At 41.3% G+C, this 72089-nt stretch overlaps 1 pseudogene; it reads left to right on the forward strand.

The window, feature by feature from the left end:
- Positions 1 to 20727: 20727 nt before the first annotated feature.
- LOC123780267 (immunity-related GTPase family M protein 1 pseudogene) lies at positions 20728 to 27002 on the forward strand (annotated as a pseudogene).
- The last annotated feature ends 45087 nt before the right edge of the window (positions 27003 to 72089 follow it).

The following is a 72089-nucleotide window of genomic DNA, read 5'->3' on the forward strand; positions in this document are numbered from 1 at the left end:
CCTGCTCTGCACACATCCCCCATAGGCTGTCCTGCTCACCTAGCTATGTGGATGAGGGACGGGCCACTTCTTGGCTCTGAGTGAACCACGGATGCTCTGCCACTCTAGTTCTCTCCTGTCCCTAACTTGCTTTGGTGCTGACTACTGGCATCACAGTGGTGGAGCATTCCTCAACAGTCTTCTCTGATCCTCAAGAGTGTGCATATTCTTGAATGAGGGTTTTGCTCACCCTGTAATCAAAACATCTTTGTTAGCAGCTTGGGTGTGAATCTAATGGCCTGGGAGTGATACTAAGTTTGATATTCCTCTGTTGCTCTGTGCAGCCAACACTTTTTTTTTTAATTTTTATTATGTTCTGTTAGTCACTATACAGTACATCATTAGTTTTTGATGTAGCGTTCCATGATTCATCATTTGTGTATAAACCCAGTGTTCCAAGCAATACATGCCCTCCTTAATACCCATCACTGGGCTAGCCAATCTCCCCACCCCCCTCCCCTCTGAAACCCTCAGTTTGTTTCCCAGAGTCCATAGTCTCTCATGGTTCATTCCTGCTTATGTTCACTGCCCCGCTTCATCATTTCCTTCCTTCTCCTACCGATCTCCCTGCTATTGCTTGTGTTCCACAAATGAGTGAAACCATATGATAATTCTCTTTCTCTGCTTGACTTATTTCACTTAACATAATCTCCTCCAGTCCCGTCCATGTTGCTGTAAATGTTGGGTAATCTTTCTTTCTGATGGCTGAGTCATATTCCATTGTGTATATGGACCACATCTTCTTTAACCATTCATCTGTTGAAGGGCATCTCGGCTCCTTCCAGAGTTTAGCTATTGTGGACAATGCTGCTATGAACATTGGGGTGCATATGGCCCTTCTCTTCACTACGTCTGTATCTTTGGGGTAAATACTCAGTAGTGCGATTGCTGGGTCATTTTCAACTTTTTGAGGGACCTCAACACTGTTTTCCAAAGTGGCTGTACCAACTTGCATTCCCACAAACAGCGTAAAAGGGATCCCCTTTCTCCACATCCTCTACAACATTTGATGTTTTTTGCCTTGTCAATTTTTGCCATTCTAACTGGCGTAAGGTGGTATCTCAATGTGGTTTTGACTTGAATCTCCCAGATGGCTAAAGATTTTGAACATTTTTTCATGTGTCTGTTAGCCATTTGTATGAACAGACACTTTTCCAATGAAGACATACAAATGGCTAACAGAGATTGGATTTTTTGAGCCAAGTTTCCATTTTAACTTTCTCTTCTACCATCCCATCCTCCAATTCACTAATTCATTCTTCTGCCTCATTTACCCTGGCCGTCAGAGCATCTATTTTTGACTGCATTTGATTCATGGCATTTTTAATTTCTGCCAGATTCGCTCTCATTTCCACCCTTAGAGATTCTATATTCTCATTAATATTTTCGTTAATATTTTTTTCAAGCCTACACATCATCTTGACCATTGTTACTCTAAAGTTCATATCTGACAATTTGGTTATATCCATATCCATCAGTTCTGTGGCAGAGGCCACAAATTCATTATCTTCTCTTTGCTGGGGGGGATTTCTCCTCCTCCTTATTCTGATGCAGAGAGGTTGCGGAGTTTGCCCAGAGCCCAAATTATTGACCAGGACATAGGCAGTGTGCACTTGTTTTATACGGATCTTAGGGATATGGGCTTCTTGATTTTTCATCTTGCCTTCTGGGAGAGGGGCCTGCCGTGCTGATATTCAGGCAACCCTGTTTGGGTAGAGTCGCCCTGTCCCCTGCGAAGGGGGATGGGGATGGGCACAATGTGAGCCGGTATTTCCAGGCTTTTGTTCTCTGGCAGCTTTCCCTGGTGGTTTTCTGTGACTCTTCTGAGAATCAGAGCAGCAGTGGCCGAATCCTAGCCTCTGTCTCAGAACAGAGAGATCACAGTCCACTCTCTACTTAGCTCTCCTGGTCACTTTAACTCTGTTTCTGTCGGTGCTGCCAAAAACCCTACAGCGTCCCAGGTTGTGCACCCCACACCACTCTCCCAGCCCTCACTTCCAGGGCTGGCATATGTCTGTCCTTTGTGCTTCTAACACCGCTAGCCATCCCCCGGTTCCCGTGCGTGCTCCCGAGCTCTCAGTTTCAGTCTAGTTCAAGTGCGTGCTCTGGAGCTCCAGTTTTCAGTCTGGTCATGCGCGTTCCCAGGCTTATGGTCTCAGTCTTTCTCGCTTTCTCACTTTCTCTGCAGGTGCCGGTCTGCAAGTCCAGCCTGCTCCCCAGTGCAGGTGGCTACTGCTTCCCGGCCCCTGAGCATGGCGGCTCCCTCCCCCTTCCATTTATATTCTGATATCTGTGCGCAGATTCATGGCTCACCACTCAATACCTCAATATTCAGCTCCGGAGGTGTTCGTTTGTAGAGATCCAGATGTATCTTCCTGCGTCTCAGGCTGACCCCGTGGTTATTCAGGATGGTCTGGTACATATCCAGCTTGACTCAGGGGACCAGCTGAAAAAGGAGTCCTCTACTCCTCCGCCATCTTTTTACCATCTCTCCCTGGCTGCTTTTGAATGAGAGTCAGCTGGGGCATTTTCCTGATACTCTGGTTCAGTCCTTTTAGTGTGAGCCTCAGTTTTGACGACAGCAATTTCAGAAGGTAAGAGAGTAATTACAAGTGATAACATTATACTAGGATGTGTCAAATTTCCAGGAATTTCACATGATTTCTAGAACACTTATATACCTATACAAATAGAACATAAAACACAAGGTCTTTGTTTTCTAGGAAGATCACTAAATGGAAGGGGAACATTCACAACCTATTACCAGAAGTAGATCAAATGTTTTAAATAACCATCAAATCTTTGTCCCTTTGACAGGCAAGAAACCAAATTCTAATTTTGCACCAGTTTACTTTTTTATGAGAACATATTCATTGCAATGTTTGTCAATCCTGACCATACATAAGTTACTTTCCAAAGTTTCATATTTCATAGTCTTTCTACAACTTTCTTTGCCCTCAAAAGAAGTGTTTCTCCAGTCCATATACATTTCTTTTTTACCAAAAGCACATAACCTCATTTTCTTTCTTTCAGAGATGTTTCCTTTTTTAATTCTTAGTAGCTTTAACCACACACATAATTCGAGTTCTTAACACTTAGAAACTTCAATTTCTAGAGAAAATAAAGTAGTATGCACATGTTAACTGTGTATTAGACCAGTATTCTGTTCTTGAGATGGGAAGTTTATAAATACACTCTTTTCTAGAAACATATGTTTTTTTTTATACTACAATCTTTCCATACAGTATGCCAAAAATGTTTACCAACAGACTTATATTTATCTTTAGTTTCTCAGTAATAAAGAAGCCAAAATTAGAGACATGTATGATTAGTAATTAATGTTTCATGATTTTAATTTGTTTAGATATGATCTAGAAATGTAATGAATTTAACTAAAATCATTACTTTCACTCTGCAAAACTGAGTTTTCGTTTCTCAAAAAGATTTCAGAAATGATTTAAAAATTTCCCTAAATTTTAAAAAATTTAGTTTAGATCTAAAAAAATTAATTCACCTCTATTTAATTTACTTGTTCTTAACAATTATACTTTGATTCCCCATGAGCAATGAAAGATCATAAGACCTCAAAGTCAATTATTCTCCCAAGCTATTTTTATTTTGTCATTTTTATTAAGTTTTTTATTTTAATTCCAGTATAGCTAAATATAGTGTTCTATTAGTTTCAGGTTTACAATATAGTGATTCAACAGTTCTGTACATTACTCAGTGCTCATCATGTTAACTGTACTCTTTAAGCCCCATCATCTGTTTCACCCATCTCCCACCCACCTCCCCTCTGATAACCATCAGTTCATTCTCTAAAGAGTCTGCTTCTTGGTTTGTCTCTGTCTCTTTTTTTTATTCCCTTTGCTCATTTGTTTGGTTTCTCAGATTCCACATATGACTAATCATATGTCTTTCACTGACTTATTTCCCTTATCATTGTACGATCTCTATCAATGTCATTGTAAATGACAAAATTTATCTTTTTATGGCTGAATAACATTCCATTGTATAAATATACCACATCTACACTCATTCATCTGTTGATGGTCACTTGGGCTGTTTCCGTTATTTGGCTCTTGTAAATAATGCTGCTATAAACATAGAGTGCATGTATCCCTTTGAATTGGTGTTTGTTTTCTTTCAGTAAATACCCAGTATTCCAGTTACTGGATGGTAGGGTATTTTTATTTTTCAGGTTTTGAGGAATCTCTATTCTGTTTTCCAGAGTGGCTGCACCAGTTTGCATTCCCACCAACAGTGCAAAGGCGTTCCTTTTTCTCTACATCCTTGCCAACACTTCTGGTTTTTGTGTATTTTTGTTTTACCCATTCTGATAGCTGTGAGGTGGTATCTCATTGTCGTTTTGGTTTCCATTTCCCTGATGACGAGTGATGTCGAGCATCTTTTCATGTGTTTGTTGGCCATCTGGATGTCTTCTTTGGAGAAATGTCTTTTCATGTCTTCTGCCCATTTTTTAAAGTGGATTATTTGTTTTTTGGTGTTGAGTTATGTCAGCTTTTATGTATTTTGGATACTAATCCCTTATTGGAAATATCATTAGCTGGGATCTCCTCCCATTCAGTAGGTTTTCTTTTAGTATTGATGAGTATTTTCTACAATGTGCACAAGCTTTTTATTTTGATGTAGTCCCATTAGTTTATTTTTGCTTTTATTTCTTTTACCTCAGAAGACATATATAGAAAGATGTTGCTATGGCTGATGTCAGAGACATTACTGCCTGTACTTTTTTCTAGGATGCTTAGGTTTTAGGATTTTATGGATTCAGTCTTTAATCCATTTTGAGTTTATTTTTGTGTATGGTGTAAGAAAGTGGTTCAGCTTCAGGTCAGTCCTTGGGACTCTGTGTGTTCCAGTTGTAAAGTCTCAGGCTCCTAAAGGAAGCATAAGCCCTTGACTGAGTGCAACCTGCTGTCAGCAAGTGTGCAAGTCTATACTTAGGTGGGCAGGGGAACTGTCCTCTTGTGCTTCCAGGAATCACAGAGCCAAAAAAACACTGATGCACGAGGAGTCCTCCAATACCATCATTATCCAGTTCCATATTTAATGCATGAGGAAGGAGGTCTGGGGTGATGTTGTGACTGGCCTGGTCAGTGGAGGAGCTGAGCCAGATTCTGGTGCTGGAGGAAAGATAGTAAGAGGCAGCCACTGTTGCACTAGCCAGGAGACCTCCAGGTCCTGCTTTAGTTAGTGGATTGATCACTGTGGAGAGCAGGGAATGAGACAACCTTCATCTGGACTTCACATATCCACAACCTTAGGTCTTCCTTCATTTTACTCTTTAATTGGAACTCCTGAGATACTTTTTTAAAAAAAATAATTGAAGTATATTTGACACACAATGCTACATTAGATTCATATGTACAACATAGTGAGTCAGCAACTCTGTATGTTCTGCTGTGCTCACCACAATATAACTACCAGCTATCACCATACACCACTACTACAATCTCATTGACCATTTTCCCTGCACTGCACCTCCTATTAGCCCTGGGACAGTCTTTACCTGAGAGACACATTCCTTCCCTACACAGCAGAGTTTGATTTGGGTAATCTCATTCTAAATGTTTTGCCTACATTTCCATTGCCTGTTTCTTCCCCCTGGCCTCTGAGAATACTGAGGGCAGGAAGTATTTCCACAGCCACCACCTTCCCTAATATGGAGGTGCTGAGGGTCATAGTCACATGCTGGTTTATGAAATGAAGGCAAATGTGGTGGTCTTAAAGGAAGTTACACCCAGGACTTAGTGAGGATAGGAATCATTTCTACTCCACAAGCCAGGACACCCATCTTGCCACCAGACAACCTGAGTTTCCTGGTCTCTAATTTTGTTTACAATATTATTTGTTTATTTGAGAGAGAGAGAGAGCACACAAGAGTGGGGGGAGGGGTAAAGGGAGAGAGAAAAGCAAACTCACCACTGAGCAGGGAGCCTGATGTGGGCTTGATTCCAGGACATGAGCCAAAGGCACACACTAAACCAACTGAGCCACCCAGGTGCCCCTCATGGTCTCTAATTTTTGATACTAGAAGTACAGTACCAACATTTGCTTTTCTGGGATTCTTTTTTTTTTAATGATTTTTTATTATATTATGTTAGTCACCATACAGTACATCCCCGGTTTCCGATGTAAGGCTCGATGATTCATTAGTTGCGTATAACACCCAGTGCACCATGCAATACGTGCCCTCCTTACTACCCATCACCAGTCTATCCCATTCCCCCCCCTTCCCCTCTGAGGCCCTCAGTTTGTTTCTCAGAGTCCACAGTCTCTCATGCTTCATTCCCCCTTCTGATTACCCTCCCTTTCTTTATCCCTTTCTTCCCCTACTAATCATCCTAGTTCTTATGTTCCATAGATGAGAGAAATCATATGATAGTTGTCTTTCTCTGCTTGACTTATTTCACTTAGCATTATCTCCTCCAGTGCCATCCATGTTGCAGCAAATGTTGAGAATTCGTTCTTTCTGATAGCTGAGTAATCTTTTCTGGGATTCTTGAGTCATTTAAATTCCTTCTCAGATAACACATTCATTTTCCAATCATCACTGACTTCATGGGAATTTTTACTGCATGTTTAAATTTGAAAATAGACTAAATATGAGATAATGTCATGTCTTTTGAGTAGTCAACTTTTTTATCTTCTCAAGTTGTCATGAAGCAGAAGACATAAAGTGTCTTTTGCAGTGCATGAAACACAAAATATCTCTCTAGTTAGATCCAGTGATAGCAGCCATTGTCAGGGAACACTGCATTCACAATGCTCCCAAGAGAAAGCCTGGGACATGAACCCAGCCCTGTAGCCTCAGTGCTCAGAGCACACTCAGGGTCTCAGTGGGTGGCTCTGGCACTGTTACACATTGGAACCCAACCTTTGTTATGTGGTGATGGTGAAGGAATGATGGTAGAGCCTCTGTGGGAGGTTGGGTGGAGGACAGCCAGGCACCTCTTGGGCTCACGTACCCAGGTGAACAGCTCCCCAGGGCTGGTCACGGTGTTAGCAGGAAGAGAAGGAGAGTTTTCAAGTCTCAGTGACAAAGGAACAGGGAGTTAATTCTTTGAAATCCTCTCAACCCTGACTAAAAGCACACTTCCAATCCAATGGAGAGAATGGAGAGAAGCTGAGGCATTGAATTGGAGTAAAAACCTATTGGGAATCAGACTGGATTCTGGAAATAAATCTTCAGAGGGTTGGTTTGCTATGGTTGCCATAACAAAATACCATGGACTTGGGGGGTTGAAACAACAGAAATTTATTTTCTCAGTCTTCTGGAGGCTGGAAGTCTAAGATCAAGGTGCCAGTAGGTTTTGCTTGTCCTGAAGCCTCTCTCATTGGCTTGCAGAGGGTCACCTTCCTGCTGCGTCCTCACATGGCCTTTCTCTGTGTGTGCATTCCTGGTGTCTCTTCCCCTTCTTCTAAGGACAACAGTCCTATTGGATCATGGTCTCCCCATCTGAGGTCAGTTAATGTTCATTACCTCCCTAAAGAACTACCTGCAATACAGTCACAATAGGGGTTAGGGCCTCAACATAGGACCTTGGGGATACATACTTTAGTCTAGAACAAACCGTAAGTCTAAAAACATTTTTAGTAGCAGAACTTCTTGTGTAATTTTAGAGTTGTTCTAGAGAATGGTGTGGGTGTGTCTGACAACCCCAGCACCCCTGGGATAGTCCATTCAGAGGAAGACCCAGGAAGATGAGCCAGCAGCCCCTGCAGAGCTAAAGTACATGACTCAGGAAGCTGCTCAGATGCAGATGTGATCTGACACCATGTAACCTCCTCAAGACAGAAATGGGTGATCATGGACACCAAGTTACAAGTGTACTTCACATTGCAGTGTCAGGGCAGGCAGATCCTTCCCAACTATCCAGCAGTGATAGACATACTGAAAATATCTGAATGATGGGAAATTTGATGCTGTTTGGTAGCAATGCATTCTCTTCCTTCTGTGCAATCCATATGTTATGACCCACCAATTCCACTCCTATTTCTGGAGAAGTTTCTACAGAAGTATATAAGAAGTATGTGTAACATGTATATAGCAGAACTGTGTTGAAGAGAAAAAAACAACTTTAAAGAAACCCAAACTCAAATTTCCATTGACATGAAAAGATCATTTGTGCTATCTTGGCAAAATGGAAAAGACATGTGATAGAAACAATTGTAAAATAAAAGCAGCTTACAGAAGGTGACACACAAAATAATCATGTTTTCTAAGACATCCACCAAGGAAAACTAAACAATATATTTTCTGAGGAAGCACACATCATGATAAAAACCAAAGGAAACAAAAATGATAAACGCAAAATTTGAAGGTGCTGTAGGTCTAAGAAGAGATATGAGAGACAAGATATGGGGTTAACTGTGTAGGGATATTCACTTATACAAGAACATTCTAGTTCTTAATTTTGGGAGTTGAGTTCGCAGGTATTTATATCTTTTTTTATACTGCATGATTATATCTTTTTTTGGAAAGAGTTATATATTTATTTCAGATGGAGCAAGAGTGCCTGAAAGCAGGGGAGGGGCAAGGAAGAGGGAAAGGATCCTCAAGCAGACTTCCCGCTGAGCAAGTAGCCCAATGTTGGGTTTCATCTTAGGACCCTAAAATCTTGACCTAAGCTGAAACCAAGAGTCAGACGCCTGACTGAGCCACCCTGGCATCCCCTTTATATATAGCTTTATTCTATGTGTATGTATGCATGTGATATCATATATATCCTACTGTAGGTAGTTGCTGAGCACATGTTGCACTCAGAAAAAGTAACAAAGGACAATGCCAATGGTGAAGAACAATGTCAACAACCATCATCTTTTTCACTAGACTGGATTTTAGAGCAGTTTTAGTGTCACAGCAAAATTGAGCAGAACATACAGAGGGTTCCCATGTAGCCCCTGCCCTCACACAAGTACAGCCTCCCCACTGTCAACGATTCACCCCATCATACAACTCATGAACCCAAACTGATCCATCTTTCTCCCTCTGCATCCATAGTTTACATTGGGTTCTCTCTTGGTGTTGTGTATTCTATGGGATTTGACAAAAGTATAATTTTTCCACCACTGATTCACTGTTATGACATCACACAGAGTGGTTTCACTGCTCTAAATGGCCTCTCTGCTCCACTGATTTATCCCTCCCTCCCCTGAACCCTTGGGAACCACTGATCTTTTTATTGAATCTACAGTTTGGCCTTTTTCAGAATGTTGCACAGTTGGAATTGTGCAGTATTTACCCTTTCCAGATTGGTTTCTCTCACGTGATAATATGCATTTCCATCCCCTCCATGTCTTTTCATGTCAGCTGTCATTAAGGAGGCTTCTGAATGCTGAGTGGTAAGTGGAAGTGATGAGGTTGTGGAATATAGGTGAGGTTCAGTGGGGTGGAGTCCAGAGCCGAGGACCAAGAAAGAATTCTTGAGATGCCTTTGGTGCAAAATTGGTGGTTTCTTAAAGCACGGGGACAAGACCCATGGGCAGAAAGAGCTGCTGCACAGAGGTTGTGAGGGGTGGCTGATTATATACCATGGGGTTAGTGACCTTAAGGAAAAAGAGAGGTTGAGAAAATACTTTCATGTGCTAAAGAAGACTCACAGGATGCCTGAGGCCTTGCCATTGTCAAGTTAAGGTTGTTTTTCCCTCTAGCAAGGCATTAACATTAAGATAGTTGGGAACTTCCTGGATTCCTAGAAGTATCTGTCTATGGTCTGCAGGCTATAAGACATTTAGTTGCATTTACATTCCCTTCTGGAAACTAGGTTAGCGATAGAAATGCTTTGTTCTTGTAAACTGCTAAGACATTTGCAAACTAAGGGAGACTTAAGTCTTGCAAGATTGTGGTATCTGTAGGTTAACTGTTTCTTTGTCCTTTAGGGTAGCCAGGAATGCCTGAGGAATGCTGCATACATCCCAGGGGAGGGGGTTGCAGGTTGTCAGCCTCAGCTTGCCTTCCATTCCCTCATCAGAAGTGCTCCAGGTCACTAGTCCCTGGTGACACTTCTGAACCCCAGGGAGGAAGAGTTCCTACAATTTTCCATGGAGACAACCCGATGACCATCCAAGGAATGTGAATGGAATTGGCATTGGGTCTTTTACTGGCAAAATGGCATGCTGGAAGGAGATAGATCTTCAGAGTTCTAAGAGAATATGACGTTGTATCCAGAATCCTGTACTCATTTATACTATTTATTGAAAGTGATCACAAAATAAAGGCTAAATTGTGGAAGGAGCCAAGATGCCCTTCAACAGATGACTGGATTAAGAAGATGTGGTCCATATATACAATGGAATATTACTCAGCCATCAGAAAGAACGATTTCTCAACATTTGCTGCAACATGGATGGGACTGGAGGAGATAATGCTAAGTGAAATAAGTCAAGCAGAGAAAGACAGTTATCATACGGTTTCACCCATTTATGGAACAGAAGAAATAGCAGGAAGATCGGTAGAAGGAAGGGGAGAATGAAGGGGGGTAAACAGAAGGGGGAATGAACCGTGAGAGACTATGGACTCTGGGAGAGAAACTGAGGGCTTCAGAGGGGAGGGGAGTGGGGCACTGGGATAGGCTGGTGATGGGTATTAATGAGGGAACATATTGCATGGTGCACTGGATATTATATGCAAATAATGAATCATGGAACATTACATCAAAATCTAAGGATATACTGTATGGTGACTAACATAACATAATAAAAAATTATTATTAAAAATAATAATTAAAAATCCAAAGACTCAGAAAGTTTACCTCCCAGAGAACTTTTTCTGTTCTCTTTATCCAGGATCTCATTGTTTTTTATGGTTTTTTGTTTTGTTTTGTTTTTTTAGATTTAGAAATATATATATATACACACACATATATATACACATATACATATATATATATATATATATATATATATATATATATATATATATATATTGCTTTTTCTTTTCCCTTTATCCATTGATGAACACCTAGGTTCTTTTCATATCTAAGCTATTGTAAATAATGATGCAATGAAAATGGGGGTGCATATATCTGTTCAAATTAATGTTTTTCTTTATCTATGGTTGAATATCCAGAAAGGGAGTTCCTGGATCATATGGTACTTTTATTTTCAATTTTTAGAGGAAATTCCATACTGTTTTCCATAGTGGCTGCATCAATTGACATTCCTACCAACAGTGCATAACGATTCTCCTTCCTCCACATCCTCGACAATACTTACTATTTCCAATATTTTTGAGGATAGGCATTCTAACAAGTGTGAGGTGATGTGTCATGGTGCTTTTGATTCGCATTTCCATGAAGAGTAGAAAGTTGGTGATCTTTTCATGTACCTTTAGGCCATCTGTCTAAGTCTTCTTTGAGAAACATGTAGTAAGATCCTCTGTGAATCTTTTAATCATATATATATTTTTCTTTTTTGATACTAAGTTGTATGAGGTTTTTTTAAATATATTTTGGATGTTAATCCCTTTTCTGATGTGATTTACAAATATTTTCTCCCATTCAGTAAGTTGTTTTTTGAATTTCTTTTTGATGATTTCCTTCTGCTGTGTTGAAGCTTTTTAATTTGATTTAATTTCATCTCATTTGTTTATTTTTGCTTTTGTTGCCTTGTTTTTGTAGTCAGATACAGAAAATCATAGCCAAGATTGATGTCAAGGGGCTTACCAGATAAATTTTCTTTGAGGAGTTTTATTGCTTCAGGTCTTAAACTCAAGTCTTTGATCCATTTTATGTTAGTATTTGTGGCTGTCCTGTTTACTCAACACCATTTATTAAAGAGACTGTCCTTACCCTTTCTTTATATTCTTGTATCCTTTGTCATAAATAAATTCTTTATATACTTGGGTTTATTTACAGGTACTCATTATGTTTCATAGGTCTATGTGTCAGTTGTTATGGCAATACCATGCTGTGTTGATTACCATAGCTTCGTAATACAGTTTGAAATCAGGAAGTGTGATACCTTCAGTTTGTTCTTTGTCAAGACTGCTTTGACTACTCAGGTTCTTTTGTGGTTGTATACAAATCGTAGGATCATTTGTTGTATTTCTGTGCAAAATGCAGGGATTGAATTGAATCTGTAGATTGCTTTGGTTACTATGGACATTTTAACAATATCATTTCTTCCAATCCATGAGCACAGAATATTCTACATTTATTTGTGTTTTCTTCACTTTCTTACATCAGTGCCTTAGAGTTTTCAGTACATGTCTCTCACCTTCTTCATTAAATTTATTCCTAAGTATTTTATTCTTTTATTCTTTTTTTTTGAAATGCAACCAAATAACCTTTGCTATTATAACAGACGCATGATATTTTATTGAAGTATACTTAACATACAGTGTTATTTTGTTTCAGTTGTAGAATATAATAAGTCAAGAAGTCTATAAATTACTCAGTGATCATCATAAAAAATGTACTCCTAATCCTCTTTATATATTTTACCAGTCAGCCCACCCAGCCACCTCCCCTCTGGCAACCACCAGTTTGTGTTCTGTGTTTCAGGGTCTTTCTCTCTCTTTTTCTACTTTTTTCTTGGTATCTTTTGTTTCTTAAATTCCATGTATGAGTGACATCATATGGTATATGTTTTACCATTCTGACTTATTCCACCTAGAATTTTATTCTCTAGGTCTATTCATGTTGTTGTTGCAAATGACAAGATCTTATTCTTTCTTTTTTTTTAAGATTTTATTTATTTATTTGTCAGAGAGAGAGAGCACAAGCAGGTGGAACAGGATAGGGAGAAACCAGCTCCCCACTGAGCAAGGAGTCTGATGTGGGACTTGATCCTAGGACCCTGGGATCATGACCTGAGCCAAAGGCAGATGTTTAACTGACTGAGCCACCCAGGCGTTCCTGGCAAGATCTTATTCTTTTCTATGGCTGAGTAATATTACTTTATATATACATATTTTATATTTTATATATACATTTAAACTGTATGTTTTATATATACACATATATAATCACATTTTCTGTATCCATTCACCAATGGATGGAATTTTTTTTTTGATGCTGTTGTAATTCTTTTTTTTTTTTAAGATTTTATTTATTTGCCAGACAGAGAGAGAGAATGAGCACAAGCAAGGGGAGTGACAAGCAGAGGGAGAAACAGGCTCCCCACTGAGCAATGAGCCCAGTGCCAAACTCAATCCCAGGACCCTGTGATCATGACCTGATCTGAAGGCAGACATTTAACCCGCTGAGCCACCCAGGCATCCCTGATGCTGTTGTAATTCCAATTGTTTTCTTAGTCTCTCAGCTAGTTGATTTTTAGTGCACAGAATTGCAACAGATTTTTGTATACTCACTTTGTATCTTGAAACATTACTAAATTTGCTCAGTACTTTGAACAGTTCTTGGTGGAATCCTTGGTTTACTTCTTCCTTTATGGTGTGGATGACTCTTATGTGGTGCTCTTGCCTGATTGCTATGGCCAGAACTTCCAGGGCTCTTCTGCATAGAATGGGTGTGACAAGGCATCCTTGTCTTTTTCCTGATCTTAGAGGAAAAGATTTCTGCTTTTCACTGTTGAGTATGATGTTAGCTGGGGGTCTGCCTATATGGCTTTTATTATGTTGACTTACCTTCCTTCCATACACAATTTGCTAAGCATTTTATTTATGAAAAGGCATTTACTTTTGTCAAATGCTTTTTTTTTTTTGCTTCAACTGAGTTGACCATCTAATTTTTATCTTTTATTCCGTTTACGTGGTATATTATATACATTGATTTGCTCATGTGAAATTATGCTTGTGTTCCCTGGGACACAAAATGAATCCCATGTGATCCTGATGTATGATTGTTTTGAAATGATGTTGAATTTTCTTTGCTAGTATTTTGTTGAAAAAATTTGCTTCTATTCTCATTAAGATTACTGGCTTGGGAAGAGGAAGAATGCAGTGGAGCAGGAGGAGGACCCTAGGCTCCCTTTGTTCCATGAACCCAAGTAGATAACTATCAAATCATCCCGAATACCCCAGAAATTGACCTGAAGACTTACAGAACAAATTCCACAACTAAATGGAGAGAAGAGGCCACACCGAAGAAGGTAGGAAGTGTGGAGTCATGGTTTAGGGGAGAAAAGGATGTTGGGTGCTGCAGAGGGGAGGGCAGCCACAGGTGTGGAGAAGGTGAGAAAGAGAGAGAGGGAGAGGAGCACAAGGGGGAACACACCAGCAGAACATTATCCCACAGCCATTGACTTGGAAAAGGAGAGGAGCTAAATATTATGAGTTCTTGCAACCAGCTGGGCTTAAAGCCAGGAGTTTTAAACATCAGCAGGCTTGACTGTGTTGCTTCTGGAAAGAAGGCAGGCAAACAACCCAATTCAGACAGCTTGGAAACAGGAATTTGAAGAACGCTTGGACATACAAGGAAGAGATTGTTTGCTCTTCTTGGAGCATGACCTCAAAAAGAAGTGTTCACACGGATGCCTCTCCTGGAACAATTCATGTGCCTTGTGCCATTTCCCTCCCACCCATCTCAGGTCCAATTGCTGGAAGCAGCACAAGGTCAATTTTGGCAGCTGAACGTGCTTACACCAAGCCCTACCCCTTTTCACTCTGGTGGGACTGCCCTTCTCAATCAGCTAGCCTCAGTCCTAGTATAGAGGCCCTTCCCCATGAAGACAAGCACAAACCCCTGCCCACACTATGTGGCCAGTCCAAAGTGTTTTTAATTTCTTTTTAAATTTTTTAAATTTTGTTTTATTTTATTTTGAAAGAGAGAGAGCACACATACAAGTGGTGGGGAGGAGCAGAGGGGGAGGGAGAGAGAGATCCTCAAGCAGGCTCCATGCTTGGTACAGAGCCCAGCCAGGGTTTGATCTCACAACCCTAAGGTCATGACCTGAGCTGAAATCAAGAGTTGGACACTTAACCCACTGAGCCACTCAGGTGCCCCAGACCAAAGGGTTTTGAGTGCAAAGGAGAGGCCAAAACTGAAAAATACAAGAAAGGACAGAAAATCTCCAGGAATAATGGCAAAACCAGTTATAAAACAGTTTTAAATATATATGTATCAGTAATTACTTTGAATGTAAATGGACTAAACACTCCAATCAAAAGACATGGGGTATCAGAATGGATTAAAAAAAAAAAAGAAAACAAACATGTACATGATGCCTACAAAAGACTCATTTTATTAGTTTTTATAAAGATTTTATTTATTTATTTATTTATTTATTTATTTATTTGTTTATTTATTTATTTATTTTTATTTGAACGAGAGAACACAAGGGAGAGAGCAGAAGCAGGGGTAGCAGCAGAGAGAGATGGAGAAGCAGACTCCCCACTGAGCAGGAAGCCCAATGTGGGGCTTGATCTCAGGACCCTCAGATCATGACCTGAGCCAAAGGCAACTGCTTAACTGACTGAGCTACCTAGGAGCCCCCAAGAGACTCATTTTAGACTTAAAGGCATCTGCTGATTAGAAGTGAAGGGACGGATGGGGAAATACAAATCAAAATGATAATGAGGTATCGCCATCTGTCAGAATGGCTAAAATCAAGAACACAAAAACAGCAAGAGTTGGCAATGGTGTGGGGAAAGGGGAACCCTCTTGCATAGTTGGTGAGATGCAAGCTGGTGTAGCCACTCTGGAAAACAGTATGAAGCTTCCTCAAGAAGTGAAAAATAGAACTACCTTACGACCCTTGCAATTGCACTACTAGGTGTTTACCCCAAATATACAAAAACATTGATTTCAAGGACTACATACACCCCGATGTTTATAGCAACATTATCCATAATTTCCTATTGTACATAATGCTGCTATAAACACTGGGAGAACAAAGTAATGGTAACCAGAGTGGAAGTGGTGAGGGTCGGGTGGGGGAAACCTGTGATAGGGATTAAGGAGTGCTCATGGCTGTATAAGCACCGGGTGTTATATGTAAGTGTTGAATTGCTATATTATACATCTGAAACTATTATTACACTGTATGTTAGCTAACAAAAATTTAAATAAAAACTTTTTAAAAAACTCAAACAATGTATACAGGAGACATGTGGACATGTGCTCCTATCAACAATCTTTATGACTGTGAAAAAGGAGAGGATACAAACTGACAGAGAATGGATAAATATGATGAGATAAACTAAAACAGCTTTGCTTGAACCATAGCTATTTAGAGAGGAATTAATCTTTTAGCACAGTGCTGAGATTAAATACTAAGAACCAAGAGCATACCCCATAAAAAATGCTTCAAGAAAACTAAACAATCTACTGTTTAGGCATGCATATGTAAGTGATAAGGCCACAAATAAAAGAAAGGAATCATAAACACGTATTTCATGCAACTGTTACCCAGGGGCTGTGGACAGAAATGGAGTGAATAGGAACACAGGGAGATTTATGTTGTTAGGGATGTTTTATTCCTGGCATGATTGTTCAGTGTGTAGGTGATCATTGAATTACACAAGTAAGTAAATGATTTAAAATAGGGAACTACCTCAGTTCTTTTCAGATTGTTACTCTCTCCATCCTACCATATTTTGGGGACATCAGAGAAACATTCTCTATCTTACATACAGAGACAATCACTGCTATGATGGGAGAAAGACTGAGAAATCATTCAGGGAGGAGGCAGGGGACAGAGAGACTGAGATTCCAGGTAGAACCAACTGCAAGGCAAAGCTGCAAGCTCACACATGAACTTGACAACTGGCTGTGGATGAAGATGAGCACTTGCAGACAGCCAAGTACAGCTCTCAGTAGGAAGGTAGGAAATTCCTCTGAGGCTCAGGTACCCTGGCAGTGATGGGGCTCTTTGTATTGGGTGACAGAAAGTTCCCAGTGAAGGACTCCCCAGGACTTGGCTGCTCCCCAGCAGTGAGTGAGAATCATTCTGGGGCTGCTCCCCTGTTTGGTTGGCTGTGGTCTGCAGTGTCTTCTGCACCCAGTGGACTGGGTCCTGATGCCCTACTGTGCACTCCTCAGGGTCCAGAGTCAGACTTATTGCTCCTAAGTCACCATTAGGATATCAGGAAGTATGATTTATGAGGATATTGTTATATTTCCTTGATTCAGAAAAAGAAATCAATTCTTCACAAGAAATGCCTTAAGAAACTCCCTCTCTTGGTCCCACTCAAGTGAGTAGAGGTCCACTCTGTGTAGTTTACAACCTCCAGATTCTTGTAGAATGGAAATCTCCACTGCCCTGGTTCAGCCCCTCCTCCAACTCAGTGAGATACTTGCAGCAGGGATAGGAAAGAGTCAGCTTCTTTCCTCATTCTTCTTCCTGCTGCCCCCATTATATGGAGGAGCATGGCATAGGAGAACTACAAGGGTAGGAAAGGACTCACTCAATTAGGACATTTGCAATCATGCTGATGGCCTGGTGTGGTGAATGTCCCTGAGGGAGGAGGGTCCAATGCAGACCCATACTGATGTCCCCACTGGGACCTTGGGGTAGGCATAGTTCAGACCTGGCAGGCTTCTACCTCCTCCATCGTGTCAAGAACAGAAGGGCAGTTCTACCTCTTTCTCCTCAGATCATCCTACCAGGATGAACATGTGCAGCCCTCATTGTTGGTCTCGGCTTAACGGCTGGACCCTTCCCCAGGGAGGGGTAACTTCCAGGAGGACCACTGATATCGGCCTGAGCATAGTCACGCCTCTGCTTCCTGGAGCAGGTAAGTGAGAGAGATCCCAACTAGGCCAATAACCCTGCTACTATGAAGATATGAAATGTGGAGCCTGATACCAGGGAAGGAGAGCTTGGGGACTGGCTTAATCCATTTCAGTGAGTATTCACAATTGATCCCCTCTCTGACATTCTTCAGGGACAAAATTTATCACCCAAATTCTTTGGCTGTTCCAAACCCATCAAGCCCTCCAGTGTGGAGGCAATGGGCCTATCACTTCCATGTTCATAGCATCGGGGTAGGAAAATGACAGCAAAATTTTCTTTTTCTTTTTTAATTTATTTTTTTTATTACATTATGTTAGTCACCATACAGTACACCCCTAGTTTTTGATGTAAAGTTCCATGATTCATTACTTGCGTATAACGCACAGTGCACCATGAAATACATGCCCTCCTTAATACCCATCACCAGCCTATCCCATTACCCCCTCCCCCTCCCCTCTGAAGCCCTCAGTTTGTCTCCCAGAGTCCATAGTCTCTCATGGTTCATTCCCCCTTCTGTTTATTCCCCCTTTCTTCTTCCCTTTCTTCTCCTACTGATCTTCCTACTTCTTATGTTCCATAAATGAGTGAAACCATATGATAATTGTCCTTCTCTGCTTGACTTGTTTCGCTTAGCATTATCTCCTCCAGTCCCATCCATGTTGCAGCAAATGTTGAGAATTCATTCTTTTTGATGGCTGAGTAATATTCCATTGTATATATGGACCACATCTTCTTAATCCAGTCATCTATTGAACGGCATCTTGGCTTCTTCTGCAATTTAGCTATTGTGGACAATGCTGCTATGTACATTGGGGTGCAAAGGCCCTTCTCTTCACTACGTCTGTATCTTTGGGGTAAATACCCAGTAGTGCAATGGCTGGATCATAGGGTAGCTCAATTTTTAACTTTTTAAGGGACCTCCACACTGTTTTCCAGAGTGCCTGTACCAATTTGCATTCCTTCCAACAATGTAAGAGGGATCCCCTTTCTCCACATCCTCTCAGCAAAATTTTCTATTCATATTCTCTCAGAATCTAAGTAGGATTTAAGATGATGACAATTCCTGGGGGTAGCCTGGAGTTGGGAGCACCAGGTGGACCTTCTGTGGATTAGGGACTAGGGGTGGGGTTTCAGGGACAAGATGTCTAACAAACCTTAGACAATGTATAACAGTTCACATATCTATCTGCATTGGAGAAATTGTGCTTTTTCCTGGACACCAACTCCATCCTTTACCTCAGTGAGGTGGACTCTTGAAATACTCTTTCCCAGACCAGGTCCTTTTGTGCTTTATGCCCACTGATGATGCAGATGTTTATTATACTTTCCTAGAATAAATCAATATGCTGATTTTTTCCCCTCACCCTTTCCCTATGATGATAAAAATGGGGGTAATTTTGGGCTTGGTCCACATTGCATTCAAACTACAAAAGTCCTTGATGCCTTGGATCTCTAGTCTGGTCCAAGTCTGATCCCTGCTTCATGGCCCAAGATAATTGGGTATGATATAAACTAAATAGGATTCTGCCTGAGAAACCCACTCTTGGGTGTTTTTCATTCTGCTTCTTAGGTCATGCACTCTGTTTGGTGCATTATAACAAGAGCTCAAAAACGTTACTCATTGGAATAGACGAGTACTATCAACATGGAGGGTAGGCAAACTGTTGGCAAAATCATTGTTCAGACGTATGCATGTGTGTGCATGCATGTGTGTTGAGTGGGTACTTAGTTCCTATGTGAAATGCATCTCTCACTGCTGGTCTCCTTCAGAAGACTTTGAAAGATCTGCTCACAGGATCTGGTTCTCTTGCAAGCACAACTGTCCTCTCTAGTTGAATCAGCTCCCTGGGCTCCCTCCATAAAGTCCTATGTCTCTTTACTCAGGGACCCTCAAACTCTATTTAGAGAGGGAAGCTCAGAAGTTTAACATGAGCAGGATCTACAAGAAGCAAGTTTGAGGGGGGGGGTGAGTACTTCCATCTGGGCTTGTCTCTGATGACCTCTCCTTGAGTCCTGGGTCAGTAATCTCAGCCTCAATGTCCTGCAGACACATATGTATGGCCACTCCTGCAATAACCTGCAACTTCTCATGGAGTTACACTTGTCCCACCCTGTGATGGCAGTGACACATGGGCACAATACTGCCTAAAAGGATCCTGAGAGGGTCCCATATGCAGGGTTGTCTAGCACCAGGTACAGAGCAGGGACCAGAAGGGCAGGCAATGGGGGACAGGGAGCTGTGGCTGGTACTACAGGGCCCCAGTAGGTTCCCCCTTCAATAGGATGCAGCATGAGGGCTCAGATGTGCGGATATGTAAAAAGTCCATGGTTTGGTCCTACATAGTCACAGAAATGGTCTGGAAAAGTGTGGTTTTGTCCTCTCCTCCCACACCTACCCTGGGTTGTGGGGTCATACTCTGCCCCAGCCCCTACTTGCTTTCCAAAGGGCTGTGGCAGAGCTGGCTTCAACATTTCAGATGACAGATTTAGGAAGCAAAGTTCATTTATCCAACAACCAGTAAGTGGAGGATATGCAGTGGTATATTGTGTTTCAATCATCTAACAGAAATGTGTCCCATACCTCCTGGGCACTAAGAGTGCCAGGTGGAGTCTAGGGAATAAATTTACTGTAAGTGCCAAGACCTGCACGTGTATTTATATGATACTAAGCGTCTACCATGGGATGACAGAATACTTTCTGGGACTTTCACCTTTTGAAGACACAGGGATTTTTCAATTGATCTAGCACATGGGAAGTCAAGGTGAGATGGGTACATGTGGAAATTGTGATGGGATTTAGACAAACCAGGAAAAGAATTCAAGGGCACTAGCCCAGGTCCTATATTCTGCCTGGCCTGGGCCCCACAAGACCACTGATAAGGACATTCAGCATTCTCCATCCAATATTAGGGGCAATCCTACAGGCAAGAAGAATATATAGCATGCTCAGGGGCAGCAGAAATCCCTTCACACAGCCAGATCAGTGAGCTTGGCACTCACCCAGGAGATTGTGTCCCTGGAGCAATGATGGCAGTTCAGGCCTCCAAGAACCTCTATGTACCCCATACACAAGAATCTAGGCTATTCTGGATAATAGTTGAGAGAGGTCTTAAAGAAGGCTTTGAGTATGAGCGCAAAGGAGGCTACTCAGGTATTCTTATTCCAGGGTGTTCTTTCAGCTTGAGCCAAACCCAGAGCTCCATCTTTCTGACTTCTAGCCAGCTTTAGCCATGTGAGCTCTGCCCACCACCATGTGATTCACCCCCTCACCAAGCTCAGGACACCTCCACTCCTGCAGCAAGAAGCACCATCCTTGCTGACTTAGTGCACCTCTCCTGATGGAGGACCCTGAAAACTTTGTGGGCACAGGCCTCTGGAGATTCTGGTCCCTAAGCAGATAGGATAGTGATGACATCATAATCCATCAGCTTCCCTCCCTCTGAACCCTCAGTATCTCCTGATCATTTCATTAGGCATCTCCATCTCCCAATGGGGGTTAGATTCCCTGCAACATTTTCTGAGAAGTGGGGACACATTATGGGATTTACTTTCACACTTGGAAATCAGTGAGTTTTCTTTAATGTGGAGTGATGATGGGAGCTGAGAGAGAACTGCAATTTCTATTCTCTCCCCAGATTAGTAAGGGTGTGTCCAGGGAGAGGTGAATGGTAGTTGACAGCAATAAGTGGACCCATATCCCCTGGAGAAGCGTCTCAGCATCCAGTCATCCCTCAGCCCCTGGGGCTGGAGATTCAGCATTTACTAGGATTGTCCTCCCCTCCTGTCCATACAGAAACAGAATCACACTGTGGGCATACATCTCGGATCCCAGATCATTACTGTGCAATTTGAGTCTTGTTTCTCATCTGTGAGGCACTGTTTCTTGATCTGTGACCAGGAATAATACTACCACTTGTCTAATAGAGCTTGGAGAAGATTAATCAAGAAAAGGCAGGCAGAAGATCCTGCCCAGACAGACTCACAGATCAGAATCTTCATACACTGCGGTAAGAGTTGGAGGGAAGAAGAACCAGAGAGAAGTCTTCCTCAGAGATCCTAACACCAGAGAGAATTCACCAAGAGGTTGGTGGGAGGCCTGCCCAGACTTTCACTTGGATCTTAGCATGATACCCTCACTGGACTCCTGCGAGGCGGGTAGCATGGCTTCCCTGCTGCACAAGACAGAACACTGGGGCTCAGTTTTCAATGTGAAAGCATTCACATTACCATGGGCCAAGCTTATCTGAAAACTCAGTCAGGGCTCTTGGCAATTTCCTCATTGGAAGGGTGTGTCCTGGCCTAATGCTGGATGAAAGCACTCACAGAAATCTGGGGAGCAGTCATGAAAGCAGGACACACCAGTGGAGAAGAAAGCCAGTGTGATGGGTAACAAGCTACACCATAAGACCTGGAGCTCAACATGAAATTTGTCCTACAGACATGACTGCAGTCCTCTTGAGCAGAAACCTGAGCATTTGGATGTGAGGTCTCATCTCCAGCAACATCAGAAGACTCCTTTAGGTGGGTCTGGGAGGGAAGCCCTCATGCAATAGAAGGCCTCATGGCCTCACAGGAAAACTCCTTAGCAAGGAGTCAGTCTTGAATTAGAAAATGTTTTAAAATTTGCATCTGTGCACACAGAAATAGTAGATGTCTTAAGGGAAATTACCACAGCAAGCAGTCGTAACTTGTGGGATTGTGAAAGTCCACCATGTATGGGTGCCTGGGTGGCTAAGTCGTTGAGCATCTGCCTTTGGCTAGGGGCATGACCCCAGCATTCTGGGATTGAGTCCAACAATGGGCTCCCTGCTCCACTGGGAGCCTACTTCTTCCTCTCCCATCCCCCTGCTTGTGTTCCCTCTCTCGCTGGCTGTCTCTCTCTCTCTGTCAAATAAATAAATAAAATCTTAAAAAAAAAAAAAAAGAAAGTCCACCAGGTAGCACTGTATATGTAGCCCCCAGGAGGAGAGTCCACTAGGTAATCCCAACCATTTCTCTTTTCCAGTTCTGCCTTTTAAAAGCTTGACTATTACTACAAGGCTTGGCTTACATGGAAAGTTCATGGGAGTACTTAAATACTTAAATACTTAACAATAATAATCACTACAAAGCACCGACTTAAGAATCAGTAGGTTATTATTTGGAAAGTTCATGTAACTTAAATGTTGAAGTGTATGGGGCAGGGATTTCTTAGGTGTGCAGTTAGGTATGCAGTTAGTGCTGAACAATATGGAAAATTCACTCTTCACTGCTGTTAAAATAATTAAATGGTTCTTGACTCTGAAGACATATGTACTGAGGATGTGTTGGTCCTCAGGATTGAAGGGTATGGAGAGTTGGCAAATCTTACGTCTGCCCTACAGACATCCTCAGTGGGACATCCTGCTCACCCAGGCTGGGTGGAGGAGTACCCATACCTGCCTAGCCTCCTGACTGAGTGACCCTCCTGATGTTCCTCTGCTCAGAGTCCCCTCCGTCTATAACCTGCTTAGGAGCTGACTACTGTACCATAGCTAGAGAGCATTCCTCTCCTCTGAGCAATGGTCTCCTCTGAGCTCCTAACATGTGCACATCTCCTAAATGAGCCCCTCTGCTGCTTTTCTTTTCAACAACTTTATTGTGATATAATTTACACATTCTATGATTCATCTCTTTAAAGTTTTCAGTCGCTTTGAATATATTTACAAAGTTGTACACCTGTCGTGATCAAATTTAGAACATTTTTGTTATCCAAAAGATATCCTGTACCTCTTGACTGCCACTTCTCTTTCCTGCATACCATTTGCCCTTCATATCTAGGAAATCCCCAATATATGTTCTGTGCCTAAGGATTTGCCTTTTCTGGACATTTCATATGAATATAATCATAGAACACATGGTCTGATGGGCGGTCTGCTTTCACTGCGCATGTTTTGGGGTTGATCCATGTTGTGGCAGGTATCAGTACTTCATTTCTTTTCTTGCCCAATACTGATGTCTGGTATGGATAGACCGCTTTTTTTTTATCCATTGAACAGTGGACCGACAACTGTTAATTCCACCTGAGAGGCTACTGTAATAATGCTGCGGTGAACATTTGCATGCAACTTTTCGGTGGATGTATGTTTTCATCCCTCTTAGGTATACACCTAGGAATGTAATTGCTGGGTCATTTAGTGACACTGTTTAAATTATTTTACCAGTTTTATTGGGAAATAATTGGCATACATCACTGTAGGAGTTTAAGTCCTACAATCTGATGATTTGACTTCTATATATCGTGAAGTAATTACCACAATAAATTCAGTCAAAATCCACCATCTCAGTAAAAGGAAAAGAAAGGAGAAAAAAGAGAAAAAATGTCTTGTGATGAGAACTTTTACGGTGTATTCCCTATAAACTTTCCTATAAATCATACAGCAGTGTTATTTATAGTCATCAGGTTGTACATTACATCCCTAGTACTTACTTATCTTATAACTGACATCTTGTACCTTTTGAACACTTCCTGCAATTCCCCCTCCTCTCACTCTGTGCCTCTGTCAATCCACAAGTCTGTTCTCTTTTTCTATGAATTTAGTTTATTTTAATTTTAGATTCCACACATCAGTTAGATCTTGCAGTATTTGTCTGTCTGATTTATTTTGCTTAGCATGATGTTTCAAGGTCCATACATGTTGTTACAAATGATAGGATTTCCTCATTTTCTATGGTTGAATATGTTTACATTTTTGACAAATTATCAAACATTTTTTGCAGAGACTTGCTGTTTGTCATCTAAGTGCCTTTGCAGGGAGTTGGGTGTGGATCTGACACCCTCACTTTGGGTTACCAAATCTGATGATGCCTCCGCCACTCTGTGTGCCTGGCCCTCCTAACTCCCCTGCTTTTCCTATTTCTGCAGGACACTCCACTGCTCCGTGGTGGGACACAGCCCACCCACTCTCTTCACACCCCATTACTTACATCCTCCACCTCTGATATGCCTTACAATACGGGCTGGAGTGTCTTCCCTAAGGAGATTGCCATCAACATGGAAAAGGCCTTGGGAGGAGGGAATTTGTTGGAGGTGGTCTCTGTGGTTAGGGGGACCTTGAAGAAAGCATCCAATGCCCCAGTGAGCATTGCAGTGACTGGGGACTCCAGCAATGGCATGTCCTCTTTCATCAATGCACTGCATGAAGAGGAGGACTCAGCTCCCACTGGGGTGGTGAGGACAACCCAGATTCCCACTCGCTACTCCCCCCCCCCCACTTTCCCAACGTTGTGCTGTGGGACCTACCTGGAACAGGGGCAGCTATCCAAAGCCTGGAGAACTATATGGAAGAGATGAAGTTTAGCCAGTATGACCTCTTCATCATCATTGCATCTGAACAGTTCAGCATGAATCTTGTGAAGCTTGCTAAAACCATCCAAGGCTCCTACCGATCTTCCTACTTCTTATGGTCCATAGATGAGTGAGAAACAAACTGAGGGTTTCAGAGGAGAGGGAGGTGGAAATGGGATAGGCTGGTGATGGATAGTAAGGAGGGCACATATTGCATGGTGCACTGGGTGTTATATGCAACTAATGAATCATGGAACTTTACATCAAAAACCAGGGATGTACTGTATGGTGACTAACATAATATAATAAAAAATATTATTAAAAAAAAGAAAGAAAGGAGGGGTATTTAAGCATGATCAGGGAGGGAAGGGGAAACTAGCACAAATTCTACTTGCTTATTTCCCCAGGGCCAGCTATGTTTCTCTCCTCTCAACACTTAATGTTTTCACAGAGTAGTCATAATTGCTCATAAACTAAGATGTAAATATCCCATTGTTTCTTGGAGTGAGAATGAGTGTAGAAAAGTCTACAATTATTACAGTAACCCTCTAAGTGATAAAAACCAGTTTCCAGAGAGACGTGACAGATTTTTCTCAGAAAAAACAAAGCTCACAGTTTTATTTCATACAAATCATAAATGTGTGACTTTTATTACTCTGGGAAAAGTAGATTGTTGCCTAATGGGACTGTTACTTGAACACATTTCTTCCCAATATGGAATTATTAACTCAGTATACTTGGGCCCAGGATACTCTGAGTTAGAATGGTGGGGAAATGAACCAACCCCACATTCTAACCTTGTCAATAGGAGAACATGTTCTTACTGTTCGTGGCAGAGTCGTTTTAGAACTAACAGCAACCGTGATCCAGCTCTCTCTCATTTTGCCAGTAAGAGAATTAAGTGCAGTCTCTCACTTTAGGTTAGTGACTTGCTCAGAACCCACATAGCAAGAAAATGACAAAGGCAAAATCCAAATGTAAGCCTTTTCCATGAGATCAAAAATGACTGTTCTATTCTCTAATCCTAATATAATTAGAACTTCAATAAATATCTATTGGACAACAACAAAAACAACAACAACAACAAAAAACCCATCCAAGGCTTAGGAAAGAGGTTCTATGTCATCTGGACCAAGCTGGACAGGGACCTCAGCAGAAGTGCTTTCTTGGAGGAAAGACTCCTGAAGAATATTCGGGAGAATATCCGCGAAACTCTCCAAAAGGAGGAAGTCTGTGAACCCAACATATTCCTGGTCTCCAGCCTTGAACCTTTATTGCATGACTTCCCAAAGCTTAGGGGCACCTTGCACAGGGACATTTCTGACATCAGGTACCATGGTCCCCTACAGAGTCTGTCCCACACTTATGAGAAGGCCATCAAGGACAAAGTGACCACTTGCAAGGGGAAAATAGCCTCAAAGTCTTTTGACACGCTTGGCATCTGGAATGCAGATGATCTGGAGGAGAGTCTGATGGCCTACTGCTTGCTCTTTGGTGTGGATGATGAATCTCTCCAGCAGATGGCTCAGAGTATGGGGAAACCCATGGAGGAGTACAGGGCCATTATGAAGTCTCAGGATCTATACACCATCCTCAGAGAGGACTGGCCATTATCTTGCATGAATTGTAATATAGTCTCTTGCTTATATTCAATTCTGAGATACATCCCACTGTTAGGTGACTTTATTTTCAACTCCCTGAGGAAGTGGAAACACAGACACCTCCTTGAAATAGTTGCCAAGGACACCAGGGCCATCCTGAAGAAAATCCTGAGACAGTCCATCATCTGAGGAAGTGATGCCTCAGCAGGCTCCTTCTGGAGGGAAGTCAGGACATCTGGGATCCTCTCCTCACACTTTCCCATTTCTGAATTGTCAATCAAGCTCAATTACTTCCACGTTCATTGATTCTATGTTCCCCGAGGTATAAGAGATGACTTGCTCATTTTGAACCCATGTCAGGAAATTCCCAAATATGTTCTACTTTTGTCATTTTTTAAATGTATCCAAAGGTGGCAGAAAAGATCTGTTCAGTGTGACATACAATCTCATTCTGACATCCCCTTATCACTTAACTATCAATCATTTCTCTAACACCCATGTTCTTTCAGTTCTCATCTCACTCTGTGGTCACACACAATCTTGACCTACCCGTAGGTCAGTGGTAGACACTCTAAGATGGCCTCCAACATTTTCTCCTATTTTCATGGCTATGTTTAATCCCTTTCCCTGGAGTGACTAATAGAATATGGCAGCAATAATGGAATGTCCAAAAAGTCCAGAACTTTGTTATGGAAAGTGTAGCTCTGGCTTATAAACATTCTGTTCACTGTCTCTGTCTTACCCCTGCTCCAGCTCTGTCTCCCTCTCTCTCACTCTCTGTCTGCCTCTCCCTTTTCTTCTCTCTGCCTAGTAACCATAGAAATTTTAAACTAACCTGCTGTAGAGGCCCTGAAGAATTAGAGGCCATGGGGATGAGAACCGAGGCTGCCTGCATTAACTGCCAGCCATGGAAGTAAGTCATTTTGGGAGTAAATCCTCCAGCCCCAGCAAGGCTTTGGAAGATGCAGCCCAGCTGATAGCTTGACTACAACCTCAGGAGAGACCCTTATCCAGAACCACACAACTGAGATTGTTCCTGGATTTCTGACCCTCATAATCTATAAGCAAATAAACCTTTGTATTAAGCAACAAAGTTTCAGGGTAATTTGATCCACACCAACAGGTAGCAGATAATGCAATCAAGAAGTTCCTTAGAGGGGGCACCTGAGTGACTCAGTCATTAAGCATCTGCCTTTGGCTCAGGGGGTGAATCCGGCGATCTGGGATCTAGCCCCACATTAGGCTCCTACTCTGGGAGCCTGCTTCTTCCTCTCCCACTTCCCATGCTTGTGTTCCCTCTCTTGCTGGCTGTCTCTATCTCTGTCAAATAAATAAATGAATAAAATCTTAAAGAAGAAAGAAGAAGAAGAAGAAGAAGAAGAAGAAGAAGAAGAAGAAGAAGAAGAAGAAGAAGAAGAAGAAGAAGAAGAAGAAGAAGAAGAAGAAGAAGAAGAAAGAAGAAGAAGAAGAAAAAGAAGTTCCTTAGAGAACTGGCAGTTGTGGGAAACGTCCTTCTGTGACACTCACTCCTGCAAGGATCCAGCATGAAGAAGCTACACCCTCTCCAATTATAGCCCTTCCCTCCTTGGCTCTGGACATGCCCTTCCATGCTTTCTATTGAAGGACCAGCCTCTGCCAACATTCACAGGTCATTTCATCCAGCCTCAGGCCACACAGACTTATCCAGTTTGAGGCTCTGGGTTTAAGAAGAGAAAGCAGGGGAAAAAAGAAAAGAAAAAAGAGGGAAGGTGCTAGATAAAGCCATGCTCAGTAGTGAGAGAGAGAGTAAATGACAGTTTAATGTGAGCACTCCCCCAAGGAAGAGGAGGCTAGGTTTCTCCCTGAAGGTGTCCTGTGCAACACCTCTAATTCCCATTCTCACTTGGACTAGTTGCTCTCCCAGCCTGGAGCTCAGGCCTAATTCACATCCATCAGTTACCTTGGTGGTGCGGGTGCTTCTTGGATTCCCTGTTCCCTGCTCATTTACATTGCATCCATTCCCAAGGAAAGTGAGAATAAAAGTTCTCTGTGTGGTGAACTTTCTGAACCTTTGCATTTCCATTAATGCCTTTATTTTGTGATTGCTTTCAATAAATAGTTTAACTGAGTAGGATTCTGGATACAACATCATATTCTCTTAGAACTCTGAAGATCTAACTTCAGGAATGCCACGTTGCCAGTAAAAAACCCTATGCCAATTCCTTTCACATTCTTTGGATGAACACCTCTTGTCTCCATGGAAAATTGTAGGATCTCTTCACCCCTGGGGTTCAGAAATGTCTCCAGGGACCAGTGACCTGGAGAACTTCCATCAGCACTCAACATTCAGAAGCCTCCATAAATTAATATTTAATGTCAACATTAATACCAAAAGATTAATTACTTTCCATATATCTGTGATTCAATTCTTTTAACACTGTGTCACTGAACTTATTTATCTGTTCTCTGTCAATGCCTATCCTCTCTTTTTTCACAATTATGATGACTGCCATTAGGAGCACATGTCCACAATGTCTCCTGCACATATTTGCAGAGTGACTCTTAGGTAGAGTGTTAAGAGTGGAAATGCTGAGTCCTGAGGCACATGAATATGCAGTTTTAGGATTCAGCCATACTGTTTCTTCAAAGTGATTGTATTGCTTTATATTCCCAGCAGCCATGTTTCAGAGATTCTATCAACTTACATTCTCACCAATACCTGAACTTGTCCAACTTTTTAAACTTTGCAATTGAACAAATTAACCATGTCATCTCATAGTGCACAGAGATAAATTCGACTCATTACTACTTAATTTGTGTAATTTCTCTATTTCTTCCCCATACATGTTTCTTTTTCTATGAACATTCTGTTCATGTCTTTTGCCCACCTCCATGCTGGATTGTCTCAGTTTTTCTTAGTGACTTCTGTAATTTTTAAAATACTTTCCTTCAAACGATCATTAGTTGACTACATTTATGCAAAAATCTTCTCCAGACTTGTGGATATTTTTAAACTTTCTTTATGCATTTGTTTTCATGAAGAGAATCTTTTCACTTTAATGTAGTCAAAAGTGTCACATTGGTCAGCCTGTGTTATACAGCTGTCATCTTGGTATATTTATATGGGTATCATCTCATTTAAGAAATCTTTCCCTAGGAGAAAAAGAAGGAATTAAGATGGCAGAGGAGTAAGAGACTCTAACTTCATCTGGTTTCTAGAATTCAGCTTGATAGTTATCAACTCATTCTGAACACTTGCATAATTAACTGATGATCTTAGAAAAGAATTGCTAAAGTAAAAAAGCAAACCACTTTTTTTTTTCAAATAGAAGAGCAACCACTTTTTGCAAGGTAAAAGGTGCAGAGACATTAACCCAGGGAGATATATCAGAAGATAAAGTGCAGGGGGTGGATCTGGCTTAAGGAGGTTACCAAAAAGTATTTAAGCAGTGGAAGCACAAAATTGGAAGTTTTGAAGTCTGCAGTGGTGGGAGACATCCTGCCTGAAAGGCTCAGGTAGTGAAGCAGGGCAGAATCCTAGGTGGGACAGTACGGTCTTAGGATCTTCAGGGCCACAAAAGAATGGGGTTGCCTGAATATGACAGAGTTCCCAAGCATCAGAGGAGGAAAGCCTGATGCAAACAGCAAATTTAGGAACCAACTTTCTACTATGGGTTGCCATACCCGCAAACTGCTGCTTGGTGAGGTGACCACTCTCTAAGCAGGAGCCAAGCAAAGAGCAGAAGCCCACTGAGACCCCCTCATCTGTGCCACTAGATCTATAAAGTTTGGAGACTTGTAACAGGGTTGCATGCCTGAGATACAAAATGCTCAGTCACAGGCTGGGTGAACATAGATTCAGACGGAAACCAGGGAGACAAGACTGATTGACTGCTTTTCTGTGAGGGCACACTGAAGAGTGGGGGTATGAACTTTCAGCTCTGGGGCTAAAGATTGGGGAGTCACCATTTTTAACCCCCCCCCATTGGTGTTGAAAGCCTTCAGGTAGCAAAACAGCACCACATAGTACAATCCAAAACCACTTGCACTAAGTCTGGCCCCCTGGCAAGGGTGGTGCATTTCACTGGGGCAAAAACACCTGAGAATCAGTACAACAGGACTCTCCCCCAGAAGACCAGCAGGAACATGAGGCTACTACCAAGTTTACTGATCATACAGAACCACAAAACTTAAGCTCTAGGGTAAAACAGTATACAACATTCATTTTTTTTTTATTCTATAGTCTTTCCATTTTATTTTATATTTATTTATTTTTAATGATTTTATGTATTTATTTGACAGAAAGAGTGAGAGAGCACAAGCAGGGGGAACAGCAGAGGGAGAGGGAGAGGGAGAAGCAGGCTCCCTGCTGAGCAGGGAGCCAGATGCGGGGCTCAATCCCAGGACCCTGGGATCTTGACCTGAGCCAAAGGCAGATGCTTGACCATCTGAGCCACCCAAGTGCCCCAAGTCTTTCAGGTTTTTTTTTTTTCTTTTTAGCAATTTTCTTATTTTATCAATTCCCTCTTTGAGTCCTCTTTAATTTTTATTTTTATATTTATGTTATATGTATAATTTCATTTTTGGTTTCCTTTCATTGTATTCAATTTTACTTTTGGGTAAATAACAGTCTTTCCTTCTTTCCTATTTTGGGATATAGTTTCTTCAAACAAACAACTCAAAATACACCCAGGATCTAGTTTATTTTGTGTTCTGTTCTCCTCCTTGTTTGGTTACTTCTTTCTGCCTCTCTCTCTCTCTCTCTCTCTCTCTCTCTCTCTCTCTTTTTGTTTTGATTCTGTTCTCTTCCGATTTCCTTAAAGCATGTATTTCTGGTGTTGCTGCCCATTTTGCATTTTCTTTCTCTTTCATCTACTACTTTGTGGACATATGATGAGATGGAAAAGCTCACCCCAAAAAAGAGCAGGTAGCAGTACTCACCTACAGGGATTTAATTAATATGGATACAAGTAAGATGTCAGAAATAGAATTCAAAACAAGTATAAGGATGGTAGCTAGGCTTGAAAAAAGTATAGGAGACTCTAGACAATCTCTTACGGGAGAAATAAAAGAACTAAAATCTAACCAGGCCAAAATCAAAATGGCTATTACTGAGATGCAATAAAAAAAGGAGCCTCTAACTGCTAAGATATATGAGGCAGAAGGGAGAGTCAGTGATATAGAAGACAAAAAGATGGAGAATAAGGAAGCTGAGAAAAGGAGCGATAAACAACTACTAGATCACAAAGGGAGGATTCGAGAGATCAGTGATACTATGAAGCAAAAACAATATTAGAATAGGGGCCCCTGGGTGGCTCAGCCATTAAGCGTCTACCTTTGGCTCAGGGCATGATCCCGGCATTCTGGGATGGAGCCCCACATCAGGCTCCCTTGCTGGAAGCCTGCTTCTTCTTCTCCCACTCCCCCTGCTTGTGTTCCCTCTCTCACGGGCTGTCTCTATCTCTGTCAAATAAATAAATAAAATTTAAAAAAAAGAATGTAAAAAACAATATTAGAATAATTAGGGTCTCAGAGGAAAGAGGGAAGGCAGAAGTTTATTTGAACAAAGGAAAGCTGAGAACATCCCTAATCTGGGGAAGGAAACTGGCCTTCAAGTCCTGGAGGCACAGAGAACTCCCCTATAATCAATAAAAATAGGTAAACAACTTGACCTATAATAGTGAAGCTTGCAAATTTCAGAGATAAAGAGAAAATCCTGAAAGCAGCTCAGGACAAGAGGTCCTTAACCTACAAGGGTAGAAACATAAGACTGGCAGCAGACATGTCCACAGAGACCTGGCAGGCTAAAGGACTGGCATGATATATTCAAGGTGATAAATGAGAAAAATATGCAGCCAAAAAGACTTTATGAAGCAAGGCTATCATTGAGAATAGAAAGAGAGATAAAGAGCACCCAGGACAAAGAGAAACTAAAAGAATTTGTGGTCACTAAAACATCCCTGCAAGAAATATTGAAGGGGATCCTGTAAGTGAAGCGAGAGCCCAAAGTGACGTAGACCAGAAAGACAGAAAGTGACAATATACAGAAAACCTGACTTTACAGGAATACAATGGCACTAAATTCATATCTTTCAATAATTACTCAGATACTAAATACTCTAATCAGGAGACACAGCGTGTCAGATTGATTAAAAAGCAAGACCTCTTGCTATGTTATCTATAAGAGACTCATTTTAGACACAAAGCCACATCCAGATTGAAAATGAGAGGGTGGAGAATCATTTATCATGGTGGTGGACATCAAAAGAAAGCTGGGTTAGCAATCCTTATATCAGACAAATTAGATTTTAAACCAAAGATTGCACCAAATGTTGGGTACTTGTTCTTTCTGATGGCTGAATAATATTCCATTGTATATACGGACCACATCTTCTTATCCAGTCATCTGTTGAAGGGCATCTAGGCTCCTTCCACAATTTAGCTATTGTGAACAATGCTACTCTGAACATTGGGGTGCATATGACCCTTCTCTTCACTATGTCTGTATTTTGGGAGGAGATAATCCTAAATGAAATAAGTCAAGCAGAAAAAGACAATTATCATATGGTTTCGCTCATTTATGGAACATAAAAAATAGAAGGAAGATTGGTAGGAGAAGGAGGGGAAGAATGAAGGGAGGGTAAACAGAAGGGAGAATGAACCATGAGAGACTATGGACTCTGGGAAACAAACTGAGGGTTTCAGAGGTGATGGGAGTGGGGGACTGGGATAAGTCGGTGATGGGTATTAAAGAGGGCACATATTGCATGGTGCACTGGGTGTTATACACAAATAATGAATCATAAAACACTAAATCAAAAATTAAGGATATGCTGTATGGTGACTAACATAACAATAAAAATTATGATAAAAATTCTATGAAATTAGAGTCATGTAAAAAATAATGTAACATTGTCAACTATACTCAAATAAATAATTAAAAATAAAATATTTAACTTAAAAATTAAAAAAAAAAATAAACCAAACACTTCAATAAGAGATGTAGCAGGATACCATATAATAATTAAGGGGTCTATCCAGAAAGATCTCACCATTGTAAATATTTATGTCCCTAACATAGGAGCAGTCAATTATATAAACCAATCAACAACAAAATTAAAGAAACACTGATAATAATACAATAAGAGTAGAGGAACTTAACACCCCACTCACAGCAATGGACAGATCATCAAAGCTGATGGAAGATCAACAAGGAAATAAGAGCATTGAATGACACACTGGGCCAGATCGACTTCACAGATATATGCAGAGAAGGCCATCCTAAAGCAACAGAATACACATTATTCCCAAGTGCACATGGAACATTCTCCAGAATAGAGCACATAATGGGTCACAAAACAGGTTTCAACCAATACCAAAAGACGGGGCTTATTCCCTGCATATTTTCAGACCACAATACTTTCAATCTTGAACTAAATCATAGGAGGAAATGTGGAAGGAATACATGGAGATGAAGGAACATCCTACTGAAGAATGGATGGGTCACCCAGGAAATTAAAGAATTAAAAACTCTTGGAAGCAAATGAAACTGGAAATAAACTTTTAAAAACCTTTGGAATGCAGTAAAGCTGGTTTTAAGAGGGAAGTACATAGCAATCCAAACCATTCTCAAGAAACAAAAAAGTCTCAAATACACAACCTAAGATCACACCTACAGGAGCTGGAAAAAAAGAACAGCAAATCAAGCCTACATCCAGGGGAGAAGAGAAATCATGAAGGTTAGAGCAGAAATGAATGAAATAGAACTCAAAGAAGAGTAGAACAGATTAATGAAGCCAGGAGCCAGTTCTTTGAAAAATTAAGAAGACTGATAAACCCCTAGCCAGACTTATCAAAAAGAAAAGAGAAAGACCCAATTTAAGAAAATGGAAAATGAGAGAATGAGATCACAACCAACACCGAAAAAATACAAAAGGTCATCAGAGCATATTGTGAGCAACTTTATGCCAACGAATTAGGCCATCTGGAAGAAATGGAAGCATTCCTAGAAACATATAAGCTAACAAAACTGAACCAGGAAGAAATAGAAAGCCTGAACAGACCCATAACCAGCAAAGAAATTGAAGCAGTAATCAAAATCTCCCAAAAAACAAGAGTCCAGGACTAGATGTCTACCCAGTGGATATATACCAAACATTTAAAGAACTAATACCTATTCTTCAGAAGCTACTTCAAAAAATAGAAATGGAAGCAAAACTTCCAAATTCGTTCTATGAGGCCAGCATTACCTTGATTCCAAAACCAGACAAAGACCCCACCAAAAAGGAGAATTACAAGCCAATATCTCTGATGAACATGGATGCAAATATTCTCACCAAGATACTAGTAAATAGGATCCAACAACACTTTAAAAGGATTATTCACCACGACCAAATGGGAATTATTCCTGGGCTGGAAGTGTGGTTCAACATCTGCAAATCAATGAATGTGATACACCACATTAAAAAAAGAAAAGACAAAACCATATGATCCTCTCAAGATGCAGGGGAAAAAAATTAACAAAAGAGAGCATCCTTTCTGATTAAAACTCTCTACAATCAAGAGATAGAGGGAACATAACTCAGTATCATAAAACTCATCTATGATAAGCCCACAGCAAATATCATCCGCAGTGGGGAAAAACTGAGGACTTTTCCCCTAAGGTCAGGAACATGACAGGAATGCCCACTCTCACCACTGTTGTTTAACATAACTAGAAGTCCTACACTCAGAGTTCAGAAAACAAAAAGAAATAAAGGGCATCTAGATTGGCAAATAAAAAGTCAAACTCTCACTCTTTGCAAAAGACATGATACTCTATGTAGGAAACTCAAAAGACTCCACCAAACTATTGCTAGAACTGATACAGGAATTCAGCAAAGTGGCAGGATAAAAAAAAAAAATCAATGCACAGAAGTCACTTCATTTCTATACACTAACAAGGACACAGAAGAAAGAGAAATCAAGGAATCGACCACATTTACAATTTCACTAGAAAACATAAGATACCTAGAAAGAAACCTAACCAAAGAGGTAAAGGGTCTATACTCTGAAAACTATAGAACACTTATTAAAGAAATTGAGGAAGGCATGAAGGAATGGAAAAATGTTCCATGCTCATGAATTGGAAGAACAAATGTTGTTAAAATGTCTATGCTATCCAAAGCAATCTTCCTACTGAAATAACAATACTATACCTACCAAATCCCATGAGCATTTTTCATAGACCTGGAACAAACAATCTTAAAATTTTTATGGAACCAGAGGGGTCCCAAATAGCCAGAAGAATATTGAAAAAGAAAACCAAAGCTGGTGGCATCACAATTCTGGACTTCAAACTGTATTACTAATCTGTAATCATGAAGACTGTGTGGTACGGGCACAAAAAAGACACATAGATTCATGGAACAGAATAGAGACCCCAGAAATGGACCCTCAATTCTATGGTCAACTAATCTTCAAAAAGGCAGGAAAGAATATCCAATGGAAAAATGACAGTCTCTTCTTCAACAAATGGTGCTTGGAAAATTGGATAGCCACATGCAGAAGAATGAAACTGGACCATTTTCTTACACCATACACAGAAATAGATTCAGAATGAATCTCAGATGATGAGATGAAATGATGAACGACCTAAGTGTGAGCAGGAATCTATCAAAATCCTAGAGAAGAACAGAGGCAGCAAACTCTTCAACCTTGGCCACAACAACTTCTGGATAGACGTGTCTCTAAACCCAAGGGAAACAAAAGCAAAAATGAACTATTGGGACTTCATCAACATAAAAAGCTTCTGCACAGCAAGGAAATACTCAACAAAACTAAAAGGCAACCCACAAAATGGGAGAAGGTATTTGCAAATGAAATATCAGTTAAAGGGCGAGTATCCAAGATCTATAAAGAACTTATCAAATTCAACACCCAAAAAGCAAATAATCCAGTCAAGAAATGGGCAGAAGATATGAACAGACATTTCTCTGAAGAACACATACACATGGCCAACAGACATGAAAAAATGCTCCACATCACTTGGCATCAGGAAAAAAAAATCAAAACCACAATGAGATACCATCTCATGCCAGTCAGAATGGTTAAAATTAACAAGACAGGAAACAACAAATGTTGGTGAGGATGTGGAGAAAGGGGAACCCTCCTACACATCCAGCATTGGGCAAATGCAAGCTGGTACAGCCTCTCTGGAAGACAGTATGGAGGTTCCTCAAGAAGTTAAAATTAAAGATACCCTATGACCCATCAATTGCCCTACTAGGCATTTACCCCGATGATACAAAGGTAGTGTTCTGAAAGGGCACCTGCAGCCCAGTGTTCATAGCAGCAATGTCCACAATACCCAAACTGTGGAAAGAGCCCAGATGTCCATCGACAGATGAATATATAAAGAAAATGTGGTATAGATAGATATATACAATGGAATATTACTCAGACATAAGAAAGGACAAATACCATTTACATCAATGTGAATGGAAATGGAGGGTAGTATGCTGAGCAAAATAAGTCAAACAGAGAAAGACAATTATCATATGGTTTCACTTACATGTGAAACATAAGACTGCAGAAGATAATAGGGGAAGAGAGGTGAAACTGAGTGGAAGTCATCAGAAACTGAGTGGAAAACCATGAAAGATTCTTAACTATAGGAAACAAACTGAGAGTTACTGGAGGGGAGGTAGGTGGGGGGGTGGGGTTATTGGGTGATGGGCATTAAGGAGGGCACATGATGTGCTGAGCACTGGATGTTATATGCAATTAATAAGTTACTGAACACTACATCTGAAACTAATGATGTTCGCTAATTGAATTTATTTTAAAAAATTAAAAATAAATACATAAAAAAGGAACTTATTAAACTCAACACCCAAAAAACAAATAATCCAGTTAAGAAATGGGCAGAGGGGGTACCTGGGTGGCTAAACTGTTAAGCATCTGCTTTTGGCCCAGGGCGTGATCCCAGGGTCCTGAGATCAAGCCCCGCATCGGGCTCCCCGCTCTGCTGGGCGCCTCTGGGAGCCTGCTTCTTCCTCTCCCGCTCCCCCTGCTTGTGTTCCCTCTCTCACTGGCTGTCTCTCTCTGTCAAATAAATAAATAAAATTTAGAAAAAAAAGAAATGGGCAGAATACATGAACAGCCATTTCTCCAAAGAAGACATATAAATGGCCAACGAACGCATGAAAAAATGCTCAACATCAATTGGTGTCAGGGAAATACAAAACAAAACCACAATGAGATACCACCTCTCACTAGTCAGAATGGCTAAAATTAACTCACCAGGAAACAACAAGTATTGGTAAGGATGTGGAGAAAGGGGACCCCTCTTATACTGCTGGTGGGAATGCAAGCTGGTGCAGCCACTCTGAGAAACAGTATGGAGGTTCTTCAAAAAGTTAAAAGTACAGCTAACTTACCACCCAGCAATTGCACTACTAGGTATTTACCCAAAGTATACAATAGTAGTGATTTGAAGGTAGTACCTGCACCCCAATGTTCATAGCAGCAATGTCCACAATACCCAACAATGGAGTGAGCCCAGATGTCCATCGATAGATGGACAAAGAAGAAGTTGTATATATATATATATATATATATATATATATATATATATACACACACAATGGACTATTACTCAGCCATAAAAAATGAAATCTTACCATTTGCATCAACATGGATAGACCTAGAGGGTACTATGCTATGTGAAATAAGTCAGTCAGTGAAAGACAATTATCACGTGATTTAACTCATGTCAAATTTAAGAAACAAAATAGAAGATCATAGGAGAAGGTAGGGAAAAATAAAATAAGATGAGATCAGTGAGAGAGATAACCCATAAGAGACTATTAACTAAAGAAACAAACTGAGGGTTACTGCAGGGAGGGTTAGCAGGGGATGGGGTAACTAGGTGTTGAGCATTAAGGAGGGCACTTGATGTAATGAGCCCTGGGTGTTATATGCAACTGATGAATCACTGAACTCTACCTCTGAAACTAATTTAAAAAAAGAAAAAGAAAGAAGTATTTATCTAAGAATAGCTATATGATCTACAGTTTCCATTTAAGATTTAGGTTTTAAATGCCTCTGGATAAGTAATGTAAGTAGAGACTGAGTAATCTCTATCCATATGGAGAACTGGCTTGTTAGCTCCATTTACTAGGTGGTGCCTTCTATACCCACTGACATCCCATGCACTTTTCCCATGCCACAGAACTCCGCACATGCCTGAATCCTATACAGGGCTCGGTGTCCCTTTCTGTGGGTCAGTTGGTCTATCCTGTGCCAGCATCCAACTGTCTTAGATACTATACATTGCAATAAACATTATATAGGGGCACCTGGGTGGCTCAGTTAAGTGCCTGACTTTGGCTCTGGTCATGATCCCAGGGACTTGGGATCAGGCCCTTCATCAGGCTCCCTGCTCAGTGGGGAGCCTGCTTCTCCCTCTCCCTCTGCCTCAACTCCTCCTGTTTGTGCACTCTCTCTCTCAAATAAATTAATAAAATTGTCTTTAAAAAGAAATATATATTATCTGACACAGCAGATCCTCCTATGTTCTACTTCCTCTAAAGAAACATTGGTAGTTTCCTCCTGATCTTCCACATAAATCTTAGAATCCAAGCTCCTTCCTCCCTTTCTGAACTTCCACCCTGGTGTCTTGGCAGATTTCCCCAGAGCCCCTCCTAGTAGTTTAAGTTGTTCATGAGATGTAACCCCATGACCTGCCAGTGTCATACTTGCCCAAGAGTGAAAACATCACAGCTAGCCACAGGGGACCTAAACATGAAAGAAATAAAAACAGGAATAAATGTTATAGTCCCACTCCTTTCTAAAGGGAAATGCTCCTCTCATTCTCTGGAAGCTTTGGAAACTTGTTTATAGCCTTTCTCACTGCCTCCAGGGCTCCCATGGGAGTCTTGGCTACATGACCTCACAGAGGTCATTGGAAACCTGCCTCCCATTGTCCCTGGTGTCTCTCTGCCCTCCCCTCACTCCCTGAGCCACCTGAAGTCAAAACGCTTTGATGTCTTTTCCTGGAACTGCTTGCTCTGTGGAGAAACAATGGTTTCACTCTCATATTCTCTAAATGTGGGCCTGCAACTGTCAGCCAAGTCTTCCAGAGGGAGGGGCTCAAGTCAGAGGCCATCAACCTTGCTGTTGTTTTCACACTTTATCCAGGCAGGACAGAGGCTCTCCAGCCCCATGCTCAGGGCACTGACCTCAGGAGGACCCAGTGCCTACATTTCCTAGGGAGGTCAGGTCTGTGGAGTGGTCCTGTGCCTGGGACTCCAGCGAGCTCTTCACTAATCCCAGCATTTTCAGCTGTGTAAGTGGAAATATTAATGACCTCTGACATCAGAAACCTCTTTTCTCTCTGGAGCCGTTGAGTGAGCCAACTGTGCACTTGCAGTGATAGGATACTGGCTTGTGCTATGGAGGGTTCAGTGGCAGGGGTAGCTGGTGGAGAGGTAAGATTTCATCCACTGCTCACGCCATCCTCCTTGAAGAGGAGAGAAGCATTGTTCCTGAAGATGTCTCTAAAAGGGAAGAAAATTCGGAATTAGTGAATGTTTACTGGGTGACTCCAGATGGAAATTATGCCATGTAGTAATGCAATCTAGACCTCATTACCATAGAGCTATTTACAAACATGGTGAGTTTTTTTGTTTTTGTTTTTTTTAAAGATTTTATTTATTTATTCGACAGAGATAGAGACAGCCAGCGAGAGAGGGAACACAAGCAGGGGGAGTGGGAGAGGAAGAAGCAGGCTCCTAGCGGAGGAGCCTGATGTGGGGCTTGATCCCATAACACCGGGATCATGCCCTGAGCCGAAGGCAGATGCTTAACCGCTGTGCCACCCAGGCGCCCCAACATGGTGAGTTTTGATCATTGGTCGTAATGCAAAGTAATTGTTTTGATGGGTATTTTTTTCATCTGCTCAGACTATAACAAAATACCACAATGGGTGGCTTATGAACAGAAATGTATTTCTCATACTTCTGGAGGTTAGGAAGACCCAGTTTCGAGTCAGTGTTTACTGAGAGCTCACTTCTGAGACGGACATTTCTTCTTCTTGTTTCACATGGCAAAAGGGACGAATTAGTTCTCTCTGCAGTTTCTTAAATGTCACTATACAATTCATGATGGCTCTGCCCTCATGACTAAGGCACTGACCACAAATCCACCTACTGATACCAGAAATTGGCTCTGGAGTTAGGATGGTGGAGGAGTAGGGGACCCCTTTTTCAGCCAGTTCCCTAAGTTGAGTTGGATATGTACCAGACCATCCTGAACATCCATGGAATCAGCATGAGATACAAGAAGATACATCTGGATCTGTACAAATGAACATCTCCAGCACTGAGTATTGAGGTACAAAGCGGGGAGCCATGAAAATGTGCACAGATATCAGAAGATAAATGGAAGGGGGACGGAGCTACCACGTTCAGGCGCCGGGAAGCGGTAGCCACCTGCACGGGGGAGCGGGCGGACTCGCGGTCCCGCACCCCTGAGAGAGCAAACAGACTGTGAGCCAGGGAACGCGTGCAACCAGTCTGAAAACCGGATCTCAGGATCTCCGGTGCTCTCACTGGAACCAGACTGAGACTGGGAGCTCTGGAGCATGTGGGGTCGGCTGGCAACTGGTGGCTGGCAGCTGGCGGCTGGCGGTGTTAGAAACACAAAGGACAGAGACGCGCCAGCCCTGGAAGTGAGGGCTGGGACGACAAGTGTGGTGTGCACATCCCGGGACGCTGCAGGGTTGAGCAGCACCAACAGAAACAGAGTTAAAGTGGTCAGAATATCAGTGGAGAACGGTCCGCAATCCCTCTGTTCTGAGACAGAGGCTGAGATTCGGCCACTGCTGCTCTGACTCTCAGAAGAGGCACAGCAAACCGCCAGGGAAAGCCGCCAGAGAACAAAAGCCTGAAAATACCTGCTCACAGTGTGCCCATCCCCATCTCCCCTCGCAGGGGACATGGAGACTCTACACAGAAAGGGTTGCCTGAGTATCAGCGCGGCAGTCCCCTCCCCCAGAAGGCAGGCTGAAAAATCAAGAAGCCCACATCCCTAAGATCCCTATAAAACAAGTACACACCGCCTGGGTCCCAGTCAATAATTTGGGCTCTGGACGACCGCGCAACCTCTCCTCATCAGAATGACGAGAAGGAGAAATATCCCCTAGCAAAGAAAAGACAATGAGTCTGTGGCCTCTGCCACAGAAATAATGGATATGTATATAACCAAATTATCAGAAATGGAATTAAGAGTAACGATGGTCAAGATGATGTGTAGACTTGAAAAAAGTATTAACAAAAATGTTAATGAGAATATAGAATCGGTAAGGGCGGAAATGAGAACGAATCTGGCAGAAATTAACAATTCTCTGAGCCAAATGCAGTCAAAACGAGAGGCTCTGACGGCGAGGGTAAATGAGGCAGAAGAATGTATCAGCAAATTGGAGAATGGGTTAGTAGAAGAGAAAGCTAAAATAGAATCTGGGCTAAAAAAAATCCATTCTCAAGAATGTAGATTATGGGAGATTACTGACTCAATGAAACGATCCAATGTCAGAATCATCGGCATCCCCAAGGGGGTGGAGAAAAACAGAGGTCTAGAAGAGATATTTGAACAAATTGTAGCTGAAAACTTCCCTAATCTAGCAAAGGAAACAAGCATTCATGTGCAAAAGGCAGAGAGGACCCCTCCCAAGCTCAACCACTATAAAGCTATGCCACATCACGTCATAGTGCATTACAAATATTAGATCGAAGGATACAGTATTGAAAGCAGCCAGGGCAACAAAATTTCTCATGTACCAAGGCAAAGGCATCAGAATTACATCAGACATGTCTACACAGACCTGGAATGAGAGAAAGAGTTGGGCGGGGGCATTTTTAAAGCTCTTTCAGAGAAAAACATGTAGCCAAGGATCCTTTATCCAGCAAGGCTGTCATTCAGAATTGATGGAGAAATAAAGACCTTCCAGAATTGCCAGTCATTGACCAATTTTGTAACCACAAAACCAGCCCTACAGGAGATATTAAGGGGGGTTCTTTTAAAGTAAAAAGGTCCCAAGAGTGATACACAACAGAAAGTCACAATCTATAGAAACAAAGACTTTACTGGCAACATGGCATCATTAAAAGCATATCTCTCAATAATCAGTCTCAATGTAAATGGCCTAAATGCTCCCATAAATGCCACAGGGTTGAAGATTGGACAAAAAGACATGACCCACCCATTTGCTGTCTACAAGAGACTCATTTTGAACCTAAAAATACATTCAGATTGAAAGTAAAGGGATGGAATACCATCTTTCATTACAATGGACCTCAAAAGAAAGCTGGGGTACCAATTCTCATATCACACAGATTGGATTTTAAACTAAAGACTAAAGTTAGAGACACAGAAGGGCACTATATTATTCTTAAAGGATGTATCCAACAAGTGGATAAGACAATTATAAATATCTAAGCCCCCAACAGGGGAGCAGCAAGATACACACGCCAACTCTTAACCAGAATAAAGAGACATACAGATAAAAATACATTAATAGTCAGGACCTCAACACTCCACTCTCAGCAATAGACAGATCACCTAAGCAGAAAATCAACAAGGAAACAAGAGCTTTGAATGCCATACTCGACGAGTTGGACCTCATAGATATATATAGAACACTACACCCCAGAACCAAAGAATACTCATTACATTCTAATGCCCATGGAACATTCTCAAGAATACACCATGTTCTGGGTCACAAAACAGGTCTCAACCAATACCAAAAGACTGAAATTACTCCCAGCATATTCTCAGACCACAACGCTTTTAAATTGGAACTCAACCACAAGGAAAATTTGGAAGAAACTCAAACACTTGTGACTAAGAACCATCCTGCTCAAGAATGACTCGATAAACCAGGAAATCAAAAATCAATTTAAACAATTTATGGAGACCGACTAGAATGAAAACGTAACGGCCCAAAACCTATGGGATACTGCAAAGGCAGTCCTAAGAGGAAAATACATAGCTATCCAAGCCTCACTCAAAAGAATAGAAAAATCTAAAATGCAGTTTTTATATTCTCACCGCAAGAAGCTGGAATTGCAACAGAGGGACAGGCCTAATCCATGCACGAGAAAGCAGTTGACCAAGATTAGAGCGGAAATCAATGAATTAGAAACGAAGACTACAGTAGAGCAGATCAACAGAACTAGAAGCTGGTTCTTGGAATGAATTAATGAAATTGACATACCACTAGCAAGACTTATCCAAAAGAATAGGGAAAGGACCCAAATTAATAAAATTATGAATGAAAAAGGTGAGGTCACAACCACCATCAATGAAATCGGAAGGATTATGAGAAACTTTTATCAACAGCTTTATGCTAATAAATTAAGCAATCTGGAAGAGATGGAGGCCTTCCTGGAAACCTATAAACTACCAAGACTGAAACAGGAAGAAATTGATTTTATAAACAGGTCAATTAATTATGAAGAGATTGAAACAGTGATCAAAAACTTTCCAAAAACAAAACTCCTGGACTGGACAGTTTTCCTGGGGAATTCTACCAAATATTCAAAGAAGAAAGAATACCTATTCTTCTAAAGCTTTTTCAAATAAATAGAAACAGAAGGAAAGCTACCAAAATCATTCTATGAGGCCAATATTACCTTGATCCCCAAACCAGGCAAGACCCCATCAAAAAGGAGAATTACAGACCGATTTCCCTAATGAATATGGATGCCAAAATCCTCAACAAGATCCTAGCTAAGAGAATCCAACTGCACATTAAAAGGATTATCCATCATGATCAAGTGGGATTCATCCCTGGGATGCAAGGGTGGTACAACATTCACAAATCTATCTGTGTCTTAGATTTTATCCAGAAACAAAAATTCAGAAATCATATGATTCTCTCAATAGATGCAGGAAGCATCTGACAAAATACAGCATCCTTTCCTGATTAAAACCCTTCAGAGTGTAGGAATAGAGGCTACATTTCTCAAGCTCATAAAAAACATCTATGAACAGTCTACAGCAAATATTATTCTCAATGGGGAAAAGATGGAAGACTTTCCCTTAAGATCAGGAACAGGACAAGGATGCCCACACTCACCATTATTATTCGACATAGTACTAGAAGTCCTTGCAACAGCAATCAGACAACAAAGGGATAAAAGGTATCCAAATTGGCAAAGAAGTCAAACTGTCTCTCTTTGCAGATGACATGATACTGTATATGGAAAACCCAAAAGAATCCACTCCCAAACTCTTAGAAGTTAGAGAGCAATTCAAGAATGTGGTGGGATACAAAATCAATGCTCAGAAATCAGTTGCATTTCTATACACAAACAATGAGACTGAAGAAAGAGAATTTAAAGAATCCATCCCATTTACAATAGCATCAATAACCATACATTACCTTGGAATTAACTTAACCAGAGACGTAAAGGATCCATATTCTAGAAACTATAAATCACACTTGAAAGACATTGAGGATGACACAAAAAGATGGAAAAATATTCCATGCTCATGGATCGGAAGAATTAACATAGTTAAAATGTCCATGCTACCCAGAGCAATCTACACTTTCAATGCTATCCTGATCAAAATACCGATGACATGTTTCAAGGAACTGGAAAAAATAGTCCGTAAATTTGTATGGAACCAGAAAAGGCCCCGAATCACCAAATAATTGCTGAAAAGGAAAAACAAAGCTGGGGGCATCACAATGCTGGATTTCGAGCTGTACTACAAAGCTGTGATCGCAAAGACAACATGGTACTGGCACAAAAACAGACACATAGACCAATGAAACAGAATAGAGAACCCAGAAATGGACCCTCGGCTCTTTGGGTAACTAATCTTTGATAAAGCAGGAAAAAACATCCAGTGGAAAACAGACAGTCTCTTCAATAAATGGTGCAGTGAAAATTAGACAGCTACATGTGAAAGAATGAAACTTGACCACTCTCTCACACCATACACAGAGAGAAACTCCAAATGGATGAAAGACCTCGATGTGAGACGGGAATCCATCAAAATCCTAGAGGAGAACATAGGCTGTAACCTCTTTGACATTGGCCACAGCAACTTTTTTCATGACACATCTCCAAAGGCAAATGAAACAAAAGAGGAAATGAATTTGTGGGACTTCCTCAAGATAAAAAGCTTCTGCACAGCCAAGGAAAGAGTCAAAAGAACTATGAGGCAGCCCATGGAATAGGAGAATATATTTGCAAATGATACTACAGATAAAAGACTGGCATCCAAGATCTACAAAGAACTTCTCAAACTCAATACGTGAGAAACAAATAAACAAATCATAAAATGGGCAGAAGATATGAACAGACACTTTTCCAATGAAGACATACAAATGGCTAACAGACACATGAATAAATGTTCAAAATCATTAGCCATCAAGGAAATTCAAATCAAAACCACACTGAGATGCCACCTTATGCCAGTTAAAGTGGCAAAAATAGACAAGGCAAGAAACAACAATTGCTGGAGAGGATGTGGAGAAAGGGATCCCACCTCCATTGTTGATGGCAATGCAAGTTGGATTCAGCCACTCTAGAAAACAGTGTGGAAGTCCCTTTAAAAGTTAAAAATTGAGCTACCCTATGATCCAGCCATTGCACTACTGGGTATTTACCCCAAAGATACAGACGTAGTGAAGAGAAGGGCCATATGCACCCCAATGTTCATAGCAGCATTGTCCACAATAGCTAAATCATGGAAGGAGCCGAGATGCTCTTCAAGAGATGACTGGATTAAGAAGTTGTGGTCCATATATACAATGGAATATTACTCAGCTATCGAAAAGAATGAATTCTCAACATTTGCTGCCACATGGACGGGACTGGAGGAGATAATGCTAAGTGAAATAAGTCACGCAGAGAAAGACAATTATCATATAGTTTCCCTCATCTATGGAACATAAGAAGTCGGAAGATCGGTAGGGGAAGAAAGGGATAAGGAAAGGGGGAGTAATCAGAAGGGGGAATGAAGCATGAGAGACTATAGACTCTGAGAAACAAACTGAGGGCTTCAGAGGGGATGCGGGTGGGGGAATGGGATAGGCTGGTGATGGGTAGTAAGGAGGGCATGCATTGCATGGTGTATTGGCTGTTATATGCAACTAATGAATCATCGAGCTTTACATCAGAAACCAGGGATGTACTGTATGGTGACTAACATAATATAATAAAAAAAAACATTAAAAAAAAAGAAATTGAGCTTGCACTTCAACCATGAATTTTTGGGAAGACACAGACATTCAGTCCATAGCAGTTATAAAGATAAGATCTCTCTGTGGAGGTTCAATTGATTTCCCAACCTCATCTTAGAATGGCACTCATGCAGGGGGTGTTCAACACCTATAAATCTATCAGTGTTATATTGCACAAGGACAGGAACCATATGATCCTCTCAATAGGTGCAGAAAAAGTATTTGACAAAGTACAGCAGCCCTTCTTGATAAAATTCTTGCCGTGTAAGGATAGAGGGAACGTACCTCAATATCATAAATGCTGCATATGAAAGACCCACAACAAATATCATCTGCAGTGGGAAAAAACAGAGGGCTTTTCCCCTAAGGTCAGGAACATGACAGGGATGTCCAATCTCACCACTATTGTTTAACATAGTACTAGAAGTCCTACCCTCAGGAATCAGACAACAAAAAGAAATAAAGGGCATCTAGATTGGCAAATAAGAAGTCAGACTCTCACTCTTTGCAGAAGACATGACAGTCTATGGAGAAAACCCAAAAACTCCACCAAACTATTGCTAAAACTGATACAGGAATTCAGCAAAGTGGCAGGATAAAAAATCAATGCACAGAAGTCACTTACATTTCTCTACAGTAACAAGGAGAAAGAAGAAAGAGAAATTAAGGAATTGATTCCATTTACAATTGCACGAAAAAAATATTAGATACCTAGAAAGAAACCTAACGAAAGATGCAAGGGATATGTACTCTGTAAACTATAGAACACTTATGAATAAAATTGAGGAAGACATGAAGGAATGGGAAAACATTCCATGCTCATGTATTGGAGAACAAATATTGTTAAAATGTCTATGCTATCCAAAGGAATCTACCCATTGAAATAACAGTACTATACCTACCATGAACATTTTTTATAGACCTGGAATAAACAATCTGAAAATATGTATGGAACCAGAGAAGACACAAAATAGCCAGAGGAATATTGAAAAAGAAAACCAAAGCTGGTGGCATCTCAGTTCTAGACTTCAAACTGTATTACTAATCTGTAATCATGAAGACAGTATGGTACTGGTTCAAAAACAAACACATAGCTTAATGGAACAGAATAGAGACCCCAGAAATGGACCCTCAATTCTATGGTCAACTAATCTTCAAAAAGGCAGGAAAGAACATCCAATGGAAAAAAAGAGAGTCTCTTAAACAAATGGTGTTTGGAAAATTGGACATCTACATGCAGAATAATGAAACTAGACCATTTTCTTACACCATACACAAAAATAGACTCAAAGTGGATGAAAGACCTAAATGGGAGATAGGAATTCATCAGAATCCTAGAAAAGAACACAGGAAGCAACCACTTCTACATCAGCCGCAGCAACTTCTGGCTAGAAATGTCTCCATACACAAGGGAAACAAAAGCAAAAATGAACTATTGGGCTTTTTACCTGACCAGCAGAGTGTGCAAGGCTGGGCGTGCGACCTCGCATGGAATGTGAATCAGAATTTGGACTAAAGCACTTCTTGAGGATGCTGAAGTAGGTTTTTTGACTATGAGTTTCTCCTAAAGTGGAACTAAGAAGAGGACTAATACATTGAATTTTTAAAACACCATGGCCCATATGGGAGGAAGGAAAAAAGATGGCAAAGGAGTAGGGGACCCCTTCTTCAGATGGTCCCCTGAATTGAGCTAGATATCTACCAGACCATTATGAACACCCACAAAATCAGCCTGAGATGCATGAAGATACATCTGGATCTCTACAAATGAACATCTCCAACACTGAATATTTAGGTACAAAATGGGGAGAAGTGAATCTGCGCACAGATATTGGGAAAAAAAAATGGAAGGGGGAGGGAACTGCCGCACTCAAGTGCCCGGAAGTAGTAGCCACCTGCACGGGGGAGCAGGCCAGACTCGCAGACTGGCACCCACGAAAAAGCTAACTGAGACCATGAGCCTGGGAACACACATGAGACCAGACTGAAAACCAGAGCTCCAGGGCACACACTTGAACTAGACTGAAACCGGGAGCTTGGGAGCACACGCAGGAACCAGCGGTGGTTGGCGGTGTTAGAAGCACAAAGGACAGAGACGTGCCAGCCATGGAAGTGAGGGCTGGGAGAGCGGCTGTGGGGCGCACATCCTGGGATGCTGCAGGGTTTTTAGCAGCACCAACGGAAACAGAGTTAGAGTGGCCAGGAGGTCTCAGTGGAGAGCAGACTGCAAACTCTCAATTCTAAGGCAGAGGCTAGAATACAGCCACTGCTGTTCTGACTCTCAGAAAAGTCACAGAAAACTGCCAGGTAAAGCCGCCAGAGAACAGAAGCCCGGAAATACCAGCTCACATTGTGCCCATTCCCATCCCCCCATGCAGGGGAAGGGGCAACTCTACCCAAACAATGTTGCCTGAGTATCAGTACAGCAGGCCCCTCCCCGAGAAGGCAGGCTGAAAAATCAAGAAGCCACATCCCTAAGGTCCCTATAAAATAAGTACACACTGCCTGGGTCCTGGTCAATAATTTGGGCTCTGGGCATCCCCGCAACCTCTCCTCATCAGAATGATGAGTAGGAGAAACCCTCAGCAAAGAAAGGAGACAGAGACTGTGGCCTCTGCCACAGAACTAATGGATATGGATATAACCAAATTGTCAGAAAAGGTAGTTCAGAGTAACAATGGTCAAGACGATGTGTAGACTGGAAAAAAATATTAACGAAAATATTAACAAGAATATAGAATCTCTAAGGGTGGAAATGAGAGTGAGTCTGGCAGAAATTAAAAATGCTATGAATCAAGTGCAGTCTAAACTAGACTCACTGAGGGCCAGGGTAAATGAGGGAGAACGAATTAGTGAATTGGAGGATGAGATGGTAGAAGAGAAAGATAAAACAGAAACTTGGCTCAAAAAAATCCAATCTCAAGAATTTAGATTACGGGATATTACTGACTCAATGAAACGTTCCAATGTCAGAATCATCGGCATCCCCAAGGGGGTGGAGAAAGAGAGAGGTCTAGAATAGATATTTGAACAAATTGTAGCTGAGAAATTCCCTAACCTGGCAAAGGAAACAAGCATTCATGTCCAAGAGGCAGAGAGGACACTGCCCAAGATCAATGAGAGCAGGCTTACACCATGTCATGTCATAGAGCAAATAGCAAATATTAGATACAAGGATACAGTATTGAACGTGGCCAGGGGGAGAAAATCCTTACATACAGAGGGAAAAATATTAGAATAACATCAGACCTGTCCACAGACCTGGCAGGCCAGGAAAGTTTCGTAGGGTATTTTCAAAACTCTATCTGAGAAGAACTTGTAGCCAAGGATCCTTTATCAAGCAAGGCTATCATTCAGAATTGATGGAGAGATAAGGACATTTCAGGAACAGCAGAAACTGACTGAATTCATAACCACCAAGCCAGCCCTACATGAGATATTAAAGGGGGTTCTATAAAAGTAAAAAGGCCTCAGGGGTGATACAGAACAGAAATTTACAATCTATAGAAAGAAACAAAGACTACAGGGAACATGACATCATTAAATTCATATCTCTCAATAATCACTCTCAATGTGAATGGCCTAAATGCTCCCATAAAACACCACAGGCTTGCATATTGGATAAAAAGACATGACCCATCCATTTGCTGTCTACAAGAGACTCATCTTGAACCTAAAGATATATCCAGACTGAAAGTGAAGGGATGGAAAACCATCTTTCATCCCAATGGACCTCAAAAGAAAGCTGGGGTAGCAATTCTCATATCAGACAGATTAGATTTTAAACTAAAGACTGCAGTTAGAGATACAGAAGGACACTATCTTTTTCTAAAAGGATGCATCCAACAAGTGGATATGACAATTATAAATATCTATGCCCCCAACAGGGGAGCAGCTAGACACACAAGCCAAGTCTTAACCAGAATAAAGAGACATAGAGATAATAATACCTTAATAGTAGGGGACCTCAACACTTCACTATCAGCAAGAAACAGATCACCTAAGCAGAACATCAAAAATGAAACAAGAGCTTTGAATGACGTACTGGAGACATGGACGTCAAAGATAAATAAACGCTATACCCCAGAACAAAGGAATACTCATTCTCTTTGAATGCACATGGAACTTTCTCCAGAAGAGACCATATACTGGGTCACAAAACAGGTCTCAACTGATACCAAAATACTGAGATTATTCCCTGCATATTCTTAGACCACAGTGCTTTGAAACTGGAACTCAATCACAATCTAAAATTTGGAAGATACTCAAACACTTGGAAACTAAGAAACATCCTGCTCAAGAATGATTGGGTAAAATAGGAAATTAAAAATCAGTTTAAACAATTTATGGAGATGAACGAGAATGAAAACACATCAGTCCAAAACCTATGGGACACTGCTAAGGCAGTCCTAAGGGGAAAATACATAGCCATTCAAGCCTCACTCAAAAGAATAGGAAAATCTAAAATATAGCTTTTATATTCTCACCTCAGGAAGCTCAAGCTGGAAGAGAAAAACAGGCCTAACCCACGCAGGAGAAAGTAGTTGATCAAGATTAGAGCAGAGATCAATGAATTACAAACCAGTAACACAGTAGAGCAGATCGACAGAGCTAGAAGCTGGTTCTTTGAAAGAATAAATAAGATCGATTAGCCTCTGGCCACACTTATTGAAAAGAATAGAGAAAGGAACCAAATTAATAAAATTATGAATGAAAGAGTAGAGATCACTACCAACACCAATGAAATCGGAAGGATCATTAGAAACTTTTATCAACCGCTTTATGCCAATAAATTAAACAACGTGGAAGAACTGGATGCCTTCCTAGAAACCTATAAACTGCCAACACTGAAACAGGAAGAAATTGATTTCTTAAACAGACTGATTAATTATGAAGAGATTGGAGCAGTGATCAGAAACCTCTCCAAAAACAAGAGTCCAGGGCCTGACGGATGCCATGGGGAATTCTACCAAACATTCAAAGAAGAAACAAGACCTATTCTCCTGAAGCTGTTTCAAAAAATAGAAACAGAAGGAAAACTACCAAACTCATTCTCTGAGGCAAGTATTACCTTGATCCCCAAACCAGGCAAAGACCCCAACAAAGAAAAGAATTACAGACCGATATCCCTGATGAATGTGGACGCCAAAATTCTTGACAAGATCCTAGCTAATAGGATCCAACAGTACCTTAAAAGGATTATCCATCAAGACCAAGAGGGATTCATCCCTGGGATGCAAGGGTGGTTCAACATTCGCAAATCGATCACTGTGATAAATCATATCATCAAAACAAGTTCAAGAACTGTATAAGCCTCTCAATTGATGCAGAAAAAGCATTTGACAAAATACAGCATCCTTTCCTGATTAAAACCCTTCAGAGTGTAGGAATAGAGGGTACATTTCTCAATCTCATAAAAGCCATCTATGAAAAGCCTACTGCAAATATTATTCTCAATGGGGAAAACCTGGAAGCCTTTCCCTTAAGATCAGGAACACGACAAGGATGCCCACTCTTGCCACTATTATTCAACATAGTACTAAAAGTCCTTGCAACAGCAATCAGACAACAAAAAGGGATCAAATGTATTCAAATCGTCAAAGAAGAAGTCAAAATGTCTCTCTTCGCAGATGACATGATACTCTATATGGAAAACCCAAAAGAAGCCACTCCCAAACTATTAGAAGTTATAGAGTAATTCAGTAACGTGGCGGGATACAAAATCAATGCTCAGAACTCAGTTGCATTTCTATACACGAATAACGAGACCGAAGAAAGAGAAATTAGGGAATCCATCCCATTTACAATAGCACCAAAAACCATACGTTACCTTGGAATTAACTTAACCAGAGACGTAAAGGACCTATATTCTAGAAACTATAAATCACTCTTGAAAGACATTGAGGAAGACATAAAAAGATGGAAAGATATTCCATGCTCATGGATCAGAAGAATTAACATAGTTAAAATGTCCATGCTACCCAGAGCAATCTACACTTTGAATGCTATCCTGATCAAAATAATGGGGACATTTTTCAAAGAACTGGAACAAATAGTCCTTAAATTTGTATGGAACAGAAAAGGCCCCGAATTTCCAAGGAACTGTTGAAAAGGAAAAACAAAGCTGGGGCATCACAATGCTGGATTTTTAGCTGTACTACAAAGCTGTGATCACAAAGACAGCATGGTACTGGCACAAAAACAGACACATAGACCAATGGAACAGAATAGAGAACCCAAAATTCGACCCTCGGCTCTTTGGGCAACTAATCTTTGATAAAGCAGGAAAAAACATCCAGTGGGAAAAAGACAGTCTCTTCAATAAATGGTTCTGGGAAAATTGGACAGCTACATGCAAAAGAATGAAACTTGACCACTCTCTCACACCATACACAAAAATAAACTCCAAATGGATGAAAGACCTCGATGTGACACAGGAATCCATCAAAATCCTAGAGGAGAACATAGGCAGCAACCTCTATGACATCGGCCGAAGCAACCTTTTTCATGACACATCCCCAAAGGCAAGAGAAACAAAAGATAAAATGAACTTATGGGACTTCATCAAGATAAAAAGCTTCTGCACAGCCAAGGAAAGAGTGAAAAAACCTAAGAGGCAGCCCATGGAATAGGAGAATATATTTGGAAATGACACTACAGATAAAAGACTTGTATCCAAGATCTACAAAGAACTACTTAAACTCAATACACGTGAAACAAATAAACAAATCATAATATGGGCAGAAGATATGAGCAGACATTTTTCAAATGAAGACATACAAAGGGCTAACAGACACATGAAAAAATGTTCAAAATCATTAGCCATCAAGGAAATTCAAATCAAAACCACACTGAGATACCACCTTATGCCAGTTAGAATCGCAAAAATGGACAAGGCAAGAGACAACAATTGTTGGAGAGGATGTGGAGAAAGGGGATCCCTCCTACATTGTTGATGGGAATGCAAGTTGGTACAGCCACTCTGGAAAACAGTGTGGAGGTCCCTGAAAAAGTTAAAAATTGAGCTACCCTATGATCCAGCCATTGCACTACTGGGTGTTTACCCTAGAGATACAGACATAGTGAAGAGAAGGGCCATATGAACCCCAATGTTCATAGCAGCAATGTCCACAATAGCTAAATTGTGGAAGGAGCCAAGATGCCCTTCAACAGATGACTGGATTAAGAAGTTGTGGTCCATATATACAATGGAATATTACTCAGCTATCAGAAAGAACGAATTCTCAACATTTGCTGCAACATGGGCGGCACTGGAGGAGATAATGCTAAGTGAAATAAGTCAAGCAGAGAAAGACAACTATCATATGATTTCTCTCATCTATGGAACATAAGAACTAGGAAGATCAGTAGGGGAAGAAAGGGATAAAGAAAGGGGGGTTAATCAGAAGGGAGAATGAAGTATGAGAGACTATGGACTATGAGAAACAAACTGAGGGCCTCAGAGGGGAGGGGTTGGGGGAATGGGATAGACCGGTGATGGGTAGTAAGGAGGGCACGTATTGAATAGTGCACTGGGTGTTATACGCAACTAATGAATCATCGAGCCTTACATCGGAAACTGGGTTGTACTGTATGGTGACTAACATAATATAATATAAAATCATTAAAGAAAAAAGAAAAAAAATCACAAAAAAAATATTTATACAGGTAAGACAGTCTCATGGACTATAGTGGGCTTTTAAGAATAGGAGCGTGCTCAGTGCTTGTCCACTTCCTAACGTCCTGCGAAGACAACTTTCAAAAGACGGAGAATCACGACTCTCAAAGAAATATAAAATAAACAGGTGTTAAAGATTTTATTTATTTGATTACTAATGAAGGAACCAAGCAGGTGACATTACTGGTTAAATGGATATTCCCAAAGAGGTATTTATATTTCAAGAATATTGAAATGGGGGAAGAGTTAAGGTGGCAGAAGAGTAGGCGTCCCCTTTTTCAGCTGGTCTCCTGATTTGAGCTGGATAGGTAACCAGACCATCCTGAAAACCCACAGAATCAGTCTGAGACGTGGAAAGATACATCTGGATCTCTACAAATAAACATCTCCAGTGCTGAGTTTTAAGGTACGAAGTGGGGAGCTGTGAAATCGAGCACAGATATTGGAAGATAAATGGAAGGGGAAGGGAGCCACTGTGCTCAAGTGCCGGGAAGCGGTAGCCACCAGCACTGGTGAGGGGGCCGGACTCTCGGACTGGCACCCCTGAGAGAACAGACTGAGACTGTTAGCTTGGGAACGCACGTGCGACCAGGCTGAAATCCGGAGCTCTGGAGCGCTCACTGGAACTAGACTAAAACCAGGAGCACAGGAGCTCGGGAGCAGGAGCACATCCAGACTGAAAACTGGAGCTCCAGAGTGCTCACTGGAACTGGACTGATACTGGGATCTTAGACTGAGGGCACGACCAGACTGAAAATCAGTGCTCCGGAGTGCACTCAAACCACACTGAAACAGAGAGCTCGGAAGCACGGAGGAACCGCGGTGGCTGGTGGTGTTAGAAATACAAAGGACAGAGACATGCCAGCCTTGGAAGTGAGGGCTGGGACACCGGCTGTGGGGTGCACAACCTGGGACACTGTAGAGATTTACGCACCACCAACAAAAACAGAGTTAAAGAGGCCAAGACAGCTTAGTGGAGCATATACTGCGATCTCTCTGTTCTGAGACAGAGGCTAGGATTCGGTCACTGCCGCTCTTACTCTCAAAAGAGCCACAGAAACTGCCAGGGAAAGCCTCCAGAGAACAAAAGCCCAGACATAGCAGCTCACATTGCACCCATCTCCATCCCCCCTTGAAGGGGACAGGGAGACTCTACTCAAATAGGGTTGCCTGAATATCAGCGCATCAGACCCCTCCCCCATTAGGCAGGCTGAAAAATCAAGAAGCCCACATCCCTAAGGTCCCTATAAAACAAGTGCACACTGCCTGGGTCCTGGTCAATAATTTGGGCTCTGGGCAACCCCGCAACCTCTCCTCATCGGAATGACGAGAAGGAGAAATCCCATCCAGCAAAGAAAAGATAATGAGTCTGTGGCCTCTGCCACAGAACTGATGGATATGGATATAAACAAATTGTCAGAAATGGAATTCAGAGCAGCAATGATCAAGATGATGTGTAGGCTTGAAAAAAATATTAACAAAAATATTAATGAGAATATAGAATCTCTAAGGGTGGAAATGAGAGTGAATCTGGCAGAAATTGAAAATGCTATGAATCAAATGCAGTCAAAACTAGATGCTCTGACGGCCAGGGTAAAAGATGCAGAAGAACGAATTAGTGAATTACAGGATGGGATGGTATAAGAGAAACCTAAAACAGAAACTTGGCTCAAAAAAATCAAATATCAAGAATGTAGGTTATGGGAGATTACTGACTCAATGAAACGTTCCAATGTCAGAATCATTGGCATCCCCGAGGGGGTGCAGAAAAACAGAGGTCTGGAAGAGATATTTGAACAAATTGTAGCTGAAAATTTCCCTAATCTGGCAAAGGAAAAAAGCATTCATGTCCAAGAGGCAGAGAGGACCCCTTCCAAGATCAACCACAACAAAGCTATGCCACGTCACATCATAGTGCATTTCGCAAATATTAGATCCAAGGATACAGTATTGAAAGTGGCCAGGGCAAAGAAATTTCTTGCGTACAAAGGCAAAAATATCAGAATTACGTGAGACCTGTGTACACAGACCTGGGATGAGAGAAAAGGTTGCAGGGCATTTTTTAAGCTCTATGTGAGAAAAACATGCAGCCAAGGATCCTTTATCCAGTAAGGCTGTCATTCAGAATTGATGGGGGGATGAGGTCCTTCCAAGACAACCAGTCACTGACCAATTTTGTAACCATGAGTCAAGTGCTACAGGAGATATTAAAGGGAGTTCTATTAAAGTAAAAAGGCCCCAAGAGTGATACACAACAGAAATTTACAATCTATAGAAGCAAAGACTTTACAGGCAACATGACATCATTAAAATCATATCTCTCAATAATCACTCTCAATGTGAATGGCCTAAATGCTCCCATAAATGCCACAGGGTTGCAGATTGGATAAAAAGACATGACCCATCCATTTGGTGTCTACAATAGACTCACCTTGAACCTAAAGATACATCCAGACTGAAAGTGAAGGGATGGAAAACCATTTTTTCATGACAATGGACCTCCAAAGAAAGCTGGGGTAGCAATTCTAATATCAGACAGGTTAGATTTTAACCTAAAGACTGTATTTAGGGATACAGAAGGACACTATATTATTCTTAATGGATTTACCCAACAAGTGGATATGACAATTATAAATATCTAAGCCCCCAACAGGGGAGCAGCAAGATTCACAAGCCAACTCTTAACCAGAATAAAGAGACATATAGATAAAAATACATTAATAGTAGGGGACCTCAACACTCCACTCTCAGCAATAGACAGATGACCTAAGCAGAAAATCAACAAAGAAATAAAAGCTTTGAATGACATACTAGATGAGATGGACCTCATAGATATATATAGAACACTACACCCCAGAACAACAGAATACTCATTCTTTTCGAATGCACATGGAATGTTCTCCAGAATAGACTATATACTTGGTCACAACACAGGTCTCAATCGATTCCAAAAGACTGAAATTATTCCCTGCATATTCTCAGACCACAATGCTTTGAAATTGGAACTCAATCACAAGGAAAATTTTGGAAGAAACTCAGCCACTTGGAAACTAAGAACCATCCTGCTCAAAAATGATTGGATAAACCAGGAAATTAAAAATCAATTTAAACAATTTATGGAGACCAACGAGAATGAAAACACAATGGTCCAAAACCTATGGGACACTGGAAAGGCAGTCCTAAGGGAAAAATACATAGCCATCCGAGCCTCACTCAAAAGAATAGAAAAATCTAAAATGCAGTTTTTGTATTATCACCTCACTAAGCTGGAGCAGGAACAGAACAGGCCTAAAGCATGCACGAGAAAGCAGTTGATCAAGATTAGAGCAGAGATCAAAGAATTAAAAACCAGGAGCACAGTAGAGCAGATCAACAGAACTAGAAGCTGGTTCTTTGAAAGAATAAATAAGATCAATAAGCCACTGGCCAGAATTTTCAAAAGAATAAAGAAAGGACCCAAATAAATAAAATTATGAATGAAAAGGGAGAGGTCATACCAACACCAATGAAATAGGAAGGATCGTTAGAAACTTTTATCAACAGCATTATGCCAATAAATTAAACAACCCAGAGGAAATGGATGCCTTCCTGGAAACCTATAAACTACCAAGATTGAAAGAGGAAGAAACTGATTTTTTAAACAGACCTATCCATTATGAAGAGATTGAAGCAGTGATCAAAAACCTCCCCAAAAACAAGATTCCAGGGCCTGAAGGATTCCCTGGGGAATTCTACCAAACATTCAAAGAAGAAATAATTACCTATTCTCCTGAGCCTCCTACATTGTTGGTGGGAATGCAAGTTGGTACAGCCACTCTGGAAAACAGTGTGGAGGTTCCTTAAGAAGTTAAAAATTGAGCTACCCTATGATCCAGCCATTGCACTACTGGGTATTTACCCCAAAGATACAGACGTAGTGAAGAGAAAGGCCATATGCACCCCAATATTCATAGCAGCAGAGTCCTATTAATAATAGCTAAATAATGGAAGAAGCCGAGATGCCCTTTAACACATGACTGGATTAAGAAGATGTGGTCCATATATACAATGGAATATTACTCAGCCATCAAAAAGAATGATTTCTCAACATTTGCTGCGACATGGACGGTAATGGAGGAGATAATGCTAAGCGAAATAAGTCAAGCAGAGAAAGACAATTGTCATATGGTTTCACTCATTGATGGAACATAAGAAGTTGGAAGGTCAGTAGGAGAAGAAAGGAAGAAAAAAAGGGGGGTAAACAGAAGGGGGAATAAACCATGAGAGACTATGGACTCTGGGAAACAAACTGAAGGCATCAGAGGGGGGTGGGGGAATGGGATAGACTGGTGATGGGTATTAAGGAGGGCACGTATTGCAAGGTGCACTGGGCGTTATATGCAAATAATGAATCGTTGAACTTTACATCAAAATCTAGGGGTGCACTGTATGGTGACTAACATAATATAATAAAAAATATTATTAAAAAATAAATACAAGAAAAAGAAAAGAATATTGAAATTAATACTAAAATTATGTAAGAGTGCTGTATTCTAAGGTGAGCATGATAAGTCAATTGAACCTGTACAGACAGATATTAGGTATATGACTGCTGTGGACTGAATATGCCCTCCACAAAATTCATAATTTATGCATGAGCTAGAGTTCTGGTATTAGTAAGTGGATTTTGGGGTGGTGCCTTAGTCATGAAGGCAGAGGGATCATGAATGGGTTAGTCCCACAGACACTCCAGATTAAAGGACTACAGAGAAGAATCTGCCATGAGAGGTGAGAGGGAGATGTTCACCTCACAAGTGAGCTTTCACCAAGCACTGAACCAAAGTTGTCTTGATCTGTGTCTTCCTATCCTCCAGAAGTATGAGAAGTATATTTCTGTTCATAAGCCACCCAGTCTGTGGTATTTTGTTATAGCTTGAATGAATGGGAAGAAATTCCCAACAAAAGAATTCTTTTGAAAAGCTTATGCACAGCAAAGCAAATAGTCAATGAAACTAAGAGGCAGCCCATGGAATGGGAGAAGATAGTTGCAAATGACATTACAGATAAAGGGCTGATACCCAAAATCTATAAAGAACTTCTCAAACTCAACACTCAGAAAACTAATAATTCAGTCCAAAAATGGGCAAAAGACACGAACAGACAATTCTCCAAAAAAGACATATAAATGACTAGCAGACACATGAAAAAATGCTCAACATCACTAGCCATCAGGAAAATACGAATCAAAACCACAATGAGATACCACCTTTCACCAGTTAGAATGGCAAAAATTAACAAGACCGGAAACAACAAATGTTGGTGAGGATGTGGAGAAAGGGGATCCCTCCTACACTGTTGGTGGGAATGCAAGCTGGTGCAGCCACTCTGGAAATGAAAATGGAGGTTCCTCAATAAGTTAAAAATAGAGCTACCCTATGATCCAGCAATTGCACTACTGGGTATTTACGCCAAAGATACAGATGTGGTGAAAAGGGCCATATGCACCCCAATGTTCATAGCAACAATGTCCACAAAGCTGAAATGTGGAAGGAGCCAAAATGCTCTTCAATAGACGAATGGGTAAAGAAGATGCAATCCATATATACAATGGAATATTACTCAGCCGTCAGAAGGGATGAATACCCACCATTTGCATCGACATGGATGGAACTGGAGAGGATTATGCTAAGTGAAATAAGTCAAGCAGAGAAAGACAATTATCATATGGTTTCACTTTAAGTGGAACATAAGGAATAGCATAGAGGACATTAGAAGAAGGAGGGAAAAATGAAGGGGGAGAATCAGAAGGGGAGATGAACCATGAGAGACTATGGACTCTGGGAAACAAACTGAGGGTTTCAGAGGGGAGAGGGGTGACGGGATGGTTCAGCCCAGTGATGTGTATTAAGGAGGGCATGTATGGCATGGAGTACAGGGTGTTATACGCCAACAATGAATCATGGAACACTACATCAAAACCTGTGAAGTACTGTATGGTGCCTAACATAACAATAAAAAAAAAGGAAAAATAATTATTTTGCATTGCTACCAATTATTAAAACTCACTGAGTTTTGAAATAGCTTTATGGTAGAAGGGCTAGATTGCGTTTAAAGATGGCATAGTTTTTTATTGTATAATAAAAAATATTATTTAAAAAAAAGATTTTTATCTTGAAAAAAAACAAACAAACAAAACAAAACAAACGATGACATAGTTTCCAATGGAGACATCCAGTAAACATTCTGCTTATTCTAAACTTTCTTACTATTTTCTCACAGAAGAAAAGAAGAAAAAGAGGCATCTTCAGACTATGGTTCTCTCTTCAAAGAGGATGGCATAAGCAGCTGGATGAGATCTTACCCCTCAGCACATCTGACCTACACCTCAACCCTCCAAGCCCAAAGCCAATACCCCATCATTGCAAGTACACAATTTGCTCACTCACCAGCTCTGGAAAGAAGAGAGGTTTCTGATGATAGAGTTCAGGAATGTTTCCACTACCACAGCAGAAAATGCTGAGTGTGTTCCAGTACTTCCTGGAACCCCTGGCACGGGAACAATCCAGAGGCTTCTACTCCCTGGGAAATGCAGGCACTGAGTTCTCCTGAGTTCACTACCCTAAGCAAGGGGCTGGAGAACCTCTGTTCTGCCTGGGTAAAATGTAAGAACAACAGGAAGGATGACAGTCTCTGACTTGAGCCCCTCCCTCAGGAAGACTCGGCTGATGGTTGTAAGGCCCACATTTACAAGGCATGAAAGTGAAACCATTGTTTCTCCACAAAACAAAGAGTTCAGAAAAAGAAACATGAAAGGTTTGTGATTACAGTGGGCTCAGGGAGTGGGGGGGGCGAGAAACACCAGGGGCCATGGGAGGCAGGCCTCTGATGACCCCCGTGTGGTCATCTAGCCATGAATCTGATGGGAAGACTGCGGACAAGGAAGAAGGCTGGTTTCCAAAGCTTCCAAAAAAAGAGAAGCCTATCCTGTGAGAAAGGAGAGGGATTATATCATTACTCTGTCTTTCTGTTTCTTTCATTTTTAGGAACCCTATGGCTGGCTGCCACATTGTAACACTTAGGCATGGATGATTATGGCAGGTCATGGGGTCACATCTCACGAACACCTTAATCTACCAGGAGGCACTCTGAGGAAATTTGACAAGCCGCTTGGAGGGATACCCAGAGACGGAAGAAGGAGTCTGGAATTTTAGGTTTATATGGAAAATCAAGAGGAATATAACAAAGTTCTTTAGAAGAAGAACATAGGAGGATCTGCTATATCAAATACAATTTATTTCATGGCTATAGTATCTAAAACAGTTAGACGCTGGCACAGGGGTACCAACTGACCCACAGAAAGGGACACAGAGCCCTGTACAGGATTCAGGCATGTGTGGAGTTCTGTGGCATAGGAGACGTGCATGGGATGTCAGTGGGTGTAGAAGGCACCATCCAGTAAATGGAGCTGAGAAACCGGTTCTCCATACGGACAGAGGTTACTGAATCTCTGCTTACACAACTTATGATAATCAACTGCAGATAGATATAAGACCCAACTCACAGTTAGAAACTGTAGAAGAAAATATAGCTATTCATAGAGAAGATGCCTTAAACAAGATGATACCATATAAAGATACCAAGTTAACAGCTGTATAAAACAGACTGACCAATGTGATACCTTTGACTACATTGAAGTGAAAAGCTTCTCTTCCTGAAAACTGATGCAAAAAGAAAGTTAAAAATCTCCACAGATCTGGAGAAGATATTTGCACAAAGATAGTCAACTGAGGATCAATGGAAAGAACATATTTTTAAAATTCCAGAAATCATTAAGAAAAGGTGAAACAATCTCACATGTAAGTGGCAAAAGACGTGAACAGAACTTTCTCAGAAATAGAAACATGTTAGGACAAAAAAAAAAAAAAGTAGAGAAAGTACCAGAGATTAACTAAGAATGAGACAAATATACATCTGTGCACTACAAGATGAAAATGTACATTAATTCAGTCAGAAAAAATAAAAGTTGGACAAAATCAGGCATTGGTGAGAATGTGGATGGCTAGAATTTCTGAAACATGCCTGCTGGGATTGTAGTTTAATATAATCACTTTGAAGAAACAATATGTCTGAATCTTATAAAATGATACATTCATTCACCTTAGGACTCAACATTTCCACTCCTAACAATATACCAAAGAGTCACTCTGCAAAAAATGTGCAGGAGACATGTGGACATGTGCTCCTAGGAGCAGTCTTTGTAATTCTGAAAAAGGAGAGGATAGACATTGACAGAGAATGGATAAGTAAGTTAAGGGACACAACGTTGAAAGGAAAGAACGTAGGGATATGGTGAGGAATTAATCTTTTAATATAATGTTGAGATTAAATATTAAGAATCTGTGGAATACCCTTTAAATAAAGCTTCAAGAAGACTAAATATATGTTTTATGTAAGCATATGTAAGTGCTAACACAGCAAGTAAAAGAAAGCAGTTATAAACACACCCTTCATGAAATGCTTACCCACAGGCTGTGGACAGAACTGGAGTGAATGGGAACACAGAGGTATGTATGAGTTGTTAGAGATGTCCTATTTCTTCTCCTGATTTTTCAGTATGTAGGTGATCATTACATTACACAAGAAAGTAAACGAAAAAATGAAAATAGAGAAATATCTCAGTTCTTTCAGATTGTGGTTGTGTAAATTCCTCTGTGTGTACTTGGTCCTGAATCTCTCCTTCCTGCCATATTTTGGGGACATCAGAGAAATTTTCTCTGTCTGACATACAGAGACAATCACTGCTATGGTGGGAAAAAGACTGAGAAATCATTCAGGGAGGAGACAGGGGACAGAGAGACTGAGATTCCAGGTAGAACCAACTGCAAGGCAAAAATGCAAGCTCACAGGTGAACTTGACAACTGGCTGTGGATGAAGATGAGCACTTGCAGACATCCAATTACAGCTCTCAGTAGGAAGGTAGGAAATACCTCTGAGGCTCAGGTACCCTGGCAGTGATGGGGCTCTTTGTATCAGGTGACAGAAAGCTCCCAGTCAGGGGCTCCCCAGAGCTGGGCTGCTCCCCAGCAGTGAGTGAGAATCACTCTGGGGCTGCTCCACTGATTGGTTCGCACTGGTCTACAGTGTCCTCAGCACCTAGTGGACTAGGGCCTGACGCCCTACTGTGCACATCTCAGGGTCCAGAGTCAGACTTGCTGCTCCTTAAGTCAATGTTAAAAGATCAGGAGTTATGATTTATGAGCATATTTCCTCTGTTCAGAAAAGGAAAATCAACTCTTCTCAGGAATGAATGACCTTGGGAATACCCTCTCTCCTGGTCCCACTCAGATGAGTAGAGGTCCAGTCAGTGTAATATACAATCTTCAGACTTTTGTAGAATAGAAATCTCCCCAGCCCTGGCTCAGACCCTCCTCCAACTCAGTGAGAGACCTGAAGCAGGGATAGGAAATGAGTTAGCTTCTTTCCTCTTTCTTCCTCCCACTGCACCCATTATAGGGACAAGCTTGGATAGGAGAACTACAAAGGTAGAAAAGGAATCACTCAGGTAGGACATTTGCAATCCAGCTGATGGCCTGGTGTGGTGAATGTCCCTCAGGGATGATCCATGAAAGGCCCATGCTGATGTCCCCATTGGGATCTTGGGGCAGGAATAATCCAGACTTTACAAGCTTCTACCTCCTCTGTGGTGTTGGGCACAGGAAGGCAAACCTGCCTTTTTCTCCTCAGATCATCCTGCCAGGAGGACCATGTGCAGTCCTCAGTGTTGGCCATGTGCCCTGTAACAGGCTCACTAAACTAATCTTTGCCTTTCCTCTCCTCAACCTTTCAGCTGTCCTTTTCTCCCCCACGGGATGAATAAAGGATGGCAATGCCAAAGACATCTCTTAGCCAGAGCAAATTTTTATGGACATTTGCAATATTGGCGGAAGCTTTGTAAAACAGACATCCCATTTTATTTAAAACCAATTTAATTAACATATAGTGTATTATTAATTTTAGAGGTAGAATTTAGTGATTCATCAGTTGCATACAACACCCGGTGCTCGTTACATCAAGTGTCCGCCTTAATTCCCATCACCCAGTTACCCCATCCCTCCACCCACCTCCATTGCAGCAACCCTCAGTTTGTTTCCTATATTAAGAGTCTTTTATGGTTTGTCTCCCTCTCTGATTTTGTCTTATTTTATTTTTCCCTACCTTCCCCTATGAGTCTCTGCTTTGTTTCTTAATTTCCACATATGACTGAAATCATACATTTGTCTTTCTCTGACTACTTATTTCACTTAGCATAATACCCTCTAGCCATGCACATCATTGCAAATGGCAAGATTTCATCCTTTCTGATGGCTGAGTAACATTCCATTATATACACACTCACATATATATACATCTTCTTTATTCATTTATCTGTTGATGAATATCTGGGCTCTTTCCATGTTTTGGCTATTTGGGACATTGCTGATATAAACTGTGGGGTGCATTGCCCCTTTGAATCATTATAAAACAGACCTTCCTTATCACTCCGTGGCAGTCACACAGTGCCCTCCCTGGGACCTCACTCCTAACCACAATCACCCTGGGTTGCTTTTCCTTCTGTTCCTTCATGAGAATGAGGATATGACAATCACTGAGAAGTTAAGCAGCTACCCAAAGTCACCCAGACTGTATTGAATATGCTGGGACTCACATCCTTTCCTGGTTGAGACAGGTACATTGACACCAGGTAAGATCACAGCTGAAGTCAAGAAGAGAACCCCACCATGGATGTAGCATCTGCACTCTGATCCCCATGGCTGGGAATCAGTTAGCACCTGAGCTGGGCACAACGGGCATCCCCAAGAAACAACTTTGGAGGCAGTGTCTGCACCCATCTGTGGGGCCAGACTCACAGGTGCTGAATGTGGACTTCTCACTGGTCTGGTCACTGACATCAGAGGAAGAATCTCAGGTAGGATGTAGTGGGGCTCATCTCAGAGCACCCTCTTCTGGGACTCTGTGCTGAAAGTGCTCAAATAATCCTGCATAAGCATCAGGCAAATGTTGTAGGAGCCCTACCCTCCAGAATGAAGAAAGTGAAGCTGGTTCCTCCCCAGTTTGAGAACTGGAGTCATTTACAGGAATACAAAGAGAAAGTGGCCCTCTCTAACTATCTGCTGGGGCTGCAGCCCTGCCACCACCTTTATCCAGGAATTACACAGCTCTGAGCAGTAAAGGCACTGGAGAAAAAAACCGTAAAAAATTTCCCTGTCCTTCTCAGCACCACTTCCTGCTTTCTCTTTAAGCTCTTCCTGGGACAACAACAACCCAACACAACTTGCTCCCTTCCTTTTGGAACATCCTGGACTGAAACCGGTTTAGGATGGTCCCAGAGGGAACTGTCTCTGCCTAAGGGCTGGACCCTTTCCCAGGGTGGGGTAACTTGCCAGGAGAACCACTGATATCTGCCTGCCTGATCATGGTGACCCTCTGCTTTCTGGAGCAGGTAACTGAGAGAGTTCCTACTATCTCTCTTGGCCAATAACCCTGCTAGTGTAAAGACATGAAAGTTGGAGCCTGACACCAGGGCAGGAGAGCTTGGAGACTGGCTTATCCCTTTCAGAGAGTAATCACAAGTCCCCTCTCTGACATTCTTCAGAGACAAAACTTAGCACCCAAACTCTGGCTGCTCCAAAACCATTCAGCCCTCCAGTGTGGAGACATTGGGCCTATTATCATCTCCATGTTCATGGCAGCAGGAGTCTTCTGATGGAGACCCAGTTTGGAAAAAGACAGCAGGATTTGCCATTCATATTCTCTTAGGGTCTAAGCAGGACATAGGACAATGGCAATTTCTGGGGTAGCCTGGAATTGGGAGTCTATCTGGAGCACCAGCTGGACCTTCTGTGGATTAGGGACTAGGGGTAGGGTTTCTGGAACAAGGTGCCTAACAGACCTTAGACAATTTATAACAATGCACATGTGTATCTGCATAGGAGAAACTGTCCCCATTGCTGGACACCAACTCCATCCTTTACAGATGATGTTAGTGAGGTGGACTCTTGAAATACTCTCTTCCCAGACCAGGTCCTTTTGTGCCTCATGCCTATCAATGATGTGGATGTTTATTATAGTTCCTAGAATAAATCAGTATGTTGATATGTCTTCATACTTTCCCTATGATGACCAAATGAGGAAAATGTGGGACTTAGTCCACACTGTATCAAACTTACAAAAGTCCTTGATGCCTTGGGTTTCTAGTCTGATCCAAGGCTGATCCTTGCTTCATGGCTCACGATAATTGGGCATGGCATGAAGCATATAGGATCCTGCATGGGAAATCCACTAATGAGTGTTTTTCATTCTGCTTCTCAGGTTATGAAATCTTTTTGATGCATTATAATAAGAAGTTTTTTTAAAAAAATACCCAGTGGAATAGAATACAGTAGATCAAAATGGAAGGTAGATAAATTGTTGGTAAAATATTTTTCAGATGTATGCATATGTTCCTGTGCATGTGAATTGAGTGTGTACTTGGTTATTATGTGAAATGCATCTCTTACTGATAGTCCCATTGAGAAGATGTTGAAAGATTTGCTCACAGGGTCTGGTTCTCCTTGCAAGCACAACTGCCCTCTCTAGTTAAATCTGCTCCCTGGGCTTCCTCCATAAAGGCTTATGTTTCTTTACTCAGGGACCCTCAAACCCTGTTCAGAGAGGGGAGACCAGAGGTGTAACATGAATAGAATCAGCAAGCTGGGAGTGTGAGTGGGCCATTTTATCCTGGGTTGATCTCTGATGGCCTCTCCTCAACCTCTGGGTCAATGTCCTGCAGGCTCACAACAGCAACACCTGCACATGGACCACTCCTGGAAGACCATGCAGTCTCTCATGGAATCACCCATGTCCCACCCTGGCCTGGCCGTGATACATGGGCATAGTACTGCCTTAAAAAGTCTCATGTGCAGAGTTGTCTAGCACTAGGAGCAGCGAAAGTAGAAGACAGACATTTGTGGCTGGTGCTGTGTGACCTCAGTCATCCCCACCAGTAGGGCCCAGCTCAGGTCCTCAGGTAGGCAGACATGTGCAAAGTCCATGGTTGGGTCAGACATGGTCACAGAAATGGTTTGGGAAAGTGTAGGTTTGTGCTAACCTGCCACACCTACCTGGACAAGAGAGGTTGTACTCTGCCCCAGCCTCAGCTTGCTTTCCAAAGGGCTGTGGAGGGGCTGGCTTCAACATTTCAGATGACAGATTTAGGAAGCAGAGTTAATTTATCTATCAACCATAAGTGTAGGATTTGCAATGGTATAATGTCCTTCGTTCATCTAACAGAAATGTGCCCCATATCTGCTGGCACTAAGGGTACCAGGAAGAGTCTAGGAAATTATTTATTGTGAGTGCCAAGACCCGAATGTGTACTTTTATGATACCAAGCATCTAAAATGGGATGACACGGGGGAGGAGTTAAGATGGTGGAGGAGTAGGGGTCCCCTTTTTCAGCTAGTCCCCTGAGTCGAGCTGGATATGTACCAGACCATCTTGATAACCCACAGAATCAGACTGAGACACAGGAAGATACATCTGGATCTCTACAAATGAAGATCTCCAGCGCTGAGTATTGAGGTGCAAAGCAGGGAGCCATGAATCCACACACAGATATCAGAAGATAAACGGAAGGGGGAGGGAGCTGCCGTGTTCGGCCCCAGGAAACGGTAGCCACCTGCACTGGGCAGGGGGCCAGACTCTCCGACCGACACCCATGAGAGGGCAGATTGAGACCATGAGCCTGGGAATGCACGTGCGACCAGACTGAAAACCGGAGCTCCGGAGTGCCCATGAACCACACTAAAACAGAGAGCTCGAGAGTGCATGGGAACCGGGGGCAGCCAGAGGTGTTAGAAACGCAAAGAACAGAGACGTGCCAGCCTTGGAAGTGAGGGCTGGGACACCAGCTGTGGGGTGCATAACCCAGGACGCTGCAGGGTTTTTAGCAGCACCAATAAAAACAGAGTTAAAGAGGCCAAGAGAGGTCAGTGTAGAGTGGACTGCAATCTCTCTGTTCTGAGACATAGGCTAGGATTTGGACACTTCTGCTCTGACTCTCAAAAGAGCCCAGGAAAACAGACAGGGAAAGCCACCAGAGAACAAAAGCCTGGAAATAGGAGCTCACATTGTGCCAATCCCCATCCTCCCTCACAGGTGACAGGGAGGCTCTACACAAATAGGGTTGCCTGAATATCAGTGCATCAGGCCCCTCCCCCACTGGGCAGGCTGAAAAATCAAAAAGCCACATCCCTAAGGTCCCTATAAAACAAATGCACACTGCCTGCATCCTGGTCAATAATTTGGGTTCTGGGCAACCCCGCAACCTCTCCTCATCAGAATGACGAGAAGGAGAAATCCCCCCCAGCAAAGAAAAGATAATGAGTCTGTGGCCTCTGCCACAGAACTGATGGATATGGATATAACCAAATTATCAGTAATGGAGTTCAGAGTAACAACGGTCAAGATGATGTGTAGAATTGAAAAAAAATATTAACACAAATATTAACGAGAATATAAAATCTCTAAGGACAGAAATGAGAGCAAATCTGGCAGAAATTAGAAATGCTATGATTCAAATGCAGTCAAAACTAGATGCTCTGACGGCCAGGGTAAAAGGCGCAGAAGAACGAATTAGTGAATTACAGGATGGGATGGTATAAGAGAAAGCTAAATCGGAAACTTGGCTCAAAAATATCTAATCTCAAGAATGTAGGTTACTGGAGATTACCGACTCAATGAAAAGTGCCAATGTCAGAATCGTCGGCATCCCCGAGAGGGTGGAGAAAGAGAGAGGTCTAGAAGAGATATTTGACCAAATTGTAGCTGAAAATTTCCCTAATCTGGCAAAAGAAACAAGCATTCGTGTCCAAGAGGGAGAGAGGACCCCTCCCAAATTCAACCACAACAAACCTACGCCACGTCACGTCATAGTGCATTTAGCAAATATTAGATCCAAGGATACAGTCTTGAGAGCAGCCAGGGCAAAGAAATTTCTCACGTATAGATGCAAAAATATCAGGATTAGTTCAGACCTCTCTACACAGATCTGGAATTAGAGAAAGGGTTGGGGGGGCATTTTTAATGCTCTTTCAGAGAAAAACATGCAGCCAAGGATCCTTTATCTAGCAAGGCTGTCATTCAGAATTGATGGACAGATAAGGACCTTCCAGAATAGCCAGACACTGACCAAATTCGTAACCATGAAACCAGCCCTACAGAAGATATTAAGGGGGGTTCTATTAAAGTAAAAAGGCCCCAAGAGTGATATAGAACAGAAATTTACAATCTATAGAAACAAAGACTTTACAGAAAACATGACATCATTAAAATCATATCTCTCAATAATCACTCTCAATGTGAATGGCCTAAAGGCTCCCATACAACGCCACAGGGTTGCAGATTGGATAAAAAGACATGACCCCTCCATTTGTTGTCTACAAGAGACTCACATTGAACCTAAAGATACATCCAGAATGAAAGTGAAGGGATGGAAAACCATTTTTCATGCCAATGGACCTAAAAAGAAAGCTAGGGTACAATTCTCATATCACACAGATTGGATTTTAAACTAAAGATTATAGTTAGAGATGCAAAAGGACACTATATTATTCTTAAAGGGTATATCCAACAAGTGGATATGACAATTATAAATATCTATGCCCCCCAACAGGGGAGCCGCAAGATACACAAGCCAACTCTTACGAGAATAAAGAGACATACAGATAAAAATATGTTAATAGTAGGGGACCTCAACACTCCACTGTCAGGAATAGACAGATCACCTAAGCAGACAATCAACAAGGAAAGAAGAGCTTTGAATACCATACTAAACCAGATGGACCTCATAGATATATATATAGAACACTACACCCCAGAACAACAGAATACTCATTCCTTTTGAATGCACATGGAACGCTCTACAAAATAGACCATATACTGGGTCACAAAACACGCCTTAACTGATACCAAAAGACTAAAATTATTCCCTGCATATTCTCAGACCACAGTGCTTTGAAATTGGAACTCAATCACAAGGAAAAATTTGGAAGAATCTCAAACACTTGGAAACTAAGAACCATCCTGCTCCAGAATGATTGGATAAACCAGGAAATCAAAAATCAATTATTTAAACAATTTATGGAGACCAATGACAGTGAAAACACAATGGCCCAAACCCATGGGACACTGGAAAGGCAGTCCTAAGGGGAAAATACATAGCCATCCGAGCCTCACCCAAAAGAATAGAAAAATCTAAAATGCAGTTCTTATATTCTCACCTCAAGAAGCTGGAACTGGAACTGCCTAACCTATGCATGAGAAAGCAGCTGATCAAGATTAGAGCAGAGATCTATGAATTAGAAACTGGGAGCAGAGTAGAGCAGATCAACAGAACTAGAGGCTGGTTCTTTGAAAGAATAAATAAGATCAATAAGCAACCGGCAAGACTTTTTCAAAAGAATAGAGAAAGGACCCAAATTAATAAAATTATGAATGAAAAATGAGAAGTCACAATCAACACCAATGAAATCGGAAGGATCATTAGAACCATTCATCAAGAGCTTATGCCAATAAATTAAACAACCTGGAAGAAATGGATGCCTTCCTGGAAACCTATAAACTACCAAGACTGAAACAGGAAGAAATTGATTTTTTAAACAGGCCAATTAATTATGAAGAGATTGAAACAGTGATCAAAAACCTTCCAAAAAACAAAACGTCAGGGCCTGATGGTTTTCCCGGGGAATTCTACCAAACATTCAAAGAAGAAATAATACCCATTCTCCTAAAGCTATTTCGAAAAATAAAAACATAAGGAAAACTACCAAATTCATACTATGAGTCCAATATTACCTTGATTCCCAGACCAGGCAAAGCCTCCATGGAAAAGGAGAATTACAGACAGATTTCCCTAATGAATATGGACGCCAAAATTCTCAACAACATCCTTGCTAATAGAATCCAACAGTACATTAAAAGGATTATCCATCATGACCAAGTGGGATTCATCCGTGGGATGCAAGGGGGGTTCAACATTCGCAAATCTATCAGCGTCATAGATTTTATCAACAAGAAAAAAGGGAAAAATCATATGATCCTCTCAATAGATGCAGAAAAAGCATTTGACAAAATACAGCATCCTTTCCTGACTAAAACCCTTTAGAGTGTAGGGATAGTGGGCACATTCCTCAATCTCATAAAAACCATCTACGAAAAGCCTACAGCAAATATCATTCTCAAAGGGGAAAAGCTGGAAGCCTTTCCTTTAAGATCAGGAACACAACAAGTATGCCCACTTGCGCCACTATTATTCAACATAGTACTAGAAGTCCTTGCAACAGCAATCAGACAACAAAAAGGGATAAAAGGTATCCAAATCGGCAAAGACGAAGTCAAACTCTCTCTCTTCACAGATGACATGATGTTCTATATGGAAAAACCCAAAAGAATCCACTCCCAAACTATTAGAAGTTATAGAGCAATTCAGGAATGTGGTGGGATACAAAATCAATGCTCAGAAACCAGTTTCATTTCTATACATGAACAATGAGACTGAAGAAAGAGAA

Source organism: Ursus americanus, chromosome 5 (assembly GCF_024610735.1).
Source record: "Ursus americanus isolate L20-20 chromosome 5, mUrsAme1.1.p, whole genome shotgun sequence".
Classification (NCBI taxonomy): domain Eukaryota; kingdom Metazoa; phylum Chordata; class Mammalia; order Carnivora; family Ursidae; genus Ursus; species Ursus americanus.